Source organism: Gastrolobium bilobum, unplaced genomic scaffold (genome assembly GCF_033153095.1).
Source record: "Gastrolobium bilobum isolate Gb01-03AN ecotype WA unplaced genomic scaffold, APGP_CSIRO_Gbil_v1 utg966, whole genome shotgun sequence".
NCBI classification, from domain to species: Eukaryota; Viridiplantae; Streptophyta; class Magnoliopsida; order Fabales; family Fabaceae; genus Gastrolobium; species Gastrolobium bilobum.
Window position 1 is genome coordinate 202,516 of NW_026899514.1, and position 56,114 is coordinate 258,629.

Below are 56,114 nucleotides of genomic sequence, written 5' to 3' on the forward strand. Positions count from 1 at the left end.
TCACTATTAAGTGTTGACAGGCTGCGTTTCCAGGACTCGACATGAAGACTGTTAATTAAGTTGAAATAACCCTGTGCTTGGTGGTAAATTTTTTATCTTTTTTAATACTCCTAAAGCCATCGGTAATCAATATGACTGCTAACGCATTAGTTTATGAAAAATGAAATTTTCACTCTTAAAATTTAAGAAACTTCAAATGTTAACAACGTTAGTTATTAGGCATCAAACACAATACTATTCAAGAAAGACTGGTATAATCAAAATGAATAATTCTCTAAAAGATTATGGTTGAAATTTTTAATAGTATATCTAGTGCCAAATTTCTCAGAGACAAATTTATTTATTTTCCCTCTATTGATAGTCATTTTCTTAGTATAAACCGTGGGTTTAATATTCCTGTAAGAGATAATTTTATTTACTACACATATAAAAGTATATAGATCCATTTTTTTTCTCTTATCCTCATATGACCTCATATGGGTCCACACACTTTTATATGTCTTTTACAACATGAAAAATATTAAATCCATAAATCATAGATAAAAGTTCACAAGTGCTCACCTATGACCACTACAACTTACGGGTGAGATCTCCTCACTTGAAACCGGCAGGATCTCCTCACTAAAAACAGGCGAGTACTAACTCCCTAGATACAATAAATACGAAGCAAGTTAGTTAAGTATGTTGGAATTAATTATTTTTATGAATACAAATTTAATTTAAAAAGATATGTTATTTTATCTTTGAATGAGTGTCATTTAACAAGTGACCTCATGTTTTTTATAAATAAATCGAGAATCAAAATTTTAATATGAGTTTTTTCCTATTGGTTTTTGTACATTCTTAGCATTTGTATTCTTGTACTCTAGTGCGATTGGTCAGATATAGGTTGAATTCGATGAAGCTAATGTGTTGTCACAATAATAGAGATAATTTATTTTATACTGAGAGATAACTGTCTACGAATCTTGAACACCATATAAAGAGCATAATTGTCTGCAGGACACATTGTTTAACACACTGAGTTCAGATTTTTTCTTGTTGTATTCATATATTTTTGTGCGGTACAATTTCAATTTTATATTATTGCAAGTTTCAAATGTTTGTGTGTATTTAATGAAACTATTTGTATTGTTACTCTTCTTCTTTTTTGTATATATATTTGTATTGTTACTCTAACACATATTATCCTCCCTCAATTATTTCAACGTCACTTTTCTAACAAAATATGTCGTACAAGACATTTCTATTGCCTTTATCATTATATAAATAGTCTCCCCACACCATAGCTGAGGTATCCTCAGTTCTTCCAATTTCACCTAATTGTTATTCTGTCATTCTAGTATCTTAACACACACCTTCCCTAATAAACTCAGAAGTCTTATGATTTCTAGCACAGTCAGATCTCTATTTAAACTTTAATACTCTATATTATGATTTTTCTAGATTACTATTATTGTAACACCCCGTTCTAGAACCGGTTTGTTAACATCGCATTATGATATTAAGCGCAGTTACAATCACATGGGTTCAATTAAAAATCCGGATAAATTTTTCATTTTAAAACGTACCGAACTTATAATACCCATTTTCGTGATCATAACCATATTACCTTGCGGAATCAGATAAATTAAGCTTAACATCATGTTCATTTTCCATTTTTAAACCATTTATTTACTTCTTATTTAATTCACAACTTCTACTATATTGTAGGTTTCTTCATTAGCTACCCGTGGCTTCAAACCGTGCTCAAATCGGAGCACTGTAGCCCAAGTTAAGACAATTTGAAGCAACACAAGAGAGTGTTGGTCACAGGCCCCGCGCGCTTCAGCGCGCTACCGGGCGCTCAAGCGCGCGCTATCGGGCGCTAAAGCCTCCACCTGGGCGCTTAAGCGCACGGAGGCAGGAAGCATCAGGTATTTCAGTGTGAATGGGCGCTTAAGCGCGCAACAGGGCGCTCAAGCGCGCTACCCTGGGCGCTTAAGCTCCCACTGGGACGTTTTAGCGCGCAGAGACAGAAGCATCTCCTCCCTCAGTGGCTAGGGGCGCTTAAGCGCGGACCAGGGCGCTCAAGCGCGCAACCCTGGGCGCTTAAACACGAGGGGGCAGTAAGCCACCCAACTTTCTGCAGCAAAGGGCGCTTAAGCGCGGACCAGGGCGCTTAAGCGCGCAACCCTGGGCGCTTAAGCCCCCACTTGGGCGCTCCAGCGCGAGGAGGCCGAATGCATTGGCACTCACAGGGGCAGCAGGGCGCTTGGGCGCGCTCCTGGGCGCTTAAGCGCGCTGCCAGGGAATTCCAATTCCCACATTTTTCAAGTCCAAGCCTAGAGGAAGGTGCATCCCCATTCCAAACCCCAATTGTCCATGCCCCACAACTAAATCCTAGCACTCATCCAACCTCTCCTCATGAGATCTAGCTAGAATTTGGGCAGCATGACCTTTGTTTTCTCATCGTTTCCCAAATTTAAACAAAAGGTACCTAATTGATTCTCAGCCCAACCAATTCAACAACTCAATACATAACAAGCATGCATATATTGAATTTCAAGTAGGCATCATTTACATTACATATCCTTTACAAATCATGGAACTTAGCTTACAAAACACCATGATCATTCCCTTGGCTCCCATCAACAAAAGGTGTAGCCAAAGGCATGAGCATAGGCTAAGTTCATCCAATGAATCAAGATATACAAATGACCATGGGCTTTCAAAATAAAATCCTATACAGGTCAACTACAAAAGGCATGCATAAACTCAAAAGAAATGCCACATTTCATGCATAATCCAGATATGGCCATTTGCCACCAGAGGCTCCTGCAGCATCCTTACCTGAAAGGGGGTCCCCACAACACGGGGTGAGATATACGAATATATCCAGTAAACCAGGGGTCCTTGGAGCATCTCTCCACCCCACAGTTCCATATCAGTGTAATAGCAATAACAATAATAATGCAGTAAATACATATCTATGCAAAGTGCAATACATCTCCAGGAGAAATCCCTCGAGCTCTCAAGCTGTCCTAAGGAAACTCAGATGCAAATAGTCCTACTGGCCAGCTAACTACCATGTATGATTTACGCATCGTCATGCAACATACCCACATAGGAAAACACCATCCTATGCCACACCAAATGCATACACATACGTATAACAAAGCATTACACTATTTTATTGCATTTATATACACAATCACAACCTCCACCCTTTCAGGGCTTGGTAGAACAGTCAAGGGAATTACACCCAAGGTCCGAAGGCTTACCTCAATGCTTCAGTCGACCTTTGTTCTTCACCAATGTCAACAATACTCTACTCCAAAACCAACACCTACACATGGTGTAATGCAATCAACACATTGCATCCAAGAGTATTTCACAGTCAACCATCAAATACTCAATTCAAAACACCACACAAGTGTGAGCTTACCAATTCCAATGAGCTACTCAAGCTCCATAGCTTGTTCAAGCGGTTGATCACTCACGGTCGGTCCAAATGTCTCAATCCTAGACATCATTAGGACACAATCATCAATCAACCAAGCCATACCATTTATCAACAATGCAAGAAATCCAATATCAAGCATCATATTCTTGCCATTTTACAAGTATACTCATTTAGCTATCTAAGCTCATTTTCACCGATTAAATGACATTCCTAGCATTTTCCATAACATGCTCTAAGCCTCATTCTTCCTAGAACATAGCAAATTCAACTACATTTCATCAAAATCCCAATTTACTATTCATAAACTCTAACTCATGCAAATTTCAAGGAATCATGAGGTTCAAGTAGGGTTGGCAAAACGGGCCAACCCGGCTCGACCCGGCCCAACCCGCATTCAGCCCAAAAAAAATGGGTCGGGTCGGGTTGGTTCGAAAAAAAAAACGAGCCAGAAAATCCAACCCGGCTCGACCCGAGCCGGGTTAGGGTTGGCTCGCGGGTTGGCTCGATAATCAGCTCGCGGGTTGGCTCGTAAAAAAGCTCATGGGTTGGCTCAAAAAAAGCTCGCGAGTTAGCTCGAAATGATGCTAGTGGGTTGGCTCGCGGGTTGGTTAGCTCAAAATATTGGCTAGCGGGTTGGCTCAAAAAATTTAATTTTTGTGGTTTGTTTTCCTGTATAAAATTATTGTATTTTGCAGTCCAACTACAAGTAGAGTAGTTTACAAAATCCAAAAACATTAAATGAAACACAAACTACTCCACGAATCACAAGAGTCATTTATCATGATTTTTTGAATTACTCTAACTCACGATAACCATAAAACGTATGTAAAGCCAAAAAATAAAAAATAAAAGAAGTCCATCAGTGGAGAATCCATCAGTAAAGTCCATTGTATTAAAAAAAAAAAAAAGAGTAACCCGCGAGCTGGCTCGTTCAACCCGCGAGCTGGCTCGTTTGAGCTCGGGTTGGCTCGGGTCGGGCTAAATCGAGCTGGCAGCTCATTTTTGCCAACCCAACCCGGCTCGTTTTGTGCGGGTTACGAGCCAACCCGACGGGTTGGCTCATTTTTGCCATCCCTGGGTTCAAGGGTTAGAATCTTACCACCAATGGTCACACAACCAAGGATTGATGGCTCCTCAAGCTTCAATGGAGGTAGAAACTCTCAAAACCCCAAATTTCTCCAAAGGGCCGAATTTTTGAGAGCCAATATCCCACCACACAAAGCTCCCCACTTAAAACTAAGCTTGGATTATGAAAGAGGGGAAGATTCTAAGCAATTTAGGCTTTTGAATCATCCAACACCATCAAGGTTTCCTCTCTCTCTCTTCCTCCCTTCCTTCTCCCTCTTTTCTCCTTCTTCTTCTTCTTCTCTCTGTTTCTTTCTCGACGGGTTGCAGGGGGGAAATGGGTTCACTTTTGGCTTTTGGTCACTTAACATTGGTTAAGTGGCTTTAAGCGGGTATTGGTTCGTCTATCTATTCAACTCCAATAATTACCAAACTTTACCCAAAAGTCTGGAATATTATTCTAGGAATATTACTATTTTTATTTTTATATTTTGGGTACTTTTGCCAGTACTCATTTATACCCCTTAATTTTCACTGAGTACACTTTTTAACTCCAAAGTGACTCAGATTCATTTAATTAAGCCTTATACTTAATTTCACTCACTAAAACATGCTTAATTAATTAATTACACTTTATTTACTAGTTAATTAAGATGGGCTATTATAATTATCAGTGACGAAACCATGTTGGCTCTGACCAATATCTTGGCATTGCCTAAATTTTAGAATTAATCATGGTGTATCAGCAACTAAATAACCGTAGCTAGCCACGTTTCAAAAATTTGTTATTTTGTCCCACCTAATTTTTTTTTTGCCCTGGCGTAATCCGTAGCTGGCTCCGCCATTTACTGGTATATTAACATTTATTCTCTACTTGAGAAACAACCCTTACCTTTAAACACATCATTTTCCTAGCCCTTAAACATAACAAGTATCATACATTATGTGGCAAATAAAATAAGGGAAAAGTGTCTATACATTTAAATTACACAACTTACATCCTTTCACTCTCACAAAGAGGTGGGACTCACAAATTTATTTTTTTTGTCAACTCTCTCTCCTCCTTTATCTATCTCTTTCTCTCTCTTAAAATGACACAACTTTACATCCTTCAAAATTATACACACTTTTCCCATAAAATAATGAATTAATTAACAATATTGTGTATAATATTAGGCGGAATGAAATAGTATTGTAAAAATAGTAAGAGTATCATTTTCCAGCAAATGGTACAGCAGGGTCATGTGGCCCACTCCATCAAGTGGCCTTATATTTTTTTTCCACCAAAGTAAGAAAACTGTAGCCATGCTTCTAAAGGCATGATTGGATGGTTTTTGGGAAAAAGATAAATGAACCATCAATTTTCTATTGGGTTTAATATTTCTATTTTTTTCTAAAAATATTTTATTTGTTACATATATAAAAAATAATGAGTCTCATTGTAAAGAGAAAAGAAAGAAAAAATTAATATTTATGAACATGACAAAAAAAAATTTCTTTCTCAGTAAAAACAAATTTTTTTATTTTATTTTTTGGATTGAGAGTCATAGTGCGTGTCATACTATGTTTATAAAAAATAATTAGAATATCTTACCATAACTTATTATTTAATTTCTTTATTTCAAAAAAATTTAAACTAAAAATTATTCACTTAAATAATTTATTATTTTTTCGTCCGATCTGAACATACTTTAAAAATATATTCGAGACCAAAAAAGAAAATATTGAAGAAGGAAATATTAAAAAAAGGAGAAGAATAATTTTTTATTTTTTGCATATATAAATGAAGAGAATTTTTTTAAGAATAAATTTTCTGCATAATTCTCTGTATAAGGAAATTTTTAAAAATAGAAGAATATAAAGAGAAAGCCGGCTTCAAGGGCTTTGCGTTTTCTGAATATGGCCCATATTGGGGCTATTTATAGTGGTCAAGTCACTAGAGAAAGCCGCGGCATTGGGTCAGGTTGTGAACCTTAGCGAGGTTGCAGAGAACCTTATAGAGGATATGGTGTATAAGATGATACTAGGTCGCACTAAGTATGACCAATTGGACTTCAAGATGTTAGTTAAAAAAGTAACGAGATTGGCCGGAGCTTTTAATATTGCGAATTATGTACCTTGGCTTGGCGTATTTGATCTTCAGGTATATAATATGGCATTTGCATTCGTTACTTAACATGATACAAAAAAGTTTCCTACACATATAATATTTTGTGGGGCCAATATTTTTTGAAGCAAAAAAAAAAAATTACGATACACAAAACGAATCTCTATAACATTACACAATCATTTTTCCTACAACATAACTGTTAGAATTATATTGTAATTAGGGTTTCCTTATTTCATTAGACTTTTTGTATTAGGTCTAATTATATTAGGTTTGGGCTTAACCCATTAGTTTATCTATATATTTTACATCTCTCACTTAAAATCATTATTCATGTGTATGAAGACGAGGATTATGATCTTAAGTCTACAAAACTTATCACTCTTGGATTTGAGTACTTGAAGTTAAATATTGTATATGTTGAAATAGAAGGATTATGTATTGATTTGAAGTTCAAAAAAGACTGAGAGAAAATTGTTCTGTTGAATTATGAACTCTGTTTTGCATTGTATATTGATGTTAGTTTTATTTGCTAATTTTATACATGTTACAATATATACTTATTGTACACCATTTAATTATGTTGTACAAGTCTTTTGTAATACTTAGCCTAATATATGATATTGACTTTTTGTGCATTAAATGTATTGATCATTAGGGAGATTTTATTTTGATATGTTATTTACTTTTATTATATTTTTTTATCAAGTGTAATACAAAAATTGGTATTAATTTTGTAGAGAAATTTTTTAAAAAAAATTATAAATTTTTTTGACGGGATTTGTTTTACGTTGAAAATCTTTACATAAGTTTTCGAGGGAATTTCATTCATTTTCCGTAAAAAATTATTACAAGATTTTTCGACGGAATTTTGTTCATTTTTCGTTGAAATTTTTCGACGGAATTTATTTTCCGTCAAAAATTATTACAAGATTTTTTCGACTAAATTTCATTCATTTTCCGTGAAAATTTTTTGACGGAAATTTATTTTCCGTCGAAAATTATTATAAAATTTTTCGACGGAACTTTATTCATTTTCCGTGGAAAATTTTCGACGGAAATTTGTTTTCCGTCGAAAAATATTACAATATTTTTCTACGGAATTTCATTCATTTTCCGTCGAAAAATTTTGACGGAATTATTTTTCCGTCGAAACTTTCCGCAGAAATTATTCCGTCGTAATTTCCGTCGAAAAAATCATTACCCACAAAGAAATATTCAACGACTTCATTTCCATCGAAAATTCCGTCAATAACATTATTTTCGACGGAATTTTAACCATTTTCGACGGAATTTTTCCGTCGAAAAAAAAATCATTTTTTAGTAGTGTTACTTGGATATGGTGGTGGATGAAACCTTTACAGCTTCCTCGGGAATCCAGAGAGAGCATTACTATTGGGCGGCGTTTGGTACAAGGTATTTTTCAGGACTTTCGAAAAATTGGATTTTTCTAAATTTTTAATTTTCGGATATTATAATAAACTGAATGTATATTTCTGAAAATCGAGATTTCCGAATAAAAAAAAAATTTCTTGTCTAGCAAACGTACTCTATTGGTGATTATTATATAAAGAAAACAAATCACGAGTCATAATAAATGCATGGACAATAGGGATCGATCCGAAGGTGTGGTCGGATTGTGCTGAAACATTTTATCTTGAAAAATTTATATATGAAAAAGAAAGTAGATCATCAAGGTAAAAAAATTCAATTTGTACCATTTGGTTCTGGTCAGTGTAACTTGGTTTGATTACAGTTAAACTGGTCATAGCTCAATTGGTGCATTGCTTCAATTAGGAACTTCCATGTTGTTCTGGATGGCCCAATGCCATGCGGCCCAATGACCTAAGCCCAAGCTTTTCTCCTCCTCCACGTCAGTCCTACCAACCCTCCAGCTATCCTGCCCCTAAGGCGGCAGCACTCCCCAGGTGAGACACAAAAATGTCTCATCTTGGGATTCTAATTCCCTGGGAGACCACCCCAGACACTATAAATAGTAACCCCTCGTCATGCTCTGACTTCGCCAAAGCAATCGTTGCATCACTGCTATCATAGCAGTGCCAGCCACCCCTAACTGATCCCAAGGATGGTGGACCCCGTCTCACTAACCCACGCAGGGTTAGCATCTTCTTTCCCTATAAATACCCCTCTCCAAACATGAAGAAGATCATCTTATGTATCATTATTCTGCCCATAATCCTTGAGTCACATACACATATTTCCCTCCCCCCATAATCATCTGTTAGCATTCATACTTGGGGACAGTGCCTCTTAGCTTGATCTTTACCTGTGCTAGAGGTATAACTCATACAGTGACTCCATCTCAGAAGGAAACATAGTGAGCTTATAGATCTCAATAATATACATGTAATGTTAGTCCAGCCAACTTGAATATGCAGGAGAAATTTAGGCTCTCAATATCAAGAGCTCAGCAGTTGCTGTTGATACTTACTTATCGTTTAGCTAGTGATGCTAAGCATGCATGAATAGGTCCAGATTATACAATAAATGAATATCACCAGTAGTGATGCTTAGCATGAATATTTTCCAACATTATAATAGATATAAGGATTCATTTTTTCTGCAATTACTGCATAAAAGTTATCTGCAATACGTCCAATACGACGTCGTTTTGAGACGGAAGTTCAATACGACGTCATTTTGTGACGGAAATCATGATGTTTTTGTAGTTTTAATTTATTTCAGTGTTATAATAATCTTTATATTTATAATTTTTTAAGATTTCAATACCAAAACGACGTCGTTTTGAGAATAAATGCAGATAATTTATCTACAGAAATATTTTACCCTAGATATAATACACAAAAGATATTACGAAGATCGTATTTAATTGTTAGTGTACATTTTATTAACTCTTTTAATTTATTTACTTTTTAATAATTGTATATATTATTTTTATTTTTATAAATTAAAATAATCTTTCTAATTTAGTTTACTATTTTCAGATTCTAGATAAATTATTATTAATTATATATCTTTATTTTTAGCTTTTAAATTTTATATTTCTAAATATTAATTAAATTTGAAATATCTATTGTTAGTTTTCAATTATTTGAAGCACAACCTCAGTGAATTCGACAAAGGTGGAGAGCGAAACTTTTTTTAGTTTCCAACCTTGTCCTAATAGTTGATTTCAACTAATTTAATGACTATAGTATATTAGGTTAAATTAATATCATCAGGGTGATGAAAATTAACTGTTCAGATCAATGTTTTAAAACTCTGCCCCACCCCCCGGGTTGACCCGGGTCAACCCTGACCCCTCCCCTCTGAGGGTTGGGGTCACAAGTTGGACCCTATCTGTATATCGACCCCCCTGACCCCCAAAACCCGGCCGGGTTTCAGTCACTCCCCGGTTAGAGGGGTCAAAGGGGGTCACTGCATGTTTTTTTTTTAAAAAAATAATTCATGAAACAACATCGTTTTATTAAAAAAATAAAATAAGAATGCTTGCAAACCTAAATCTAATCGTTCTCTTCTCTCTTAGTGACCTAGACATTTTCAATCTTCACCTCGCTGTCGTGAATCTTCTAGAAAAGATAAGAATTTTACCCATTCAAATGAAATCCTTACGGTCGTCTATGGAAAACAAAACTCATTCTTACTTCCTTTAAATTTTTCTTTGTCAGAGACCTTCTCAAAAGAGGCAGAATCGGGTCAGCGTAGTGACCATATTAGAATATGAGTTTTGTACTTTGATATCTTGATACTTTAATTTGATTGTGTAATATTGACTTGTGGTTGTAATTGCTGAATTATGTTAAGTATATTTTGAATCTTTGATGATTGATGGTTTGTTTTTTAATATTTTCATATAAAATATATATATTTAAAATCGGGTCAGCATAGTGACCCGATATATAAAATCGGGTCAGCATAGTGACCCCATGACCCCCCAGTTGAACCCATGACCCTGTGACCCCTGACCTCGGCTGGGTTTTTAAACACTGGTTCAGATAAGGTGTAAAGCTAAAAAATTTGATATCAATATCAAATGATTCTGTCATATATATATATATATATATATATATATATATATATATATATATATATATATATATATATATATATATGAACAATATCATTTAGCATTTTATCTGAGAGTCATGAATCTTACTTATATCTAATGACTCTGATTTGTAAACATGTGACGTCGTTGATTTGTTTTGATCTAACACTCCTCATATGAGATTTCAAATTTTTAGTTTGATACCTCATCTGAGAGTTGTTGAACTTACCTTAATCTAATGATTCTGATTTATATGCATGTAACACTGTTAAACTGCTTAAAATAATTTTATCTCCGGCTACTAAATCATAATCGTACAAAGATCGATCAATGGTGATAAAGGAAGAGAGAAAAAAGGAATCATAACCATTCAAAGCTGAATCAATTAATATAAAGAAATAAATAAGTAAAACGACGTAGTTTTGGAATGACCGGAGATAAAGTTACCTCCGGCAGCTTGAAAAATATTTTTCTCATATATATATATATATATATATATATATACACACACATATATAGGCTTCGCTTTTTCTGCAGTCACTGCAGATAAGTTATCTGCAGTAAGCCCAATACGACGTCATTTTGGGACAGAAATCATGGTATTTTTTTAATTTTAAATTATCTCATGATTATTATAGTCTTTATAATTATAATTTTTTAATATTTCAATCCTAAAACGATGTCGTTTTATGGGTAAATGCAGATAACTTATCTGTAGTAACTGCAGAAATATTTTTCTGATATTTATATATTATTAAATATAAGGAATCATAACCATACAAAAGTGAAAATAAATATAATATTTCCATTTTCTACCATTAATTTTGAACTCGATCTTTCTTTATCTCATCCAAAACAACTTAGTATTTTTGTGACTGCATCAATGCTTATATGGAATCACATTGCAAATTATTTTGCCATATATATATGGGAAAAGATGTTGTAATAATCAATTAGTGTTACTACCAATGTTACTACCATTCAATTTCACCGTTAGATCGATTATGTGGATCCAACGGTTATATTTATTTCCATCTTTGAATTGTCATGATTCCCTATATTTAATATTTTATATTTATTTTTACCTTTGTATGGTTATGATTTTCATATTTAATGCTTTCACATTAAATATGGGAAATTATGACCATACAAAGATAGAAATAAATATAACCGTTGGATCAACATAATCGATCTAACGGTGAAATTGATTGGTAGTAACACTAATTGGTTGTTACAATATCCTATCCTTATATATATATATATATATATATATATATATATATATATATGTATTTGTTTTATTTGTAATTAATGTAGATAAATTATTTACATTGAACCTAAAACGATGACGTTTTGGGATGAAAAATAAGTATTTTTGTAATTATAATTTATTTCAATGTTATAATAGTATTTCTCCTTATAATTTTTAAATTTGTAAACCCAAAATAACATCGTTTTAGGAGTAAATGTAGATAACTTATCTACATTGTAGAAACATTAAAGCTTATAATATATGTGATATGTTATTCTGCCTACTCTTATTTTGCCTACCTCTCTTAACACCGTTTGATTACAATCTCATCCAACGGTGGAGAATTGCAGAATAAAACAAACCATTTTTCCCTTTCTTTTTTCTCATTGCCTCCCACACTTTTTCTCTTTCCTCCCCTTTCTTTCTATCAATTTGCATAGTTTACAACCTAAATTTATATTTGAATCTAAATTCATGCAATGATGATAGTTCTGTCGGATGAGTATAATTTTCAAAAAAATTTGAATCTGATATAATTGAACACGGTATAAATCACAAAATTACAAAAAAAAAACGAAAAACCACGGATAACCCGTTATTTGAATTAATCCATGATTACCGTAAATTCGTAATGTTTCTACTTTGCTGTTGAAATTTGAAACAAATCAACTTATTTCCTTCTTTCTTATCTTGTTTTTCACCTTGAAATGGAGAAAAGATATATGTTTTCTCTATGTTACGTCTAACAACAGGCCTACCTGGTTACATAATATAAGGCATCTGGGTTTATTTCTTCTTGACACCCCATTTCAATTTTTTATGTAAATGCTCATAACAATGGCTGGGTTGGACGAATTGAGAAAAAAGTTTTCACCTTTTTTTTTATGCTAAAGGGCTACTGAAGAAAGAGAAAGGAAAGGAGAGAGAAAGAGTGAGAGGTAGTGGAAGAGAAAAAGGGGTAAAAATTTTTATCTTATATTGTAGATGCACTGGTAGAATTTATTTTAAACATGTCATTTGATAGAATTTATAATAGCATAAAAAAATCCATCCAAACATGTCATTTGAATACTTTTTTTATATATTTTAGATGCATTATATTACTTTAATAAAAAAATATGATATCGTACGGACAATAAATTCATGGCGTTTGATACTTTTTGACCTGCGACGGTGGAGCGAAGTTAGTGTGCTCCGAGAAAGAAAAAAAATGATAAAACTCAAGTGATAAAAAGAGAAAAAAAGTTTAGGAGAGAGTAGAGAAAAGGGAAAAAAAATTGATCCAGATGTCAATTTTTTAGTAGAAAGGTCATGATAGAGTCAATTTTTTAGTAGAAAAATCATGATAGTTGTAGACCATATTAAAAAATTCCAGTTCCAGTAAGACACGAAAAATGAATCTCTATAACATGACACACTTATTTCTTCTACAACATAACTTTTATAAAACCCTAGATTTAATTATAGCGCTTGGTATTTGTCATTTTAATGACATAAGTTATGTCATTTTAGAGTAGAGATAGACACAAAAAATGAAAATCATGGGAAAGAGAAAGTGAGTGATTTTTTTTTAATTTAAAATTTAAATAAAAAATTTATTATGTGTCTATCTCTCTTAAAATGACATAACCTTATGTCATTTAAAATGACAAATATTTTTTCCTTAATCATAATAGGGTTTTATAAAAGTTATGCGTTGTAGAAAAAATGATTGTGTTATGTTATAGAGATTCGTTTTGTGCGTCGTATTTTTTTTTTTATCCACAAAATACGAGTCTCACAAAATATTGTGTGTGAAACTTTTTCTTGTTATGTTAAATAATAAATGCAAATCTGATTATAATATTAAATTGTTAAAACATGTTTGAAAGAGGTAGCTTCTGCGTGTGATCTTTCAGCACGGCACTCACGTTTTGGGTTGGCTACACAATCAGTAGCGTCGGTAAAATGTTTGATGTTTGACTGGGCTTACGTGTTGGACACAGCTCTTACAGGACGCAAAATTACTGTAGGTATTATGTACGACATGCGAATTTATTACATTCGACCTTTAAATTTTTTTGATGTTTCGTGTCCGACACTTATCTATACTTCAATATTTGTTGCAAGGACTCAAAAAAGTTCAAAGGTTACGTTACGTTGCATTTTGAGTTTTAATTATTAGATTCGTTAGATTATGATTATCATTTTATTGAGTTTAATGTAAATATTTGGGATATCTTATGTTTTTTTGCAAAATTGATATGTATTATAAGTTTAACTTTTTTTTTTGTTAAATTATTGAATACAAAATATAATATACACTACATAAATTAAATTAAAACATGTTTCAACGTGTCAAAATTTAACATTTTTTAGAATTAACGTGTCGAAGTGTCGTGTCGTGTCGTATCGCGTGTCGGTGTCGATATCGGTGCTACATAGATTATATTAGACCCGTCTGGATGAATTTGTGAGGATTTTTTTTATACGTTGTTTATTTTAGATTTTTTTTATAAGAGAAAAAATTATTTAAATTATTTAAAAAATATTTAAGTTTTGAAAATACTTTTATTTTTTTTAGAAGTTAAAATTTTTAACTTTAAAAAAAATTTAATTTTGTTTTTTATGATTTATGTTTTTTTAAAACAGATATTCAAACGAACTTTGTAGTAAAAAATAGTTTTTGAAAAAAAAATCCATTCAAAGAGACTCTAAATTGATAATATGTTTCAAAATAATGTTATTTTACCAATTTTGTTTTCTTAAAGGGCATTGAGTCACTTTATCACGTTATTTTTATTTTTTAATGAGTCATCTAAAATGATAAGAATATAATGGAAATTCTCTAATTATTTTTTTATATTTTCTTTTAAGTAATTTTTTTATTATTATTATTCTGAATTGAATATACAATTTCAGAGGCTAACTTGTTAAATCGGTCCAAAACCAATCTCGTAATTATGTTTTACCTACTTATATAAGTAAAATTTCCACGTTTACATGACTCAAGACATTGCAGCAACATTATAAACCTACAGGAAAGTAAGATTTACACGAAACACCTCAATAATTATATTTTTATTAAAAATTATAACTGTTATATACATATGTGGAGAGCGCAAAGTCCCGTCACCAGTTGATTCAATTAGGTTCAATTTATTAAATAAATTTCTATGATCGAGGGGATATATTGTTGGAATTTATATATATATATATATATATAAATTGTATAGACAATCTATTGGTTATGAATAAGAAGTTTGGTAGTGAAAATGTGTGCATTTTCGTCGACAAACAGATGTATCTTTTCATCTTAAACGATGTGTTGTTTCATCCTAACAGACATGTTGTTTCATCCTAACGGACATGTTGTTTCATCCTTGAATGGGTGTCTTTTCGTGTTGAACGAATGTGTCTTTTCGTGTCCAACGGATGTGTTGTTTCGTCGTCGAATAGGTGCCTTTTGGAACGTGACTTTACGTTGTCTATAAATAGACACTGACACCTTCAGAAAATGGATCCAATTTTCTGCACTGAAACTCTGCCGGAATTTTTCTCCTTCCGGTTTTGCATATTCCTTTTCGTACTCCGGTGTGATTTCCTCTGGCATTTTGTTGTGTTCGTTTGGGCTGTTGATTGGTAGTGCCACCATTCTTCAGACGAAATCCGTTCTATCCTGGGAGACAAGTGTCCATCAACCTTTGGCATCAGTGAGGGGGCAAATTGTCTTAAGGAGACACGTTCTGTGGGCTCGGATTTAATTCCTCTACTGCATACATTAATCTGCTCTGATTCTTTATACTGACTACAAGTAAGTCTGTTTTTAATATTTTTATAATTGCACAGTGATAATTCTGATCATCTACCTCCTCTGCCTTATACATGGGTTCAAATCTCTTAGTGATATAATATCACCCACTGTCTTCAATAACAATCTTAAGACAAATTTTGGTGTTTTGAACCTGTGATCAGTATATTCTGTTTTTATTTTATATACTGTTTCTGTTTTATTTACTGTGTGATTAATTCTTGTGTGATTAATCTGTGTGATTAATTTCGAATTCTGTTTGAGTAACAGAAATGTAATTTCTTATCTGTTTATGAAATCTTTAATTTTTTGAAAGAAGGATTTCACGAATTAGTTTTTTCAATAACCCCTGATACATTTGTTATTGCATTTACCATATGGAAATTTCAATTATTATTTTTCTTCAATGATCCCTGGATGCATTCGTTACTGTGCTTGCTACATGAAAATTTGTGTGTAAATAGTTGACAATAAGTGGTCTTTTGATTTCGCATATGATTTCGTACTTTTGATGCTCCATGTTGGAATTGTTTCAATTGTTTCGAGTTTATGAATATTGCCAATTCATGAATCGATATATATATATATATATATATATATATATATATATATATATATGAACGGTGCCTGGAAGTCAATTATTTTATGAATAATCTGTGTTATTTTTACTTTTGATTTTTCATGAGTTTAATGTTGAATTCTCTGTATGAATGATTCACGACTTTGTCTGTGAAGGCTGTTACTTAAAAGTAACAATGATTTGAATTTTCGGATTAAAATGTAACTATTTTTATGAATTTGAATGATTATCGGTTACCTTTTCTTTTGTTTGAATTTACGGTTGATAGTAACCATTGCAACACACTATTCTGTTTGGTTTTGTAATTGGAAAATGTCAAATCCTCAGTTACTGTGCATAGGATGTCTACATATAATCTAGGGTGATGTTTATCTCATTTTACATGAGATAAACATCTCTCCTACACACACAAAAAGGGGTTGGGTCCCACCACTTTTTTCTCTCTCTCCTCTTACATGTGGGTCCCACTTATACTTTTATTTCTACAACATGAGGTAATTTTTTTCCTACAACATAAGAAAAATATATCCCTATAATCTATACTAACAATTACTCGATCGTTTTTTTTTTCTTTCCTTTGAAAAAGAAAAAGGAAAAAATTTTAAAAACTTCTTTTGCACTTGGATGCACGATTACCGAGGAATGTTGGCTTATTTTTGATATATGACAAACTAATAGAGTACAAGGCATTAAATTTTCGTAATGTTTTTGGCAGTGATTTCTGATTATGTTTCAATTGCATTAAAATATGTATGGGCATATATTTGTTGTGTCCTAATGATACATTATTGGAAGGCTTTGTGCATGGCCATTAAATTATGATCTTAATGTGTGAAAAATCTTTCCATATCATAAAAACTTGTTATTCATATTATGAGTTCACATGTAAATAGCAAAAAGTCATGCCTTGTCGTAGTTACTGCACAAAATTAGTAGGATATTTATGTTCTGAATGACAAGATGCAATGATATAATGGATTGGAATATTTTTTATATATGCTTTGAAATAAAAGTGTCGTGGAAAAGTATTATTGTCGGGCTTTTATTTGTAATGTTCGGTGTGGGGAGATTTTTGGCATGAACAGAGATCTTACCTCATCAAATTCCGTATGCAAATGCCATGACCGGCAAGAAAGCTTCACTGTGATCGTCTTTTGGGTTTAATTTTGTGTAAATTAAATCATAAATTAAATTGGATTTGATTTCTATTTGAATAACAGAAATGACAAGTATGATAAATGATAAATATTTATGACATGAATATTTTGTTATATTAATTATTATGTGTGAAATGTCATGCATTTATTGGCATTTAAGTGTATATGGTACACTTAATCGATTTGATGGTATATGATGGTGTTTGATATCCATTAACTCGTGACTTATAAATGTGAAAATTTGACTTTACGATTTAAGCAAGTGATAATTGAGGCTTAAAAAAATGCACTATGTGCTTTGATGGATATAAAAGTCTTATATCTAGTGAAATATTTGATACTATGTGAACTCAAAAGAGCTATCTTAGTGATGGCATGATAAAAGTCAATGTGATGACTTTAAATGTTGTCAATGACATGATGATTGTGTATCATTTTATGGTTAAATTAAAATTTATTATTTGGTATATGTGTTAGAGCCAAACAATGTTTAGTAAGAAAAATAAATGCTTAAGGAGCAATTGAGGGAGAGATTATAATGACCCTTCGAGGAGTTCAGTTTAGAGTGTGAGATCATACAACAAATGATTGCTCCTTATGCTTCACAATCCAATGGGATTGCTGAGAGAAAGACCCATATATTAAATGAAATGATCTTGTTGATGTCTGATTTGTGGGGGGAAAGTCATTTAATGACAAATTATATATAATCAGTAAAGTACCCCACAAGAAAATTAAGAACATCCCTTATGAAGTATGGAAAGGTAGAGAGCCTACCTTGAATTATCTTGAAGTGTGGGGGTGTTTGACAAAGAGCATACCATACGACATATGGAAAGGAAAGAAGCCATCCCTGAAATACTTTAGAGTGTGGGGGTGTTTGGCTAAGGTTGCAGTTCCTAAACCTAAAAGGTTAAGAATCGGACCTAAAATCGTGGATTGTGTATTCATCGGTTATGCACTTAATAGTAGTGCTTATCGGTTTCTAGTGTATAAATCTGATGTCTCAGATATACATGCTAATACGGTTATTGAGTCAAAGGAAGTTACTTTCTTTGAAGACGTATTTCCGTATAAGAAAATATATGAATCAAGTGGTAGTAATGATGATCAGGTTGTGATACCTCGGGATGCTACAACTGATACTGATCCTGTAGAGGATGTAGAAGATAAACCTAGACGTAGCAAGAGGCAAAGGACCGCCACATCCTTTGGACCTGATTTTATGACATAGAAAATGAGCCTCGGACGTATAAGGAAGCTATAACGTCCCCGGAAGGACCATTCTGGGAAGAAGCTATCAATAGTGAAATAGAATCTATCTTGTCCAACCACACTTGGTGGTAAATCTTCCTCCTGGCAAGTAAGTGGGTTTTCAAAAGAAAAATGAAAGAGAATGGCACTATTGATAAATATAAAGCAAGGCTTGTGATAAAAGCCTATAGGCAACGTGAAGGTCTTGATTATTTCGATACTTATTCACCGGTTACAAGGATCACATCCATTAGGATGTTGATCGCGGTAACTGCATTGAATGGATTACAAATACATTAAATAGATGTTAAGACCGCCTTCTTAAACGGCGACTTGGAAGAAGAGATATACTTAGAACAACCTGAAGGTTTTGTTTTGTTGTTCCAGGATAAGAACGGAAAGTTTGTCGCTAAATAAAATCCCTTTACGGGTTAAAGCAAGCTCCAAAACAATGGCATGCAAAATTTGACAATGTTATGTTATCAAATGGATTTCGAATCAATGAGTGTGACAAATGTGTCTATGTTCGAAATACTGAAAAATTTTCCATTGTCTGTCTTTATGTAGACGACATATTGATCATGGGTAGTAATAATCAAATGGTTAAAGTTACTAAACAGTTACTTAATAGTAAGTTTGATATGAAAGATATGGGGATAGCAGACGTTATCCTAGGTATTAAAATCCATAGAACATCTACAGAGTTGGCCTTATCACAGGCTCACTATGTAGCTAAGGTTCTTGAGAAATTCAAGAGTTTGAAAAAAAAAACTTGTAAGGAACCCTGTAGATTCTAATCTGAGTTTATTAAAGAACACTGGTAAAGCTACAGCACAGAAGCTATATGCTCAAGTGTTGGGAAGCCTTATGTATGTTATGAACTGCACCAGACCTGATATTGCTTATGCAGTAAGTCTGTTAAGTCGCTTTACTAGTAATCCAAATGAAAATCATTGGAAAGCTATGGTAAGAGTTTTGGGATACCTGAAGTATACTCAAAATTTTGCTTTGCATTACGAGAAATACCCCGCAGTTATAGAAGGGTATTGTGATGCAAATTGGATCACCGGCTCTAACGACACTAGATCCACAAGTGGATATGTGTTCACCCTTGGTGGATGTGCTGTGTCTTGGAAATCGTCCAAGCAGACCTGCATTGCAAGGTTAACCATGGAAGCAGAATTTATTGCTTTAGATAAAGCCGGTGAAGAAGCCGAATGGCTTCGTAATTTTATTGAGGATGTTCCTAATTGGCCAAGACCGGTACCATCCGTATGCATACATTGTGATAGCCAAGCAGCTATTGGAAGGGCCAAGAACGTCATGTATAACGGTAAGTCTAGACACATACGTCGAAGACATGATACCGTAAGACAACTATTCTCGAATGGAATCATTTCAATTGACTATGTTAAGTCTAAGGAAAACATAGCGGATCCGTTAACCAAAGGGATTCCAAGAGAGTTGGTTGAAAATTTGTCGAAAGGAATGGGTTTAAGGCCTATCAATTGTTGAACATTGCGGTAACTCTACCTAGAAGAGTGGAGATCCCATGAACTAGGTTCAAAGAGACAACTAAGTGATGGTCGACTGTTTAAACACTGTGGAGTTTTTAAACTCATGCTCATTCCTAAGACAAGACAGTGTATTTATGAGGGTAAGCACTTAGGCTTTTAATGATTTCTTAATTTGTTGTGTTCAGATGATGTATAAGTGAGTTACATCACAAGAAATCACCTATGTGAGTGTGAAGTGAGGGCCGCTTCTATAAGAATTTTTCAAAGGCCGATTCTCTAAAACACTCGCAGAACCAGGCAGGTGTCCCACGGCCAAAATGGGCGCAACAAAGGACCAACAATGCTAGAGAAGCAATTGTGTGACTCCTATTGTCTAGGTATACACTAAAGGTTGACGGTTCAAGTCGACCTAGACCACCGATTGACCGAGTATATCCGATAGGTTTCCACTAGAGAAGGTTCAAAGGTAACTCCACCTATCTCGATGCAGTTGTTTCTCGTTGAGGAAATTACACTTTGCATTTATATTCTTGTGCATTTTTTGTCACGATGATTTGACTTCTTATCCATGTGGGGGATTGTTGGAATTTATATATATATATATATATATATATATATATATATATAAATTGTATAGACAATCTATTGGTTATGAATAAGAAGTTTGGTAGTGAAAAGGTGTGCCTTTTCTTCGACAAACAGATGTATCTTTTCATCTTAAACGATGTGTTGTTTCATCCTAACAGACATGTTGTTTCATCCTAACGGACATGTTGTTTCATCCTTGAATGGGTGTCTTTTCGTGTTGAACGAATGTGTCTTTTTGTGTCCAACAGATGTGTTGTTTCGTCGTCGAATAGGTGCCTTTTGGAACGTGACTTTACGTTGTCTATAAATAGACACTGACACCTTCAGAAAATGGATCCAATTTTCTGCACTGAAACTCTGCCGGAATTTTTCTCCTTCCGGTTTTGCATATTCCTTTTCGTACTCCGGTGTGATTTCCTCTGGCATTTTGTTGTGTTCGTTTGGGCTGTTGATTGGTAGTGCCACCATTCTTCAGACGAAATCTGTTCTATCCTGGGAGACAAGTGTCCATCAACCTTTGGCATCAGTGAGGGGGCAAATTGTCTTAAGGAGACACGTTCTGTGGGCTCGGATTTAATTCCTCTGCTGCATACATTAATCTGTTCTGATTCTTTATACTGACTACAAGTAAGTCTGTTTTTAATATTTTTATAATTGCACAGTGATAATTCTGATCATCTACCTCCTCTGCCTTATACATGGGTTCAAATCTCTTAGTGATATAATATCACCCACTGTCTTCAATAACATATATATGATACATGACATTTGCAATGATATGGCTAAAGCCACTCTTGCTGGTCGGTAGCCAAAATTTTCCCGTTTAACATGTTAGGAGTATAGTCTTATTCACTACATAAAGAAAATGTTTATTATTAAAAAAAAAAAGAAAAGAATAAATACTCCTTTTCGTCCCTGACAATTTTCACGAGGCACATTTTGGACTCGAACAATAAAAAAGGCTCATTTTAGTGCTTAATATTTGAAAAAAAGGGTCACGTTTGTCCTTCCGTTAGTTGGCATCTGACGGCCCAACTAACGGAGCACACGTGGACCGTTACTTTGCCGAGTCACCGTTAAGTATGCCAGCGTGAAAGTAATACGACGTCGTTTTATGTCTTCTTGGAGTTTTGGACAGCCGATCTTAGCATCGAAGGCCCTATTTGGTCACTGACAAATTTATCGAGACCCTTTTTGGTCCTTAACACTAAAAAAATGAACATGAACATAGAAGTTGCAAGGCATATTGCAGCAAACCACAAACCTTTCAAACCCAATCCAATGGCCCTATTGCCAAGCATCCTGGACAGTGTAGGGATAACCTAAAGTTATCAACATGTGAATCAAATGCAGCTCAAGGTTAATTAGTTTGTTCTTACAATTTTCTCTATCATTTCTTTACCTCCTAATGCACATGGCTACTTGGGTTTCTGTTTTCTTCAAAAAAAATTATTAAAGTTTGTTCCTTTTTACTTCACTAATTTACAATCACATGATATTGTTTCTATATGCTGACTGCTTCTCTTTCCTCTCTAGTGACTAGCTGATGCTTCATTGAATGCTTTTGACTCCACAATTGAAGAGATTCCTCAGACTCAGATCTACAGGGAAAGCCTTTTGGACATTGTCAACTCAACTTGAAATCTTCATCTTTCTTGTGTGACCAGCTTTAATTCATTTAATGCAGAAAGGTTAGCTTAGCTGTGAGTTCTTCAATTCACTGTTAATCATGATCTTTTTCCTTAAACTTCTTTGATTGGTGACTTTTGGTCAAGTTCCCCAGTATTGACTACTTTGTATTACTACTGTTTTGGATTAGTACTTCTTGAGATGCGATTAAAGGATGAACGAATTGAAATCACAAGTTGTATATTATTGAAAAGAAGATTGGATGTAATCAGTCTAATTACAAGGAGAGCGATTGTATTGAGGACATGGACATTGAAGTTCTCCCTTCAATGTGGCCTGAAGATATTGGAACTGACGTTGGAAAACAGTTTAATGTAGAAAAACCTGGAAGGGACCGAGATATGTTAGAGGAGGTTACAATCATAGAGGAACCAACTATAGCTGATTTTAAGCGTCTTATGGAGCTTACAAATTTTACAGAGAAGGGTTCTTCTCAGTTGGCGTATCTTATGAAACACCGGGAGTATAAGCAGACCAATATTGTACGTCTACTCAGAGAAGAACTTGACAACCTAAGCAAGCAGAGACAGGATGTTGAACTCAGGAAGTTGGAGATATTGGAAGAGCATCGATTTGAGGAAGAAAGATATGGGGGTGATAAACGCCCAATTTCTATATTGGATGATATTTATGATATATGGCAAGATGTACCATGCAGGAAAAGTGATGATGTTGTGGTTCAAAACAAGAGAATTGAAATTGATGCTGAGTATGATACCGTTATATACTGGAAACAGCAAGCCATGCATTTAGAAAAGTTGCTGGAGGCAAGTATCCAGAGAGAACAGATACTTGAAGAAAAGTTACAAGAAAGTATAAAGAACATTGAAAGGCAATCCTCTACAGTGGAAGAACTCTCCCAGATCCTGAAGAGGGCTGATAATTTCTTACATTTTATACTCCAAAATGCACCTGTTGTTATTGGCCATCAGGTATATATCAGTGAGTATTGAGTTAAGTATATTTCTATATCTGAAGTAACTTATAAAATAATCTTAGCTTCTGTTTGTCATAATGAGGGCAAATGGCTGATTCTTTTGATATTTTTCTTCCAGGACAAAGAATTGCGCTATCGCTTTATCTATAATCATTTTCCAAGTTTACAAGAGGAGGTAATGATTGCATTTGATTCACATGTTGATAACTTTAGGTTAACCCTACACTGTCCAGGATGCTTCGCAATAGGGCCATTGGATTGGGTTTGAAAGGTTTGTGGTTTGCTGCAATATGTCTTGCAATTTCTATGTTCATGTCCATTTTTTTAGTGTTAAAGACCAAAAAGGGTCTCGATAAATTTGTCAGGGACCAAATAGGGCCTTCGATGATAAGGTCAACTGTCCAAAACTCCAAAAAGATATAAAACGACGTCGTATTGCTTTCACGCTGGCATACTTAACGGTGACTCAGCAAAGTAACGGTCCACGTGTGCTCCGTTAGTTGGGCCGTCAGATGCCAACTAACGGAAGGACAAACGTGGCCCCTTTTTTCAAATATTAGGGACTAAAATGAGCCTTTTTTATTGTTCGGGACCAAAATGTGTCTCGTGAAAATTGCCAGGGACGAAAGGGGGTATTTACTCAAAAAGAAAATGTTTATGGCAGCATTCTCATATTATTTTTTACAGATATTTTAAAACTTGACTCCACTAAAATAAAAAATAGAGTAAATACCATTTTTGGTCCCTAACAAAAAACACGGTCCCCACTTTAATCCCTTACAAAAATAAATTAGTCAGTTAGTCCCTAACAAATTCAAAATGGACCCATTTAGTTGAAATCGTGGTCCCTCACAAATTCAAAAAAGACCCATATTAGTCCCTCAAAAGGACTAAAATGGGTCCACTTTGAATTTGTTAGAGACTAACTGACTAATTTATTTTTGTAAGGGACTAAAGTGGGGACCGTGTTTTTTGTTAGGGACCAAAATTTGTGTTTACTCTCAAAAATATAATTTAATATAAATTATATATTGCATAACTAAATTTATTATATATATATATATGTGTGTGTGTATAGGTGGGGGGGAGTGTTTGGGAACAGTGACCAAAGTGCCACTGTTGGCAAAAAAATTTACCAAACTGCCACGCCAATAGTAAATTTTGCCAAAATGCCACGTGGCATATTTCGCTACACTGTGTAGCGAAATATGTGTGCAAATATTTCGTTACACAGTGTAGCAAAATATGCCACGTCAGAATGCTACATAGTGTAGCAAATTTCTCCAATTTTGACACATGGCATTTTTGGTTCTGACGTGGCATATTTTGCTATACTATGTAGCGAATTATTTGCACACATATTTCGCTACACAGTGTAGCGAAATATGCCACGTGGCATTTTGGCAAAATTTACTGTTTGCGTGGCAGTCTGGTAATTTTTTTTGCCAACAGTGAGAAAATGGTCACTGTTCCGATTGTTTGTCGTTTTTAGATAAAATAACATCGTTTTGGTGTATATTTGATACTTTTTTTATTTTCTCTTTTTTGTAAAATTAGGAAGAAAGAGAAAATGGAGAAGAAAGAAGGTAAAAAATAATCAATTATGCACCAAAATAATATCATTTCATCTAAAATGGTATAAAATTGTGTCATTTAGAATGACACACATATATATATATGTGTGTGTCATTTAGAATTACGTATATATATATATATATGGGCAGGATATTCTTATACCGGTGTAAGAATTAGAATTCTTACGCTCAATCTTGATCATTGATCCACTTGTATCCAATGGCTCACATTACTAAAAAAAATTAGCCGTTAGATATAAATAGAATCAACGGATAAGATTGAGAGTGTAACTTACACTGGTGTAAAATGATCCTGACCTATATATATATATATATATATATATATATATATATATATATATATATATATATGTTCTGTCTTTGTGACAGAGATATCCAGCAGGTGGCTAATATGTTTATGTTGGCTCTGAATATCATCTTTCAGTTACCTATAGGGAGGTACTATAGAAAATAGTGGAACATTGTGTACTATAATTCTAACGGCATAACTAGAGGGTGGGGTGTGTACAATTGACATCTAAGAGAGAGTGAGAGTTTAGAGTATATGTACTTTATAAGCTTAATTCTTTATTTATAGATGAGTTAGTGATAATAGTAGACTTTTGGGCCTCTTAGTAATATTATGGGTTTAGTTCATGATCCATTGATGTTGTATCAGGATTATTAAGGAACCTTTTCTTAATTTCCTTATTAGCCGTTAGCCTTTTTTTATTGTGATTGATACCTTAATTTTGATTAGATAATGAGATTGTGTCACATATGGTAGCTAATTTAGTCCAATTTTTTTTATGAAGGTGTGTCACATGTCATGGAATTACTCTGGCTACCAAGTTCGCTATCAGTTGTAGCGAACTTGGACTTGTGGAAGCCAATTTTTTTTGCGACATTATGCAATGTGTCAAGAAATTATTGAGTATCAAGTTTGTTACCATTCATAACAAATTTCAACTCATGGCAATCTAATAAAGTTTACTGTTCATATCACATATTGATATATAAATGCAAAAGATATGCATATTAATCACTGTTCCGAGATATCACATGTGCATATTTCATAATCGGGTGCAAGAAGAAAAGAAAAGAAAGAAAGTAATTTTTTGATAATAACATGTTTCTCATTTGTTTCATGCAAAAAGTGGGTAGAACCTTTTTTTTTTTTTTCCTCTCTCTTTTTCTTAGGTGCTGTTTGGTTGGGGTTTTCTGAAATGTTTCCCATGCAAATGGAAGTGGGTATCATGGAAAGCTTTGTTTGGTTGGCTGATTCTTAAAATTTCCCTACCTATTCCACTTACCTAGCAAAGCATGTTTGGTCATAGAAATCCTTTCTTTTTCACTGTTGAGAAAGACATCTTCAACATGGTTTTTTTGTTAATTAGCTGGGTAAATAAAACAGGTGAATCATGACAGACCAAAATACCCCTGTGAAGAGCAATGTTGACAACGCCTTCCCCGTTGCAAGCTCCACCAGCAACAGTGCCATGAATCGCAATGCGCCCGTTCATGTTGTGTGAAATAAAGAAACTTCAATGCTTGAAAGAGGTGAATTGAGTATTTTGAAAACTTATTAAAAATAATATATTTCAGAAATGGTTGTAGGTATTTGAAGGGAATAAGAGCAAAAAAACTTCAATTTTTTGCTGTTCTTGTTTGAATATAGAGGTGCTAAGCACCTTATTTCAGAGCAATTCCCTGAGACGGCAGGGTCCATCAGTTCCCTCAGGGTTGATTCAGATGTTAACTATCTCAGTGGTAGAGAAACTCTGCAAGCTGATGCAGAAATTGGAGATGATGGGAAGTTTCATGTGGTGGTGAGAAGATCAGCTTCTTCTTCAATCAATAAGTCTCTTACCGGGGTTGAAGAAGAGATGTTGAAGATGCAAAAGAAAAGGGGATCGAGGAGCGAAATTTTTAAAAATAGGGATATTTTAGTAATTGTCACTTATTTCTCCATCTATATTTTACCTCAAACCAAACATAGATTTTATAAATCTTACTTAATTTGCCCAGTAAAATTTTTTCCAACCAAACAACTTTTTTTACATTTTCCTACCAAACTCACTTTCCAACCATTTCCCTATCAATTACATTTCCCTAGTATTCAAAAAATTTCTCCTCAACCAAACGCCCCCTTAGAGTGTGTTTGGTTGGAGGTTTTTGAGGAGATTGATAGACAAATGTGAAGTGGGGAAATTGGATGTCCATGTTTGGTTGAGAGAGGTTCCTAATTTAGGTACCTAAATTCCTTTGCTAGCAAACCACCTTATCTAGCATTTTGAAGCAAGAAAGCAGGCCAAAGAAACCCTTTTCTGATGTGGTTTTCTCAGTTAGCTATACATTTGGGTACACTGTGTAATAAGGAAAAGACTTTTTTTTTTATGGGTAAAGGGCAGCAAGGCTTATCAACATTTTTTAAAAACAAATATATTTTTGTAATATCACATTTTTTCTCATCTATATTTTACCAAAAATTAAACATAGGTTTTACAAAAGTTATCTAATTTTCTCGGGAAAATTTTTCCCTGCTAAACAACTTTTTTACATTTTCCTACCAAACTCATTTCCCAACAATTTCCCTACTAATTACATTTTTCTATGATTCATAAAAATTTCTCCTGAACCAAACACCCCTTAATGATTTTCACCTACTTCTTTTGTGTGTTAGACGAAACACGTGCTCCCCGTTTCGTCGCCCATTAGTTTGAAGGAGACAGAAGAAAATTCATTTTAGAGAGTGTGACCCAGGAATCAGCATTATAAATGCTCGGCAATAGTATATTATTAGATCAAAGCTTTTCCATTGCCATATGTTATCAAGCAAACATCTAAGCATGTCTTCTGTAGCAATAGCAATCTATTTTTTCCTTCTTTTCACTTTCATATACACAGTATTCTTGCATACAAAACAACGAAATGTTGGTCATAAAAAGCCACCGGGTCCGCCAGCACTGCCAATTATCGGGAACCTCCACATGTTGGGTACCCTTCCACATCGCACCCTTCAGTCCCTATCCAAAAAGTATGGTCCCATCATGTCCTTGCAACTGGGAAATGTCCCGGCCATCGTGGTTTCCTCCTCTGAGGCTGCTGAGTTTTTCCTCAAGACCCACGACACCGTTTTTGCAAGCAGGCCAAAGATTCAAGCTTCTGAGGTCTTATCATACGGCTCCAAGGGCTTCGCGTTTTCTGAATATGGTCCATACTGGCGCAGCATGAGGAAATTTTGCACTCTGCAACTTCTTGCCACATCAAAAGTTGAACTCTTTGCTCCTATTCGGAGGGAGGAGCTATGTCTAGTTGTCAAGTCATTGGAGAAAGATGCGGCAGTGGGTCAGGTTGTGAACCTTAGCGAGGTTGTAGAGAACCTTGTAGAGGATATAGTGTATAAGATGATACTGGGTCGCGGTAGTAAATATGATCAATTTGACTTGAAGAGGTTTGTTCAAAAAGCAACGACATTGCTCGGAGCTTTTAATATTGCGGATTATGTACCTTGGCTTGGCGTATTCGATATTCAGGTGTATATAAAATTTGTATCAGCAAAGTATAATTTTATTTTATTTTTGGGTTCGTTTTTCTGCGTTTATAAGCTCAATACGATGTCGTTTTGGATCAGAAATCATGATATATTTATAATTTTAATTTATTTCATAGTTATAATAGTTTTTATATTTATAATTTTTTAAAATTTCAATACTAAATAAATTCAGATAACTTATATGCAGCAAAGTAACTGAAGAAACATTTTTTCCTTTATTTTTTTATATATTTTCTTAGTTTTATTAAGTGCTGTGAAAATACATAACATCAGTTGATAACTCAGCAGCAAACGATGGGGTTTTGGTTACAGCAGCAAACGATGGCGTTTCGTTTAGCAAAGCTTTATTGAAGTCTTCCAATAACTCAGATAATAAAGTCACGTCAGACTCTTGGATCATCATTTTTTTAAATAGGGGGTAAAAATAAAGAGGTAGGATATTTTGACTATCAATTTTTTTTACTACCACTCAACTGTCACTTTAATTACCATTGGATTAAAAGCTATTTTTCTTTTCTCTTTCTTCATTCAACTTTTCCTCTAATCCAATGGTGATCAGAGTGATAGTGGAAAAAATTGGTAGTCAAAATATCTTAACCCAAAAATAAAAACGAAGGAAAATAATAAATAAAAAAAAGAGAAAGAAAAAATTGAGTTTGAGAGGGACCACCAAGTCTGTTGATGGTTCTTAAAAAAAATTTCGCAACTAACTAACCATGATCAGCACGAGGGTTACAGCGGACGTTAGCTTCTTGTTAAGTTAGTTCTGATAGTTTTGTAACTTTCCCTCTCTTTTTTCTTTCTTTTATCAGCTGGTGTACATGCTATATATATATGTAGATACTGTCTGCATCAATGAATCAAGCTATTCATTTTTCATCTTTCCAATGATGACTTCACTCAAGTTCTTTCACTTTGTCAAGAATACACAATTACTGATTAACGTTATTTAACTCTTTTTGCCAGGGAATAACACGGGACCTCAAGGAAACCAGTAAAGCAATTGATGAGGTGCTGGAGAAGGTAATGGAAGAGCATGAACAAGCTGCTAATTATGTAGACAAAAGGAATCGTAAAGACTTCGTTGAAATACTACTCTCAAAGATGCACCAAACCATAGATCACCAGGGCGAACAGAGCCACGACGTCATTGATCGAACTAACATCAAGGCTATTCTAGTAGATATGCTTGTGGGGTCAATTGACACCTCTGCTACCGTGATTGAATGGGCTCTATCAGAACTTTTGAGGCATCCAAGGGTGATGAAGGTCCTTCAAGATGAGATAGAGCATAAAGTTGGAATTGGGAAAATGGTGGAAGAGAAGGATTTGATGACGTTGAGTTACTTGGATATGGTGGTGAATGAGACCTTAAGACTGTATCCTGTTGCACCATTACTGGTCCCTCGGGAATCCAGAGAGAGCATTACAATTGGTGATTATCATATAAAGAAAAAATCACGAGTCATAATAAATGCGTGGACCATAGGGAGGGATCCGAAGGTGTGGTCAGATAATGCTGAAACATTTTATCCGGAGAGATTTATGAAAAAGAAAGTAGAACATCAAGGACAAAACTTTCAATTTGTACCATTTGGTTCTGGTCGTAGAGGTTGCCCTGGGATGCAACTTGGTTTGATTACCGTTAAACTGGTCATGGCTCAATTGGTGCATTGCTTTAATTGGGAACTTCCATGTAATGTTACTCCTGACAACTTAAATATGCAGGAGAAATTTGGGCTCGCAATACCAAGAGCTCAGCAGTTGCAGGCAATACCTTCTCATCGTTGAGCTAGTGATGCTGAGCATGCATGATTGAATAGGTCAAAAGAAGGCAATTTGATGTTTGTACACAATAATAACACAGTCCACATCAGAAGTGAACGCTAAGTCCAAGTCCACATCAGCAGCAGACGGTGATGCAGCAAATGATAAAAAAACCCATGTGATAATAAAACTGGAAACGGGGTTGCGGTTACATACCCAACGAATCATGATAGACCAGCACTCAATTAATTAGTTAGATAATTTGTTAAGCTTAATTAGTTGTTCAGTTAGCCCTGTATTCTTCGTTTCTGCACTTTTCTTCTTCTAGTATATGTGCTTCGTACTTGCCCTCAGTAAAGTATTGAATTCATCTCACCGACCACTAATTTTTTTTTCTTTATTCAATTATTCGAGCAATAGAATCAATTTATGACAGGACGTTTCACTGTCCACAATTTGTCGATTGCACTGGGGCTGTGTTTCAAATTATTGAAAACTAAGAATAGATATTTCTATTACAAAACATATATATATATATATATATATTTCAAATATAATTAATATTTAGAAATATAAATTTTAAAAGCTAAAAAATATTTAAAATTATTCAAAGGATATATAATTAATAATAATTCATCTAAAATCTGAAAATAGTAAAATAAAAGAGAAAGAATATTTAAATTACAAAAATAAAAACAATATATATAATTATTTAAAAGAAAATAAATTAAGAGAGTTAATAAAATGTGCCCCAACAATTAAATACGAACTTCGTAGTGTCGGTATGGCTAACGAGCCACCACATGAGGGTGCCCCGCATGCGAAAAAAAAATTATAAATATAATTTAGAGTAAATTACTTTTTACATTCTCAATGAATATTACGAAGCTCAATTTAATTTTGTTAAAAAAAATATCGATTCATGATCTCTCTGAAATTTAAAATAAATTTATGTTAATTTTTTTGAGAAACTAATATGGATATTCTATGAATTTTAGAGGATCATAATTTTAATTAATTGAATCTATTTTAAATTTTAGAAAAATTATAAGTCGATTTTTTATATAAAAAATTAAAACAGACCTGAAAAATGTACTTTACTCTATAATTTATTAAGAGAACGAATCTAAGGAATGGATTGATCATGGCCAGCTAATGTTAAGCAGTTGAGACAATTTTAATTGTTTATAAATATATTTTCCCTATTTTTAAAGGGTCCTCAATTTTTCATGTTGATGCAAATCTTTTCTCTTTATGTCATTAATTACAACTATATTTTATTGGTGAGATAAAATCTTAATATTAAAATAATTTTTTTTCTCTATTTTGTCAACCGATAGCTTTTCGAAGAGACAAAAAAGAAGAAGCTATACTATTCATAATACATATAACCTTATTCTTTCTATTATAATGTTTTATCTCTTTCTTTTTCGGCGCCCCTTAGTTTGAAAGAGATAGAAGAAAATGTAAAATTATTTGCCTCATGTATAATATTAAGTGTCATTTGATTTAATTAATAAAAGGGCATAATGATAATTGACAGTTAAGGAAAGTTACTTAAAGGTGTAACTGTTGATAGGTGCAGTTATAAGAAGGATAAAGGACAGTTTTTTGATTATTGGTGTCTGAGAAAAATTGATTGTCCATCATTATCTGCCCATGAGAGTTGTATCTCATCCCTATCAAAAGAAGATACAAGAACAGAAAAGAGTCAAGACTCTGAGAAAATATTCTACCGTTAAAGATCTTCCGCATTTATGGACAAATGTATGTTTATGTGAAACTCATGAATTCTAAAGATCCTCTTTCATGTTCTTGAAGTGGTTGTTGTTGAACATGAATCACTGATTAATGCTTATATGTGGTATCAGAGCATGTGTTTAAGAATTTATGTTTTTCCATAAATAATTATGAATGAATTCTTAATTCATGAAAAGATAGGGTTTGTGAAAATTCTTGATCACCATGACTGTTGATTCCTCTCTGCATTTTATTATTGAAAATTCTTATTTGAAAGGAATGAGAAAGAAATCCATGTTTTGTTATTAAATTATGTCCAAGTACTATTGATATTGTAATCATTTCACTGTGCGTTCATATTAATGGACAAAGTTGCAATGTCATTCAAGTTTTATCGTTTTCGTATTATGAAAGAATGAATGAACGGTTTCGTTTTCTGGACCATGGCGCGGGATCGCGCAGTAATGGCGCAGGTCTGCGCCACTTTTCTGGTTTTCGTACTGGAACACTGGCGCTGGATCGCGCGGTGATGGCATAGGTCCGCGCCACTTTACTGGATTTTCTACAGGACCACCGCGCGGGAGCGGCGCTAACTCGCGCCGATTCTCTGGTCCTTGTACTGACAGATCGTGTCACTGTCATATGTTTATTCCAATTTATGAATTATTGGAAAACGTGAAAGGACATTGATACATATGAAAGTTGGAAAAAGTTTTGGAATTAAATATGGTAGATCTGTTAGTCACCAAAGTGATCAAATCTTGAAGTGTTATTTTAATTTAAAATCTTATAATTCTGTTTCAATTACCATGACTGTGATGCTATGAATAGTATGAAATGATATTCATGTTGTGGTATATCGAAGTTCATTATTATAGGACAATTAGGTATCAACTCAAAGGATGATTATTTGTTTTATAAAATGAACATGGACGTTGTGGTATTGTTGGCATATTGCCTTGCATTTGGACATCCAAAGATGACAAATATTTATGATAGCGGTATGCATCATTGCCAAATTATGTGAAATTTATATAGTATCATTATGGTTAATGTTGTATGTTAATGGATGTCCAAAGGTGAACATTAATATGCATTGAAGTTAGTATATTTGAATATGTGAAGTATGTTAGTATGTGATATGTATGACTCAAAGCATTAATGTTTTTAAACGTTATTTCTCGCAGTACTTGTTGCCACACATTCCATGTTCTCAACTGTTGCAGATTTTAATGGGCTGAACTTCTCTGAATGGAAAGAGCAAATCCAATTTTACCTTGGGGTAATGGATATGGATATGGCTCTTAGAGAAGAGATACTTGGTGTTGTTACTCCTGAAAGCACTGAGGATGTGCTGCTTCCCGGCAAGTATACCGATCGCACAAGTAATATAATAGTAAGTAAAGTTCGTCTCCACAGGAATTGTGATCGTTTATCAATTAATATTCCTTTTAAGAATGGAAGAGTTCAAAAGGGTTTGTTTGTGACAAATAATGTTGATTTGAGTAAAATTAAAAGTAAAGACTTGTTTTTGTATTTTTATATTGAAGAATAAAAATAAGAATAAGAATGAATTGATTTGTAAAAATGAGAAAAGCATTGTAGCTAGGATACACTCACCATATGATCACCACTTCTTACTCTGTATTGATTTACAATATTCAATTATAAAATTACTCGGATAAATTATTATCTAAAAAATATTAATAGTTAACCCTCAATTCCTTGCAAGGTTAACCCTTTAAACCCAATTGGAACCCCAATTCCTTGCAATGTTCCTCATGGTATTAAGCATTTAACTCAATAATTTAGGCATCCGCAATTCAATACACATCTATTCCTAGCATGCATACGAACCGTTATCCTAGCCCCTTTCAGGATGAAAACCTCAATATTCCTATCTAGGGTTCTAACCCTCAAACTATCCTTAACTATCAGATTGATCAATTCTAATAAAGAGAATATAAATACGCACAGGATAGAGATAAAGACAATTTATATAAACGAGTAAAAGTAAACCAATCCGTCGTAACAAGGGTTCACATAGGGTCTGTGACCCTAACTACAATAAAAAGTAAACTAGCCAACCATAATCATGGCTAAAAATCCAATATTCAATAAAAACATAAAATTAAAAGAGAAGATGAAGAAGAACTTGATCTGCAGAATCCTTTCTGAGCACCTCCATCGTCTCTCTTCAATAGGTTAGGTCTGGATCCCTAATTCTGTCTTGACGATCCTATTTATAAGTCTATTTCATTCTTCCAAAATTTCCCTCGCACAGCACGATATAATTTTCCCGCAAACCGGCACCAGTTGGCGCCGGATTGGCGCAAGTTTGCGCCGCGCCTCTGTCCAATTAACAAAAGTCGGGACAATTCCACGTAACTTGGCGCCATTTTGGTGCAACTTGGCGCCATTCTCTTCCTTCCTTGGGCGCTAGATGGCGCCATCTTTTCTTCTCCTTGGGCGCTAGTTGGCGTGGCATTTTGGCGCCACCTTTGTTCATTTTGGGCGCCACTTTGCTTGGAATTCTTGGCGCTAGTTGGCGCCAATTTGGCGCTACTTGCAATTGTTCGCTTCACAGTTCGTAAACTGGCGCGGGTCGCCAGTGTGGTAGATTGAAAGCATAGATTGCTATTTGTCTCATGTATAATATTAAGTGTCATTTGATTTAATTAATAAAAGGGCATAATGGTAATTAACTGTTAAGGGAAGTTACTTAAAGGTGTAACTGTTGATAGGTGCAGTTATAAGAAAGATAATGAACAGTTTTCTGATTATTGATGTCTGAGAGAAACTGACGGTCCATCATTGTCTGCCCATGAGAGTTGTATCCCATCACTATAAAAAAAAGATACAAGAACAGAAAAGGGTCAAGACTCTAAGAAAGTATTATACCGTTAAAGATCTTCCACATTTATGAACAAAGGTATGTTTATGTGAAACTCATGAATTCTAAAGTTGCTCTTTCATGTTCTTGATGTGGTTGTTGTTGAACATGAATCACTGGTTAATGCTTACAGAAAATTCATTTTAGAGTGTGACCCCGGAAACAGGATTATAAATGCTCGGCCTACTATATGGTAGTTGTTGCTTGTTGGAGGACAACACCATAATGGTCCTTGTTCGGATGCTGGTAGAGTCCATTTAAGCAATAGTATATTATTAGATCAAAGCTTTTCCATTGCCGTATGTTATCAAGCAAACATCTAAGCATGTCTTCTGTAGCAATAGCAATCTATGCTTTCCTTCTTTTCACTTTCATATACACAGTCTTCTTGCATAGAAAACAACGAAAAGTTGGTCATAAAAAGCCACCGGGTCCGCCAGCACTGCCAATGGTCGGGAACCTCCACATGTTGGGTACCCTTCCACATCGCACCCTTCAGTCCCTATCCAAAAAGTATGGTCCCATCATGTCCTTGCAACTGGGAAATGTCCCGGCCATCGTGGTTTCCTCCTCTGAGGCTGCTGAGTTATTCCTCAAGACCCACGACACCGTTTTTGCAAGCAGGCCAAAGATTCAAGCTTCTGAGGTCTTATCATACGGCTCCAAGGGCTTGGCGTTTTCTGAATATGGTCCATACTGGCGCAGCGTGAGGAAACTTTGCACTCTGCAACTTCTTACCGCATCCAAAGTTGAGCTCTGTGCTCCTATTAGGAGGGAGGAGCTATGTCTAGTGGTCAAGTCACTGGAGAAAGATGCGGCAGCGGGTCGGGTTGTGAACCTTAGCGAGGTTGTAGAGAACCTTGTAGAGGATATGGTGTATAAGATGATGCTGGGTCGCACTAAATATGATCAATTTGACTTGAAGAGGTTAGTTCAAAAAGCAACCAAATTGGTCGGATCTTTCAATATTGCGGATTATGTACCTTGGCTTGGCGTATTCGATCTTCAGGTATATATATAATTTGTATCAGCAAAAGTATTATTTTATTTTATTTTTTCATTTTGTGTTTTTTTTTTTTTCCATATATTTTCTTAGTTCTATTAAGTTCTGTGAAAATACACAATTACTAATTAACGTTATTTAACTCTTTTTGCCAGGGAATAACACGGAACCTCAAGGAAACCAGTAAAGCAATTGATGAGGTGCTGGAGAAGGTAATAAAAGAGCATGAACTTGATGCTAACGTAGACAAAAGGCATCGTAGGGACTTCGTTGACATACTACTCTCAAAGATGCACCAACCCATGGATCCCCAGAGCGAACAGAGCCATGTCATAATTAATAGAACTAACGTCAAGGCTATTCTACTAGATATGATTGTGGGGGCAATTGAAACATCTGCTACCGTGGTTGAGTGGGCTTTATCAGAACTTTTGAGGCATCCAAGGGTGATGAAGGTCCTTCAAGATGAGATAGAGCATCAAGTTGGAATTGGGAGAATGGTGGAAGAGACGGATTTGATGACTTTGAGTTACTTGGATATGGTGGTGAATGAGACCTTAAGACTGTATCCTGTTGGACCATTATTGATCCCTCGGGAATCCAGAGAGAGCATTACTATTGGTGATTATTATATAAAGAAAAAGTCACGAGTCATAATAAATGCGTGGACCATAGGGAGGGATCCGAAGGTGTGGTCAGATAATGCTGAAACATTTTATCCGGAGAGATTTATGAAAAAGAAAGTAGAACATCAAGGACAAAACTGTCATTTTGTTCCATTTGGTTCTGGTCGTAGAGGTTGCCCTGGGATGCAACTTGGATTGATTACAGTTAAACTGGTCATGGCTCAATTGGTGCATTGCTTTAATTGGGAACTTCCATGTAACGTTACTCCGGATAACTTAAATATGCAGGAAAAATTTGGGCTCTCAATACCAAGAGCTCAGCAGTTGCAGGCAATACCTAGTTATCGTTTAGCTAGTGATGCTAAGCATGCATGATTGAATAGGTCAAAAGAATGCAATTTGATGTTTGTATACAATAAGTTCATGAATATTTCTCGCGGTTATGCTATACACGAGCAGGACTAAGAAGGCCAAATGATGTTTGTATACAGTGAGTTAATAAATATTTTAGTGATATGTGTAGAAGAAGGTTTAATTTTCCTTTTATATAACTTTAATAGCCAATTATATATATTTCTACGGTGCATTGAATTTTACTTTACCTTTGCGCTTTTCTTTTTCCTAATGTGAGAAAGATAAGCAGATGTTCGGATTGGGAAATTTCAATGTGCACTCTCCTCTGTTAATGTTTTCTCTTCAGTTGGTTAGTAAGCTTTAAAGAAAGGTCAAGAGATAGAAGCGTATGGGGTGGAAAATGACACGAACAAGGAGCGCATGAGTTGGAGACGGTGCCGAATCAGCAAACGGGTCATACTCTCCCACTCGAAATAGAGAAAGTCATATATTCCAATTTCGCCAAAATTGGTCTAGTTTTGAAAACAATATCCTGCTTTTTGACATTTGTGGTCAAAAAATGACGTTACCAACTTAATTATAAACCAATTAAAGTTGGAACACGTGAGGAGCAGAGGGATTAAATTATTGGGAAAACATTTTCTTTTTTTCTTATCAGTGACTCTTCGATTTTGATACAAATTTTTTTTTTTTAATAGATGTGAATCCCACATAAGATATGTCTACGACATAAAAAAAAAATTCTCCTATCGCATCAAAAAATCGAAACCCTAAATTATTATATGGTAAAACTTGGTAGTTGGGTAAAAAGCTGATACCTGGTAAATATGGTGGCTCCAGGTAACTCAAACATGTTAGTTATCAGACCTTAATAATTTGTTTATTAAAAGTATGAATATTCTCATGGCTGAAATTTCGTTGTGTCAATTTTTTTTATTGACATTAAATAAATAGGTCCAATTAAAATTTATAAAGATAGAAACAAAGACAAAAAAAATTTATGCGATCTAATCATATAAAAATTTAAGATAAGATAATTCATTTGTTTTTATTAATGCTGCAATGAGTTAGTATAATAATTGTCAGGCCTTTTTTTTTTTTTGCGTACAAAATGAGGCCAAAGCCCAAATAATTGTAAGGCCTATTGAGTATTCATTGAATGTGTTGTACGTCAATATCTAAATAATGGAAAATCACATGGTTGAGAGACGACGAAAGCATTAATAACGTTATTTACAAATAACCTAATATGTCTGTTTTGTAGATCTTAAGATCATAATAAAAAGAACTTTGAACCAGATCATATACTTGATACCTTAGCAGTAATGGCCTCTTAACACTTACACAATATCTTACAATGTAATATGGCATTAATACAAAATATGCCTCCTAAATCTCTAATTATCGTTTAACCAAAACAGTTATTAAAGTTAGGTGAAGTAAAAATCACCTAATTTGTGACTAAAAGTAGGATGCAAGTAATAGGGGTTTAAACACCTCGTGTAGAACATCTCATTTAATCAGATGATGGAGTCATCACGCTTCCGTATCCATCTACCTTAGATCCATTTCTGTTGTTGTTTTTCTTTTCTCCCATGTGCTTATAAATATATGCATGTGTCGGCACATGCTGCAACGACAGTAAACTCCATTATTTATTAAGATTAAACTGTCATCAAGTTTTGGGATGGAAATTCATTGTACCCATTTTTTGTCTGCTTCTCTTTCCTCCAATTATAATTTGGCAGGTAAAAAATAAAATAGATTTATCTATTTTAAAAAATTCTTACCCGTGCAGCTTTAAGGATAGTATTTTTTAAATATTAATTTTTCATCGAAAAAAGCACATCAAGCCATCGGAAATTAATTGCATGGTGTCTCTCATCTACTTTCTCTCTATGCCACCCACATGAACCGAGTTCACTGAATATTTGCGAATATTTGCTCCTAGGCATCACTTTAAAACGAGCTATGATGCACGGACACTGACATGGGACACGACATGCCACGTCGACACGTTAATTCTAAAAAATAACATATTTCAACATGTTGGGACACGTTTTGATATTAAATAATATTTTTAAAATATATAATATAATTTATATTTAATACATATAACAACTCATAATTAGTCATATAACCAATCAAATATTCAAATTTCATCATATAAATATAAAAAATAATAATTTTTCGTACCTTGTTAATTTTTCATGTCAAATTTCATAACAGAAAAAAATTGATTTATAAATGTTTTTTTATTTTTAGTTAATAAAATAAAATTAAGACTAAAAAAAAAGTGTCCGAGCGTGTCCGAACATTGATCACGTGTCTCAAAATATTGACCGCTTGTCGAACGCGGTGTCGGACACGTGTCCAACACACCAATTTTAAAAAAAATTGCGTGTTCGGGTTTCTTAGAAAACGACTTCTCCTTATAACGCGAAAAAACAATTCAAGCATTTAAAAAAAAAAACTTCAAATTCTCAAATACATGCTGTTGTTTGCATAATAATGCAGAAGTATATAATTAGTATGTAAAAATTCAAATACGTTATTTTAAATTAAATTTAGTTGGTTGAATTTAAATATTAATTGAGTAAATATCCTTTCGAGCCCTCAACAAAGAACACAGAACCCATTTTAATCCTTTAGGAAAAAAAAATCACTTGTGGTCCCTCATAAATTCCAATTCTTTGAAATTGTGATCCCTCGAAAATTTAAAAAAGATCCATATTAATCTCTCAAAAAGGACTAATATAGGTACTTCTTTTTCTAAGGGATTAAAATCAGTTACGTAATTTTTGTTAAGGACCCAAAATGATATTTACTCATATTAATTTGTGTATCATTGACCCAAAAATAAAATAAAATTATTACTAGTATAAAATAAAGTAAATGTTATCATTGAAGGGTGAATAATGCACAAACTCGCCTACCTGGGTTAAGAAAATCTACAAGACTTACTTAATTATTAATTAAATAGGAGGTGGAGAGAATCGAACATGTGACACCTAGACTCTAATACCATGTAAATAACCAATTCAACCCAAAATTTTAAGCTATTAGGTGAAAAGCTTCTCAATAGTTTATATTATACTCTAACCTTAATAGTTATAAAAATATAAAAACTATTAAGGTTACATTAATAATTTTATATCTCTTTAACACACTATTTCAAGCGAGAACCTTTAGTCTGGAAGCGTGGATAATGTAAATGCCAATTTTTGGTTTATCTTATACTATTTTAATTCCATCACACAAAGTGAGATGTGGAGAAGATCGAAATCGTGACTATTTCATCTCTCTAACTGTAATATCGTATAAAAAACCAATTCATTTCAAAAATTTATTGCTATACACTTAATTTGTATGAAAATGTACGTTTTACTTTATAGCATTCTATAAATATAAATATAGAATAAATATTTGTGTTTTTAAATGATACAACTTGTGTCATTTTACTCTCACAAAGAGGCGGGACCCACATCTTTATTTTTTTTCCACTCTCTCTTCTCTATGATCTATATCTTTTTCTCACTTAAAATGACACAACTTTACATCTTTTAAAATGACACACATTTTTTCCTATAAATTTATGTAAAAAAGAGGGTAAAATGTGTCATTTTAAGTGAGAGAAAGAGACCGACCATGGAGGAGAGAGAGTGGACAAAAAAAAATAAAAATGTGAGTCTCATCTCTTTATGAGAATAAAATGACACAAATTATGTCATTTAAAAGAACAAATACTCTTCGTTAAAACAATTAGAATGGTACCATAAATGTTATAGCGAACAAGAGCACAAGACTAATAAGAGATTAATGTATTAACATTGTTGACCAGTGCAATTCTAAAAAATTAATATATTATTTTAATATAATAATATTAAAATAATATATTAATTTTTCAATATGTTAATTTTTAAAATATTGAATATTTTTATTTTTATAAAAATTAATTTATGTTTTGGACACTCTGATCAATAAATTTTTATAAAAATTAGTATCATGTGACATTTTTTTGAAGAATTATACAAATTCTTTATTAAATGATATTTTTATTAAAATTATTTATTTTTATCTATATAGTATTATACAGTGCATTACCAAATATTAGATGATATTATTTTTATACAATATCATGCCAAACGCTGGATAGTATTAAAATTCAATCAGGTCTTATATCGACCAGGTCTTATCCTATACTATGTACCAAACATGCCCTTAGGGCCTCTTTGGTGTGATGTATAAGGCCTGATAGTATAAGTTTATACTATACATTACGACATTTTTAATTATTTGGTGTGACCATCGTATAGCATAAGCTTATACAATAGGATCCTTTTATACATCAAAATGATGTATAACTTAATCAGGCATAGGAGTGTAGAATTAGGCCTGATAAGGGATTGATGTATTAATCAAATCTATTCTCAAGAATTAATATATTATTTAATATTAATATATTAAAATTAAAAATAATTTTTCAATATACAATTTTTTTAAATATTGGAGATTTTTATTTTTATAAAAATTAATATATTTTTTGGACACACTGATCAGCATATTTCTACATTAAATAATATCATTTGATATATTTGGAAGAATTATGTAAATTTATTATTAAAAGATATTTTTGACAAAAATATTTATTTTTAACCTATCTAATATTATACAGTGTATTACTAAATATTGGATGATGTTATCTTATATAATATATTATCTTATATAATATCATGTCAAATACTGGATAGTATAAAAATTTAATCAAGTCTTATACAATCATATCTTACACTATTAGATCTTATACTATCAGACTTTATCATATACTATGTATCAAACATGCCCTTAATAATTTAAACAGATAAAATGAAATAAGATAATTTGTACCAAAATAAATGAAAGGGGACGATTGGTAGAAGAATTTTTTTTTTTCGAAAATCTCAATTTTAAAAAGTATGATGAAAATATTTGATTTCCAATAATATCCTAAAAATAAAAATTTAGAAAAATTTAATTTTATAAAAGTGCTACAAAATGACACGTTTCAAACACTCCTAAGATAACGATCGTGTCCTGTCTTGGATGGGACACATGCCCTCCCGATCTGAGAAATTTAAATGAGCGTGATATTATCAATTCATGACAAGACTTTCCGCTCCCCCACCTTTGTCGTTTACGCTAACGTTGTGTTTCAAATTATTTAAAACTAACAAATATTGTATGCATATTTAAAAAACTTGAGTTGTCATATTCGATATTTCTTGAGATTCTCCTATATTTTGATATTCTTTGACACTTTAATCAGCGTTGCAGAGATTTAAAAAAAATTCAAAAATTATATTAATTTACATTTTTAATTTCAACTATTAAATTTGTTGTATTGCGATTACTATTTTATTTAGTTTAATATAAATATTTAGGATATATTATATTTTTTTGCAAAATTGGATATTATGAGTTTGAGTAAATATCTTTTTCGATCCTCAGCAAATTTTACGATGCCCGCTTTAGTCCTTAGCAAATAAAAAGGCTATTGTGCTTCCTAAAAAATTCAAAGTGGAACCATTTTAGTCCATTTGAGGGACTAATGTAGGTATTTTTTGAATTTATGAGGGACCACGATTTCAACTAAATGAGTCCATTTTGAATTTCTTATAAACCACGAATAGCATTTTTATTTGCTAGGGAGTAAAACGGGTATCGTGAAATTTACTGATGATCAAAAATGATATTTACGCTAGAAGTTTAGTTTTATCTTTTCGTTAAATTATTAAATATTAAATATAATATAAACTACATGAATTAAAAAATATTATTTGATATCAAAATGCGTGCTAACGTGTCAAAATTCTAAGATCTTTTAAAATTAACGTATCGAAATATCGTGTCATTTAATATTCCATAGCAGTGCCGGTGCAACAGAAGTATACATTACATAAATATTTCTAAACTTAAATAGAATTTAAAAAAATTAAGGGTTCGCTTTTTCTACAGTTATTGCAGATAGTTATCTGCAGTAAGCCAATACGACGTCGTTTTGAGACGGAAATCATGATGTTTTTGTAATTCTAATTTATTTTAGGGTTATAATAGTCTTTATATTTATAATTTTTTAAGATTTTAATACCAAAACGACATCATTTTGAGAATAATGCAGATAACTTCTCTGCATTAACTGCGGAAACATTTTTCTCAAAAATTAATTATTAGAAATCTTATAGGTCAAACAACAACAACAAATTATCAAGAGAATCTCCCAAACTTATAAAATAATTAAAAATTAAGCGTATATATATATATATATATATATATATATATATATATATATATATATATATATATATATGTGGGTGTGTGTAAATATATTTAAATAAAAGGTACTCTATAGAAATTATTTTAAAGGTAATTTAACAAAATTATATGAACTTTATAACGCATATTTGTGTTAGCTATCAGTGAATGAACAAAGAAGTATCAGAGACACCTAACATTGGTGATCGCCCTAGTAAGTTCTTTCCCACTACTTCTCAATAGTTAGTATATTTTAAAAAAAAAAATTAAAAGCTTTTTTGTGATTATATAAAGGTATTTTGATAATTTTAAAGAGGAGAAGATAAAATAATTTGTTATTGGAATAGATTATTAGAGTAAAACAAGTTTATAATATGGGTGAAATTGTAAAATGAATATAAAGACTTTGAAAAGCTGACATACATATTAAAAATAAACTCCTACTAATTAAGAGCTTCAGTTTTTTTTTTTTATAAAAAAGTATTTTTATAATTATTTTTTTTAAAACTATGTTTGGTTAAGTTTATATTTGGCAAAAAAATTTATATATTATTATTTTAACAAATAATTACGAAAATTAATATAGTCGTTTTGAATCAATTTATGAATTTACTGCACTGCGTCGTGTCCCTGGTGGGAGCAACAAGTCGCGTCCCACACAGGCGCAACTTGTGCAAAGTCATGCCCTACACAGGCGTGACTTTACACCATTCACATCATTGACACGTGTCACAAAAGTCAATATTTTAATTGTAAAATTTTAAAAAGTCATAATTTTTGTTTTAGATTTCTAAATCAGGCCATTTTTTTTAACTGCACATAATTTTTTGATATATGTGCAATGACATCTCTTTGAAGGGAATTCACGAAAAAAAATTCAAATTTTTTCAAATTTAAAAAATTTTAACGTAAAGCTTCGGAAAATCAACTCAGACGTGCGAATTAGGTATTTCTTTTTATATCAAATATGGAAAGTTGAAAAATCATAATATAATAATTAAAAAATTGCAATAGAAAAGAAAAATAGAGAAATAACAGCTGGAAATTGCTGCTAAATACCTTATAGCCGAGGAGAAAAAGGAGGAATCCGCCTGAAAAATTTTCTTTCAAAAGAGATCATGAACTATGATATGTTGACAATTTTTTTTTTATATTCGTCAAAGTGATAGAAAATAAAGAATATCTTTTACATATCCACCCAATTTGTTTACTTTTCTTAAAAATGATGGAAAGTCTCCTGTCCAAAAGTGCCTAAGTTTCGCTCCGATATTAACTACATTCGTTGACAACTGTGCTTAAGAAAAATCGCACGCAGAAGCTCCTTCGTTTTTACGGAACCAAAAGGTCAATCATGTTTCCTTCAATACCCCATGTGCTCCTTTTCATATTCATATTACTTCTCTCAGCCACCTTTTTGCGTCGAAAACAAAGCAAAGATGATCGGAGACATCCACCGGGTCCACCGGGTTTGCCGGTTATCGGTAACCTCCACATGTTGTTGGGGAAGCTCCCACACCGCACCCTTGAAGCCATGGCCAAAACGTATGGACCCATAATGTCTCTGCGTCTAGGACAGGTCCCAACCATTATTGTTTCATCCTCTGAAGCCGTAGAGCAATTCATCAAGACACACGACGCCGTTTTCGCTAGCCGTCCCAGACTTGAAGTCTGCAAGTACTTCGGTTATGGCTCGAAGGGTTTGGTTTTCTCGGAGTACGGTGCGTACTGGCGTAACATGAGGAAAGTGTGTACCTCACAACTTCTGAGCGCGTCTAAAGTTCAATCCTTTGCGCCTTTGAGGAAGAGGGAGATAGAACTAGCGGTGAATTCACTCGAGAAAGCCGCGATGGTGGGTGAAGTCGTTGACCTTAGCGAGGTGATACTGAATCTTTTACAGGATATTGTGTATAAAATGGTGTTGGGATCTAGTAAGCATGATGAGTTTGATTTGAAGGGGCTAATTCAACAGGGTATGAGCCTTACTGGAGCGTTTAATCTAGCAGATTATGTGCCTTGGCTTGGTGCTTTGGATCTTCAGGTATATTATATGGATTAAATATATGAAACTCAACCTCAATTTTTTTGTATATACTCAATATGAAGCTTTGGATTTTTGGCAGTGTAATTTTCAATAGTAGTAGATAACTATGTTATTTAACTATCAGGGATTGACACGAGGCTTCAAGAAAACTAGTAAAGCACTTGACCAATTGTTGGAGAAGATAATTAAGGAGCATGAACAGGGATCAGATGTCCATAAAGACTTCATAGACGTATTACTCTCGTTGATGCACCGACCCATCGATCCCTCTGATGAACAAAACCATGTCATTGATCGAACCAACATTAAAGCTATAGTCTTAGATATGATTGCTGCGGCATTTGAAACTTCAGCAACTGTTGTGGAGTGGGCTTTTTCCGAGCTCCTAAAGCATCCAAGAGTGATGAAAAACCTTCAAGAGGAGCTAGATAATGTGGTTGGAATGAAAAAACTAGTGGAGGAGAATGATCTAGCAAAATTGAGTTACTTGGATATTGTGATCAAGGAGACCTTAAGATTATATCCTCCTGGACCATTAGTACCTCGCGAGTCAACAGAGGATGCTATGATTAATGGTTATTTCCTAGAGAAAAATTCAAGAATCATTATAAATTTATGGGCAATAGGAAGAGATACTAAGATATGGTCTAATAACGCTGAAGTATTTTGTCCAGAGAGATTTATCGATAAGAATTTAGATTTTCGAGGACTTGACTTCCAATTTATACCATTTGGTTCTGGTCGCAGAGGATGCCCTGGAATACACTTGGGTCTAATTACGGTTAAACTTGGTGTGGCTCAATTAGCACATTGCTTTAGTTGGGAACTTCCACCGACCATCACTCCAGATGACTTGGACATGAGCGAGAAATTTGGCCTCACAATACCAAGAGCCGAGCACTTACTTGCCGTGCCAAAGTATCGTCTTTGAGGAACCACGAATCAATTTGATTTTAGGTTCGAGGCCAAGTACCGTATGGTTGTGAACTATAATTTCATTACACCATGTACAAGACACTTGTAATAACATATTATTGTATTATATATGATTGAGCTCTGAATTTTATTTTATTTTTTCATGCCAGTGTAATATTCTTTACTAAAGCGTTATGATTTTTATTTTTTGGGTATACAACATATTTTGTTTTAAGAAGAAGTTAACATAGTCATGTCACCAGACTCACCACTCCGCTAATGTCTTAATAAGAAGTCAATTATATTATTGGTATAATTATGTAGTTTAGTAATTAATTAAGAAATTTTAAAATACATGATAGAAATTTAGAATAATCTATTAGACTAAATCAAAGAACAAACGCCAACACAATGACAAGCTCTGATCATGACAAAAAAGAGATAAGATATAATACAATTTCAACCGTTGGCTTATTAGAAAGCCCAATATGACCCCCAAAAGGGGTGATATGGTTGCTATAGGGTACTCAATGCAGCAATGGTGAAGACTAGCACTACAAAGGCGATCCCAGTACAACGTGTATATAATGGGGGAAGGGGTAAAATACAAAGACTATAGTGGCTTTCTGTGTTGACAGAGTAACGGCTCAAAAAAAGATCATCCTTTGTGTGGTGAAGAGGGGATATATATACGTCTCAATATGGTGGGGATGTGCCAATTCAACTGTTGTGGGAAGGAGGGGTAGCAGGGCCTCTTGCAGTTGCTACTCTGCTAACAGCAGCAGCCATGCAGAGGTAAAGTTGAGGGAGTGATATATTGGGTGTCTGCAGAGACCAAAACGGAGGAGAGAGTCCCCCAACGTAAAACGTTTTGGTGTCTTACGTTGGGAGGCTGGTATGCTTTGCAGGGCTTGACAATGGCACTTGCAGGGTGGTGGATTTAGGGATGAGGTGGCTTGGGTCTTCAGGACTAAGCTTGCCTTATTGGGCTGATGCATTGGGCCGGCCAAAACACATTTATTGAAGGGAGTTAAGATAACGTAAAATTATTGAAGCAATTTAGTATCTGGATCTTTTTTTTAATTAAGAAGCTACTTATAAGTAAAAGCTAGAATAGAGCCTGTTTGGATCCTCGTAATTTTAAGCTAGAAGCTACTTATAAGCTAAAGTTAAAAAAAGAGTTTAAAAAAAGAAGCTAAAAGCTGTTTGGAAACTACATAAAAATTTTAGCTTAAAAATTACTTAAAAACACATATTTCAAGAAAATTATCTCTCTCTCTGTCTTTATCACTCTTCATTTAAAAAATAAAAGCACAATTCAAGAAAAACATATAAAAGCTTAAAAAAAACTCCTCCTATGAGCTTTTAATTTTCAGCTTTTTTCTTCATTATAAAAAAATAGTTTTTCGTTATAAGAGCTTTTTCCCAAAACCTGTTTGGCCTAGCTTATGCTTATAAGTAGCTTCTATCTTAAAAAAGAGAGGATCCAAACAGACACTAAACAGGTTTTGAGAAAAGCTCTTGTAATGAAAAATTCTTTTTTTTATAATGAAGAATAAAGCTAAAAGTCAAAAATTCCTAGAATGAGCTTTTTTTTTTTAAGTTCTTATCAAATTTTCTTGAATTGAGAATTTTTTTTTTAAATAAAGAACTATAGTCTCCATAGCACGGACACGTGATTTTTTTGAAAATTTACGTGTCCGACACGTGTCCGACACGGACACGCTCGGACACGCGTCTGACACGCGGTCAACATTTGAGGACACGCGGTCAACTCTCCGACACGTTCCGACACGTTTTTCCGACACGCAGTCAACTTTTTCAGACACGTGGTCAACGCTCGGACACGTTTTTTTTATTCTTTTTTTATTTTTTTTTATTTTTTTTTATTTTTAAATCTTAATTTTATTACTTTAACTAAATATAAAATAAATAATTTATAAATTAATTTTTTTCTGTTACGAAATTTGACATGAAAATTTAACAAAGTACGAAAATTATTTATATTTATATTTATGTTATGAAATTTAAATATTTGATTAGTTATATGAATTATTATACACTTTTATATTTATTAAATATAAATTATATTATATATATTAAAAAAATTATTTAATATCAAAACGTGTCCCAACGTGTCGAAATATGACATTTTTTAGAATTAACGTGTCGGCGTGTCGTGTCGTGTCGTGTCCCGTGTCCCGTGTCCGTGTCCGTGCATCATAGACTATAGTGATAGAGAGAAAGTTTTCTCGAAATCTGTATTTTTAAGTAACTTTTAAACTAATTTTTTTTTTATGTAATTATCAAACAATTTTTAACTTTTTTAAAAAAAATTATCCTCAAAGGCTCTTAGTTGTCACTTATGAGAGAGAGAATGGATGGTTAAAGTTTTAATATTATCATTTTTTTTTTGGTGAAAATAATATTATCATTTATTATTAGTACAATGTTGATGCGTAAAAAAAAATTTGCGTTATTTTTTTTTATAATGTGTTGTTAATTAGATTTGATGAATTTGACTGAGTTAATAAATTACATAAGAAATTAAATTTATTAAATGTCATATAACAAATCATTTAATAGTAATATAAAAAAGTTTTATGTGTTGACATTAATTAAAATTGAATTCCTAATTAACTGTACGTTGGTGAAGTAGTAAAAAAGATTAATATTTCATATTGTTATTATCATGATTATTTATTTACTAATGAGTAGGTTAAATTAAAATTGAAGTTTTTGTATTATTTGAAAATTCTCAAGTCCTTATATTTTATAAATTTATAATTGTGTCCCTATAATTTTAAAAAAAATTACTCGTTTGTTTACTGTTAAAGCATTATTTATTGTATGTCGAATTTAAGAGGACTTATTTTAAAAATTAAGAAATTATAAGATTTAAATCCAAAATTTCTCTATCCCTAAAATTTCAAAAAAATTACTCGTTTGTTTACTGTTAAAGCATTATTTATTGTATGTCGAATTTAAGAGGACTTATTTTAAAAATTAAGAAATTATAAGATTTAAATCTAAAATTTCTCTATCCCTAAAATTTCAAAAAATTCAACCTAAATCTATCCTACTGTTAGAATTTTGTAAAGGTGCTCTAATGATAAGGATTTAAATAAAAATTAGTGAAATGTTAAGAATTTAGTTACAAACTTTTTAAACATAGGAAACTAATTAAAAAAAGGAAAAGATTAATATATAATTTGAAAAGGAAAACAAAATAATTTAAGAAAAGGGAATTTGGTGCAAACTACACAGTAAAATCAATAATTTGACCGTTCATTTTGCTCATAAAGCTGCAGTCTTTTTTTTTTCCTTTGTTTTTTATTTTAGCAGCCAAAGACCAATCATAGAAAGTTACTTAATTTCAAACACTAGGGGCCAAAAAAAAAAAATTCCTACAAATTGACATGTGGGAAAAGGAGAAAGCTTACGGGGTGTCTGGTTAAGGAAATTTTTTTGGAATAGTAAGAAAATGTAATAGATAGAGAAATGATTGGAAAGTGAGATAAAGTGAGATAGGTAGAAAAATGTAAAAAAAAAGTTGTGGTGGGGAAAAACTTTACTGAGAAAATTAGGTAACTTTTATGAAATCAACAGTGCATTAAAAGTGAGATAACCGGTTTTCCAAAAAATCCCACTTTCAAACTGGGTTTCTAAACAGTGCGGATATCTATGTTTCTCATACATCCATACAAATTGGATAGATGAGTTTTTGGTGAAAATATGTTGAAACAAACATGGTGTTTCTAAAAGCCATACTTGAAAAACATAAATATCTCTTGAAAAGCTCTGAACCAAACACCACCCAAACGTAGGAGCTGCTTGGGCCTGTTTGTTGAGCTAGATCTGAAGGGTCTGCTGTTTGGCGAGACATTAAATTATTAATATCGAGTCACAGAACAATAGTAAAAAATAATAATTTAATAGAAGATTTATTTTAAATAATGCGCACCTGTAGAATTATTCGATTTCAACAAAACATTTTGAAAGTAAAAGTCTTATTCATCTCTAAAACTCGACAATCGAGTTAGGACAAGGGAGAGTTTTTTAATCTGTGTTTTTAAATTTAGTGGTGTCTGTTACGGATTTTATTAATATCATATTAAAGGAGATAAGTTATCTCATGTCATATAGATAAATTCGTGAGCTTCACCACTAGAAAAAAGAGTGACACACTTATCAAAGAATATGTAAGAGAAAAAACTTATCTCATGTAACATGAGAATAGTTTTTCTCGTATCGTACACACACCTAAACTTGAAAGGTGTTGTATATATATTATTAGATTTACAAAAGAAGACTAAAAAATGTTACATTATTCAGATTAGGGAAAGACTAAAATGACCCTTAAACGGTCAATCAGCCCTTTCAACCCATAAACAAAGGAGGAAGATGGAGTTAGCAGCTTCCCAAGGGATAAATTTTTAGTCATAGTTCATACTATACCCACTTAATCTATAACACATCGACTTAGGTGACATTAGAAATAAAGTTGTTAAGAAAATGAGTATAGTTACACTTAGGTGAGTCCATGTACCGTTATTTAAGTGGGTGTAGTGACAAAAAATTTATCCCCTTCTATTTCAATCCTTGAATTTCAAGAAGGTAAACAATCTGGTCCAGAACCCACGAGATGTTACTGGTGCTTGTTGCTCGAGAGGATCCATAAAGTTTGCTTTTTCACCTAACTCTTCAAATGAATCCACTAGGTTTTGAAGCCTTGCCACAAATTCAATCAGAAGCGATGTAAATGTCGTTAGAGATAGTGCACTAGCACTTTCAAAAGTTTTTGATTCTTCCTCTTTTGCCACAGCATCCTCTTTATGGTAAATAGGAGTAGGCCAAGATATCTGTTTCTTGAACATGTTTTCAGAGGAAACAGCGGCAGGCAAAGCAGTGTTATAGTCTGGAATTAAGTTTTCATCCCAACTTTTTGGAACATTAACTGATCTGAGATCAAGTACAGCTTCACTAAGAGACTTATACTCGAGAAATTTTCTTTCCTCATCTTGAGGATCACCTTCCTCCTCTCTTGGCCGGTTTCCAATTTCCCAGCTCTCTGAATTTACAAGAAGGTAAGATTTTTTATCAATCTTCAGTTGCAATTGTTCCACTGCCTCGTGTACTTCGTACAACAAGTCTCCTCGACCTAGTTTCTCCATCTTTTTAACTTTGTTTCCAAGTTCACGTAACACTTTTGCCCCTTCAGAACCTACCCTCAGAAGCTCACTACGAAAAACATATCTCTTCTCAGCTGGGGCCTATGTATCGCAAAGGGAATTTAGACATACACATATAAATAACTCAGAAATAAAAATAAAAATAGATAACAAACATCTTTTAAAATGAAAAATAAAACTTGCTGTCCAGGTAAGCTAAAAATATATCTGACAAAGAAAGTAACATAACATTATTAACATATGAGTTGTATTCTATGTTTGATGTATATTTAAAAATAAAATAGAACAGAATATATTTTTAGTCTCTATACTAGATAATCATTTTTAATTTGGTCTCTATATGAAAAAATGAAGTAGAGCGACCAAACTTAAAATGAATGCAAGTATTGAGATCATAAATATTATATTTTTTGTCTCAATACTTAAGTTATTTCCAATTTGGTCCCTAAATTTTGAAAGTTGATTTTCTCATGTGTTAGATTAGGATAAAGAGTGACAAAATATTAAGATAGGGAGTGACAAAATCATCACCATCGATTTGTTCATGAATAATTAAAATCCTCTCACATGACATAATCATATTAACTAATATATCAATAATGAGAGACTCTACTCCCCAAATATTAGAGTAACTCCGTATCAATCTCATAATGACAATTGATGACAAAAATGACATCAAAGATGATAGTACTTACATATAGAGGTATAAACTGATCGGGTTAGATTAGGCTTTAGTTTAAATGGAATAATCCCTATCTAATATCATATCACCACTTAACATAAGCCACTTCGTAAAATACAAAAAGAAAAGTGAATTCAGAAGACTACCCATCATAACGAAAAACAAAATTTTAAGTTTAAGACACTAACAACCATTATAGAATGTTTCCAGAGGAGGAGTCGTACCTGGATTTCAGAAAGTATGCATCCATGCATAGCCATGACCATAAATGCACAATGCCTTAGAGCCCCACTCACTTTCACATAATTCTTCCATGGATATTTGAGCCTTTTGTAATGACCATGAGGTGGTTCCCAGACAGCAAACCCCATCTTCAATCAGCAATACGTGACAATGAGTCATAAAGATAATAAACAAATATTCACGAAACAGAAATAAATCTGAACTAGACAGTACCAATGAATCCTCTTTGCTTGTAGATTCAACAGCCGATCTGTATCCACTGTAAACTGGGTCGTCAGCAGCTTGGTAAGTAAGAATTTTAGATGGCACCTTCTTATATTCAACACAATTAAGGTAGTTATTGACAACACCTGAAAAGAAACTCAACACAGTTATTCAATTCAACCCAGGAAATAGGATAGAGAAACAGCAAACTGAATGGTAGTTACTACAAATTAAATGTGATGATATAGAAAATATTCTGGACAACCTTCCAAAGATGTTGCAACCCCCATGAAATTTTTTATCACAAGATTATGCAGATCCTCACCAGCCCATATTGGATATATACAGATATTTACTCCCAAAGACACAGCAGCACCAAGTGCAATGAGCAAAAATCTTTTTATAGCAGTATCAGCAAATTCCCCTGTTCGATACCCAGATACTGTAACGAAGCAATACGTGATCAAGAACACACGGAACCCATATTCATAAGGCTGCAAAGTCGGGTATTGTTTTGCATAGGTGGCACAAAATCCTATCAATGAAAACCAAGCATGAACCAGAAACACAGGCTTTAGGTATAAATAATAAATTTTCATCAACAATATATGAAAGGAAAGTGATTGGGTAAGTGGTGACAAAACCTGCAATGAAGATGCTAATAATAATTATAAGTTCTTCCCATTCTCCAGCCAAAGCTGATAACTTTGCTGTTCCCAGAGCAAGTCCTCCTGCTGACAAGGTCCCCAATCCTCTGTTAAACCCCTTGCTAAGAGTTGCCCCTGCATCAGTGCATTGTGTTTGATCATAATTTATTATGAATTTAAGTGACAGATATAATACATACATATGCCCGCGTTGACCCAAGAAAAATATTTATGATGAAACGATGTATATAAGATGAAAATAACCGATTTTGAAAAAGCAACAGAGGCTATTTATTTCATGTTGAAAACAAGGACTTATAGGAAGACAAATATAACCATGCCCGCATCAAACTACCGTACTTATTCATTAAATAGAGATACACAACACTACCAATTTCGAATCAAGTACAGGACCAATATCTTTTATAAAAAATATTTGAAATTTTTTTTTTGCAAGATCTTAATCATAAAAAAAAAAGACATTTATTATATCACGGAAGCTAAATAGAGTCGATGAATAGAAGTACCCCACCCTCCAATCCATATCAAAAAGAAAATAAATAAAAAAGGTGGTTTTTAAATTATTTTGCTTCATATATATATATATATATATATATATATATATATATATACGTACCTATACTAAATTCAAAGACGACGACCACAGTTATAATAGCCCAGACAGAGTAGCTGCTCACATCCTTGAAGGGTTCTTTGAGGAAAATCAAAAGGGAAATAAGTGTCAAAGCAAGACCCATTTTTGCAGAGAAGATAATCTTCCTTGGGTCAGAGCGACCCATCTCCCAAGCCTTCCCTGCAACGTGCTGCACCTTCTTCCACCACTTAACCGTCTTCGGTTGCTCTTCCTCGGCCATGGCAATCCCTATATGGGAATAGCCATCACCCTTCATGGAGAGAAGCCTCTCCTTCTTCTCCATGAAACTGTGACGGAAGGACCCTGATTTGGCCAGTTTCGGTTCCATTTTTTTGTTTTAGGATGCTTAATTGGTTTTAGATTTTAATGGAAAGATATTATTAAACACTTCACGGTTAACAAATGAAGAGTGTATGTGTATGGGTGTGTGGTGGTTAAAGGTAGGTAACTTTTTTGAGCAAGATACAGATGAATGTTTGGTTGCTCGTGATGGCATCGTGTTGTATCCGCATAAAAGCTAGCAATTATCTTATAATTTTACGACAAAACAACAACAACTCACAACATGACATCACACTGACAAAGAAGTAAACCATAATACCCGTCATCTTCATCTTTTAAAACTCAACACGTGGATCAGCAGACATTCTCGTATCATCTATTGCTATTGGGTTTCCCCTATTTTTATTTTTATTTATCTGTAAATATTTTTTTTTATCCCTAACAAAAAATATATGGTATCCACTTTAATCTTTTATAAAAAAAAAAAAAATTAATCAGTTGGTCTCTAAGAAATTTAAAGTGGATCGCTTTTATTCTTTTTGAGGAACTAATATGGGTTTTTTTGAATTTATGAAGGAAAATTTTAACTAAATGGGTTCACTCTGAATTTGTTAGGGACCTCGAGACTAATTTTTTTTTGTAAAACTAAAGTAGGGATCGTGTATTTTGTTAGGGATCAAAAATGATATTCACTCTATTTTTATTTTAACAGTACGAAATATGTATATATATATAAAGGAAAAAATATTTATACATTTAAAGTATATAACTTTCTGCCATTTTAAATTCTAATTATTGATTTTCATCAATCAACAGTTAGGATTTATTAGATCAAAATTATTAATTAATTAGTAATTCACAATAAATCATAACACGGAAATCAACAGTTAAAATCTAAAATGACACAAAGTTATATCATTTAGAAGGACAAACATTTTTTTCATATTTTAAATATGAAATTAATATTTATTCTACATAAAATAAAAATATCATCTTTCAATTAAAAAATGATGTCATTTTAAAAAATTTATCCAAATTTTAAAATCCATAATTTATATGAAATTCTAAAACGATATCGTTTTGAAATTATAAAAGATAATTTTGTTTATAAAAAAAAATTTCTCTTTAAATATATATTAAAAAACTAATAAATAACAATTAAAAAATTAATAAATAACAAATAAAAAATATGCCATAATTTTCTTAGTATATTAATATTCATAGAAGATAATTATTTCAAGGCATATAATTAGATTTTCAGGAATATCTAGAAATATTACTTTGGACATTTAAAATTATGTTTGATTAATATTTATTTCTTTGACAAATAGTTTTTTGAAAAATTAAAATGATGAGAAAAAGAAGTGAGAGTGAATATTAATGTTTGTAACATAACTTCTATCTTCACGTTATGATGTTGAGATATATAGTCTCACATTGGTTGTATGTGCAACTAATGTGGAGTTTATAAAGCCTTGGGCACTCACACCCTTTGAGCTGGCTTTTGGGGTGGTGTATTCCAAGATTCTTTACATGGTATTAGAGCTTGAGCTCTCACCGCCTCTCACTTTCAAGTGGAATTAAAATAAAAAGCACAAAAAGGTAAACCAAAAATTGAAAATTGGGCCTGTGCAATTCCACGCTTTTCGCCCAAAGGGCTCTTGCGTGAGGGGGCGTGTTGAGATATATAGTCCCACATGAAAAAAAAAATACACATCCTTCATCATGGAATAAAAATTAGGTAGAATATGAAAATATAATGTTTATGAAATTTAATAAACCAAAATACTTGTTTAAATCTTAGACATCATATTTTTTATGGTTTTATAATTTTCATGTAACATGAAAGTTAGAATTTTCCTACACACTACTTCAATTTTCGTGCTAATATGGGTCCTACATATAATTTTTTCTAACATATGAGTCTCACGTATTTTTTATCTATATGACATGAGATTTCAATTCTCATGTAAAATGAGAATTACAAAACCCAATTTTTTAAGAGATTTACATTTCTTATATTACTGCATGAAAAAAC

At 33.1% G+C, this 56,114-nt stretch overlaps 3 protein-coding genes across 4 annotated transcripts; 2 read left to right on the forward strand and 1 right to left on the reverse strand.

Annotated features, from left to right (window-relative positions):
- Positions 1–27,834: 27,834 nt before the first annotated feature.
- LOC133290893 (cytochrome P450 CYP736A12-like) lies at positions 27,835–30,332 on the forward strand. Its single transcript, XM_061489041.1, has 2 exons — positions 27,835–28,521; positions 29,508–30,332. The coding sequence occupies exons 1-2, from the start codon at positions 27,835–27,837 to the stop codon at positions 30,330–30,332; spliced, it is 1,512 nt and encodes a 503-aa protein (XP_061345025.1).
- Positions 30,333–35,266: 4,934 nt separating this feature from the next.
- LOC133290862 (uncharacterized) lies at positions 35,267–46,323 on the forward strand. The gene is made up of 4 exons (XM_061489004.1): positions 35,267–35,950; positions 36,100–36,925; positions 44,652–45,253; positions 45,381–46,323. Exons 1-4 carry the CDS (start codon positions 35,267–35,269, stop codon positions 46,185–46,187), a joined length of 2,919 nt encoding a protein of 972 aa, XP_061344988.1. The 3' UTR covers positions 46,188–46,323.
- Positions 46,324–50,400: 4,077 nt separating this feature from the next.
- Positions 50,401–54,275, reverse strand: LOC133290839 (aluminum-activated malate transporter 9-like). 2 transcript variants are annotated; one of them, XM_061488961.1, is made up of 6 exons: positions 53,777–54,275; positions 53,137–53,274; positions 52,818–53,027; positions 52,502–52,638; positions 52,270–52,416; positions 50,401–51,444 (listed from the first exon to the last, which is right to left on the reverse strand). In XM_061488961.1, exons 1-6 carry the CDS (start codon positions 54,120–54,122, stop codon positions 50,767–50,769), a joined length of 1,656 nt encoding a protein of 551 aa, XP_061344945.1. In that variant the 5' UTR covers positions 54,123–54,275; the 3' UTR covers positions 50,401–50,766. The 2 variants fall into 2 exon arrangements, with proteins under 2 accessions (XP_061344945.1, XP_061344944.1); XM_061488960.1 differs by having other exon boundaries at positions 52,758–53,027.
- Positions 54,276–56,114: the final 1,839 nt, after the last annotated feature.

Excerpts from the sequence above, each read along its gene's own strand:
- LOC133290893 (XM_061489041.1), top strand. The coding sequence starts at position 27,835 with ATGTCTTCTGTAGCAATAGCAATCTATTTTTTCCTTCTTTTCACTTTC. Across the intron at positions 28,522-29,507 it reads TTGGCGTATTCGATATTCAG|GGAATAACACGGGACCTCAA; the intron begins GTGTATATAAAA and ends TCTTTTTGCCAG.
- LOC133290862 (XM_061489004.1), top strand. The coding sequence starts at position 35,267 with ATGTCTTCTGTAGCAATAGCAATCTATGCTTTCCTTCTTTTCACTTTC. Across the intron at positions 36,926-44,651 it reads ACCTAGTTATCGTTTAGCTA|ATGATCGGAGACATCCACCG; the intron begins GTGATGCTAAGC and ends AACAAAGCAAAG. Across the intron at positions 45,254-45,380 it reads TTGGTGCTTTGGATCTTCAG|GGATTGACACGAGGCTTCAA; the intron begins GTATATTATATG and ends TTTAACTATCAG.
- LOC133290839 (XM_061488960.1), bottom strand. The coding sequence starts at position 54,122 with ATGGAACCGAAACTGGCCAAATCAGGGTCCTTCCGTCACAGTTTCATG. Across the intron at positions 53,275-53,776 it reads CGTCTTTGAATTTAGTATAG|GGGCAACTCTTAGCAAGGGG; the intron begins GTACGTATATAT and ends GCACTGATGCAG. Across the intron at positions 53,028-53,136 it reads TATTAGCATCTTCATTGCAG|GATTTTGTGCCACCTATGCA; the intron begins GTTTTGTCACCA and ends TTTCATTGATAG.